We start from the raw sequence: 69,831 nt of genomic DNA, 5'->3' as shown, positions 1-69,831 counted from the left end.
GCTCAGAGGTTAAGAGCACTAGCTGCTCTTCCAGAGGTCCTGAGTTCAATTCCCAGCAATGGTGGCTCACCACCATCTGTAATGAGATCTGGTTCCATCTTCTGGCCTGCAGTCACACATGCAGGCAGAACATTGAATGCATAATAAACAAATAAATAGGTCAAATAAATGAATAAATAATCCAATATCAAGTATTTTGTTAAAGCAAAATAAATAAATATATGGCCTAAGGCAATGGTGATGAAAATAGATAGCAGGGGACTGGACATATGGCTCAGTGGTTAAGAGCACTGGCTGCTCTTCCACAGGATCTGGGTTCAATTCCCAGTACCCACATGGCAGTTAACAACTGTAAGTCCCATTCCAGGGAATTCCACACCCTCAAACAGACATACATGCAAGCAAAACACCAATGCACATAAAATAAGAATTACAAAACTAAAAATAAAAAGAGATACCAGAGATCCCTGCAGATTTTTTTTGCACAGGCAGGCAGTTACAGGGAGAGAAAACAGGGAATAAGTTCCATTCCAGCATGCTTAGTTTGATGTGTTTTGAGGTGAGAAATCAAGTCAGTAGGATGCTAGAGCTCAGAACAGACGCTAAGCCTGCAGAAACAACACAGATCACACAGCGGAAGGGGCAGTGTCCAAGGAATGTGCAAGGAAGACGTGAGCAACAGTTGTGTGAGATCTTTTAGAAAGATCTGATTGGCAGATAACTGGATTCAATTTAGAAACCCTGAGCTGAGGTCATTCAGGTGGAATAGTGTAAGTGCAGTGAATTGACGACTAGCTGCAAATAGACACATGGAGACCTTAGAGTAGATGGTTCTTCATGAATGGAGACAGAGAAGGGATCCTTTTTTTTGGGGGGGGGGAATGGTTTTAAGACTGAGTTTTTCTCTGTGTGGCCTTGGCTGTCTTGGATCTCTCTCTGTAAACTGAGTTGGCCTTGAACTCAGATCTTCCTGCCTCTACCATTCAAGTGCTGGAATTAAATGTGAGCATCACTACACCCAGTTTGGTTTTGATCCTAGGGTTTTTTTGTTTGTTTGTTTGTTTGTTTGCCTTTTTTTTTTTTTTTTTTTTTTGCTTTTGTTTTTTTTTGAGACAGGGTTTCTTTATGTAGTCCTAGCGTTCCTGGAACTTGCTTTATAGGCTAGGCTGGCCTTGAAATCACAGACATCTGATTGCCTCTGCCTCCCAAGTGCTGGAAATAAAGGTGTGTGCCACCACTGCCCAGTTGATCCTAGGTTTTCTGAAGGCTTAGCAAATGCTTGCAACATCAAATTGATTAAGGGCCCAAGCAGGGAGGAATCATATGCTAATAAATTAAGGAAACTGAGGCATGACAATCTCATGGTCCCCAAGTGATTAAGTGGGGAGCTAGGACTACACCTTGGGGCCCCTTAGCTCCCCATAATTGTCGTTTCACATCAGACTCTGGTTTTGCAGAAATGGAGAAGAGAATTCTGGGTTCAGCATGGCACTTGAGAGAATGAGCATTAAGTCAGCACCTTCTGTTTGCCAGGTTCTGAGCTTCCAAGGACTGGCTGGTTCATTTAAGGAGGACTGCAGCCCCTCTGTGTGCCTAAAAACCAAGCTCTAAAATGGGTTTTGTCTTCCCAGGACAAACAGACATTTCACATTGGGGTTCTTTCCAATCAGTTCAAGATATGCTTCTATTGCAACTGCTGGTCCTGATAACTATTTAAGGCTGGCTGAAAGCTTTATCTTGGGTCTTCAGATGGGCAGGCTGCCTTTGGGTGCACATATTTTCTGAAACATTCAAGAACTGCAAAATGACCTTGCCACCCCTGATAGCATACAAAGCAGGCAGCCTTGCAGTAACTCTGACCTCCTGGGATTGGAGGGGATCCTTTTGCAGGAAGGCTAGCAACCCCTCAGGTGAGAAGTCTGCACTGAGGCCCTTTGTGCTCCTGGAGCCCTGCCCCACCTGCAGCTTCTAGTCAATCTCTGACCTGGTGTTCTGGCAATGCAGGCACACTGCAGGCAGAGGTTGGCTTGAGCAGGTGATATAGAGACCCTAAAGAACACTGAGAAAAGACTTGCCATTTCCACCCTGATCTTCTTTTCTCCCCTTGGATTTCTCCATTTTTGTCTAGGACCCCAAGCAGTATTGTAGTCTTACTGCACAGCAAGAGGGCAAGTACCACTAAACAGGATGCCATCCATTCGTTTTTAATTTTTCTCTTCAACACCACACCCAGCCAGTATTGGCCACTTGAATAGATACATCTATTCCTTTTATTATTGGAGGTGGTTGACTAGCAAACTTGCTTCCAGTACTATTGAAAGGATAAAAATACAGCCTAACTCTCCAATGACCACTGGAAGTTAGAAGTTTAAAAATATCCACCAGCATGTATTTAAAAATCACCCTAGCTACATGCAAAGCTCAGGAAAAAGGGAACACATGAAATAGCCCGGTCATGATGACTGGTTTCTGGGAATTGTTATTATTATTCATAACCACCTAGTTTCTGAGGAATGTTGTTATTCTCAACAACAGTCTGGTTTCTGGAAATTGTTATGGGTCATCTTGTTCAAAAAGACATAACCACCCAAGTTTTGAACTTGTCCCAAGGCCTTGCTTTCTGGCTGAATAAGGATGACAGGAGATGAGTTGACCAGCTGCATATCTAACTTTAGTAAACTGCTTTCGGAACCCCCACCCCAAATCCTAACTATCAATTATCACTCCACCCAGGAGCCCACACCAATACAGCTATAGAAAAATATAAATTGATCTTGACACTTTGGGATTATTGGTTTGGTGTGTGAGTTCTGTTGTAAATCCTATAAAAGCTGTCTCAATTCTGCATTCGGGGATCCTCAGTCCTCTACCCCTGCATGGTGTATGACTGTGGACCCCAGTGCACTTGGAATAAAAAATTCCTCATGCAGTTTGCATCAAGACGGCTTCTCGTGAGTGAGTCAGAGTCCTGAGTCAGAGCGTGAAGGTCCACACTCTGCAGGTCTTTCACTATAACTAGCCCAACAGCAGCAAGTTAAACTACTGCAAGGGGACTACTTTATTCATGTTTGTTTTGGTTTTTTGAGACAGGGTTTCTCTGTGTAGCTTTGGAGCTACATTCTCTGTAGACCAGGGTGGCCTTGAACTCATGGAGATTCTCCTGCCTCTGCCTCCCCACTGCTGGAATTAAGCCACACCACAGTTCCCAGCACAAGGGAACTGTTTTATAATATTTTAACAAAGGACAGGACCAGGAAGGGATGGAGCCACTGGGGTCAAGGCTTGATCCCTAAGGGATCTGGGCTAGGTTAGAGGTGGGATTTCACATCGTAGGGCTCTTTGGTTATATGTACTTGAAAAATTTCAGAGCCAGATATGGTAGCTCATGGCCTGTAATCCCATTAATTTTAGAGAGCCTGAGGCAGTAGGATCGACCATCTCCAATAATAAAAGTAATAGATGTAAAGTGGCCAGTACTGGCTGGGTGTGGTGTCGAGGCAGGCAGAGGCAGACAGTGAGTTCAAGGCCAGCTTGGTCTACAGTTCCAGGACAGCCAGGACTACACAGAGAAGCCCTGTTTGTGTCGGGAGGGGAGAGCAGTACTGAGACCACTCAGGCACATGGCAAAATCCTGCAAAGGAGAGTTTGAGGTCAGCTTGGGCTTAGTGAGGCTCGACTAAAATATTTTTTCCAATTACTAAGAGAAAGGTAATCAATCAGGGTTCTTTGCTCTCATAGAGCCTACAGTCCAGCACGGAAATAGAGAAGGTTGCAGACCCTGTCACGGTATCATGGCAAGAGACTGGGCATCAGAGGTGGCATCTTAACTGAGATCTGAAGGTGCATAGGAGGGCATAGAGAATAGATTAGTGACATTTTTCAAAGCTGTGACAAAGGCACATAAGAAGAGTTTATTTTGGCTCACAGCTTGAGGCAGCAGGGGCATTGTTATGGCAATAGGGGCATTAAGCTTTGACCGCGTTGCATCCAGATGTGGGAAGCAGAGAGAAATGCTGGGGCCCAGGTCACTTTTTCCTTTTATTCAATCAGGGACCCTAGCCCAGGGGTTGGAGCCAAACATTCAGGGTCTTCCTTCTTCAGTTAAACATTTCTAGAAATAACCTCACAGACCAGAGGTGTTTGTCCATGGTGATTGTTTGTTGGGCTTTGTTGTTGTTGTTGTTTCTGGTTGGGTTTGTTTGTTTGTTTTGAAACGGGGTCTCTCTACATCTCTACATAGCCCTGGCTGTCCTTGAATTCAGCTATCTTCCTAACTCTACCTCCTGAGTGCTGGAATCAAGAATGTGTCACCACTGCCCGACAGCAATGATTTTTTTTTATTCTTTTTTATATTTTTTTATTTTTATATGCATTGGTATTTTTGCCATGGGTGTCGGGTCCCCACAAACTGGAATTACAGACAGGTGTGAGCTGCCATGTGGGTGCTGGGACCTCTGGAAAAACAGTCAATGCTCTTAACCCCTGAGCCATCTTTCTGGCCCCAAATTCTTTTTGGTTTTTTGAGAGCAATGATGATTTTTTTTTTTTTTAATCTCATCAATTAGGATTGGCTATCACAGAGGGAAAGGGTCCCATGGGGGGACTAATAACAGTGTGCAACTGGTGCAGCTGGGAGATGGGTGCTGATGGGGCCAAAGGGGGCCTGGCAGGGCACGGCTAAAGTCACACGGTAGTGACACTGTGGATATTGCCACCTTCCCTTTTTCTTTATCCCAGTTTATGGGCCAGGCATGGTGACACACGCCTCTATTCTCAGCACTCAGGAGGCAGAGAAAGGCGGATCTCTGTGAGTTCGAGGCCATCCTGGTCTACAGAGCCAGTTCCAGGACAAGCTCCAAAGCCATAGAGAAACCCTCTCTGTGTCCCAATAAATAAATAAATAAATAAGATTGGGTCTCGAGCACATTAGCTTGCAGACACGGACTACTGCCTCATAGTAAAAACAGCTGCAAGTCTGTGGGCCTCCAGGTAGAGGTAAACGTGGACAATGGGGAGCAGATGAGTACAAAGAGACCCTAAAATCAAAATGGCTTCCTCTGGTCCTAACCCTGTTTTCTTTGAGCTCTAACTGGATGGAAACATACTGTGATCACTCCATAGCATCGGCTTGCTAAAGTTGCAACTTAGGCAGCTAAGGAACAAGCATAGACAACTACATCCTAGAACATAAACAGCAGGCCCTACTTGACATTTCTACAATCATTGGATAAATCATTTCATAAAATATACGGCCAGCCTTGCATTGTTTCCTGGTTCAACTCATTTATTTTGTTTTGCTTCTGAGACAGGGGTTCTCTTTATAGTCCTGGAAGTTACTCTGTAAACCAGGTTGGCCTGGAACTCAGATCCACCTGCCTCTGCCTCCAGAGTGCTGGGATTAAAGTCATTCACCACCACTGCCCAGCTCCTGGTTAACCCCCTCGCCTTTAACTCTTATATTAACTCCAGCCCTGGACCAGTGAGCTGGCTTATCAGGTAAAGGCACTTGCTGCCAAGCATCATGACCCAAGTTCAATCCCCATGGTGGGGGGCCCACGGTGGAAAAGAGGAATTCTAGCCTTTAACAAAAGAGGGACCATACCTTTCTCAGTGACTTGGCCCTTCTCTGTGGAGGAGAGGTACTAGGTTTAATGCTTTTTATGACAGTGATACAAATCTTTGCTTCCTGTGACTCTAGTCATAGTTTCCACCTAATTAAGTGGTCAATATATGTGAACTTTTTGGGGGGTGGGGGCAGGGGCAGGGTCTGTCTATGTAGCCCTGGCTGTTCTGGAACCCACTTTGTAGATGAGGTTGGCCTGGAACTTACAGAGACCCATCTGCCTCTCCCACCCAAATTCTGGTATTAAAGGTGTGTGTTATCATGCTCAGCCACATGAAAGCTTAAGGATGTGAAAGCAAAGCTGGTGATATGACTCAGCTGGCAGCATTTGCCTGGCATGCACCTAGCCCTACATAAACCATGCACCTGTAATCCCAGCACCTGGGAGGTGCTAGCAGAGAATCAGAAACTTAAGCTCATGCCTGGGATCAGAGAGTATACAGCAAAGCCCAGCCTGGGATACGGTAAGAGCCCGTGTGAGCAAGGAACCATGGGACTGGATAGGCTGGTCAGACATCTGTAAAGGTGGAGAAGAGACCTAAAAAGTCACCTTGTCCTAGAGAGCACAGCCCATGCCTGGCCCCAGAAAAGTAGGTGACCAGTGAAAAGTCTGAGGACTATGAATCATCTTGGAAGAAATGGCTTCCCATTTGGTCTGGAATCTCTTACATATCTGAAGCGGCATTTCTAAGGCATACAAATGGGACACAGCTTGGGGAGCCACTAGAGCTGGGGAAGCAAAGAAGACATAATGAGCAAGGGAGAAATCATCAACATACAGTCTGGAGAAATGTCACCCTAAGGGCAGGCTCTAAGGGGCTGGGATGTGACTCTGTGGTATGTATGAGGCCTTGGGTTGTCCCCAGCACTGCCAATAAGCACATGAACAAAAGCAAAAACAGATAACAGGGCTAAGGCTATGCAACTTATGAAACCTAACAGAATGAACTTAACAGAAGGAAGCCAAGTCCCCAGGAAGCTTCAAAGCAGGACACAGTAGGGAGGAGTCAGGTTCTGCTCATGTGACCCTGTGCCATGGACCAGCTCCTCCTCCTTAAAATGGGACCTGTCACAGGTGTTGAAAGATATGAAGTTGATTATGATTTACAAACTGTTCAGGATAGCTCTAGCTCACAGTCAGGGGTAGTTAACTGACAGGGAGACTAAACAGAGGGAAAAAAAAAAAAGCCTAAAATAGTATATAGGAGAAATGGAGGAGCTGGACTTAACATTCTGAGTTAACTTGTGGGCCTGCCATCTATGCTGTTAAACAGGATCCTGATCTCAAAATAAGTCTGGGACTTGATTCAGCACTCTGCCTTAGCCAGCCTGAAATTCTAAATAAACTTATGTGTACATGTGTGTGTTCACAAGTGTACAAGCTCATCTGATTCTATATGTAGAGACCTAAGGTCTTTGGTGTTATGTGTCATTCCTCAGGAAATGTTGCCCTTGTTTTTTGAGACAGGTATTTTCACTGAACCATCCAGCTAGATCGGCTGGCCAGCAAGCCCCAGGGCTCTCCTGTCACCATCTGCCCACAGCCCCAAGAATACAGCCATTAGTGCCCACAGTCATACCCAATCATTTTTGTGGGTGGGTGGAATCAAACTCAGGTCCTCAAGCTTATGCAACTTTGCCACCTGAGCCATCTCCCCAGCCTATGGTTTTGCCTTTGCACTTGTATTTTGTAAATCCAGTATACAAAGCAGGATGCTGATGAGCAAGCAAGCTGGGTACTCACTCCAGATGGCTCTCAGTAGGCTCAGGCCAGAAAGTGGGGTAGGTAGTGGGCAGCACAGGTGCCTAAGAGTTGGCCTGCTCACCTGGCATGCACTCATGGCTGAGCAGTCTGTGACACTGTAGAGCTGCAACGGGGAGCAAAGACCTGTGCCCAGATGGATAGTAACAAAAGAAAGTGTTGGCAGAAGCCCACCAAGGTATGGCAAGGGAAGGGATTTCATGGAGGAAAGCCTGATCGTGTGCGGTGTGCACAAATGCAGCTCTGGGGCAGGGACTTTTGACAACAAATTGTAAAATAAAAGTACCTGAAGGTTGCATTAAAGCCCACAATTTGATTCAAAGAACCAATCAGGAAAGACTTTTTGTTTTTTACATGTACGGGTATTTTGCCTGCATGTTTATCTGTGAAATACCTGCATGCTTGGTACCCAAGGAGGCCAGAAAGGGGTGTTAGATCTCCTGGAACTGGAGTTACAGTTGTGAACTGCCATGTAGGTCCTGGAAATTGAACTTTTGGGTCCTCTGAAAGAGCAGCCAGTGCTCTTAACCACTGAACCATCTCTTCAGCCCCAAGAAAGACTTCTTAAAAGAATTTATAATATCACAAAGCAAACATCAAAGAAATCAAACTAAAAGTTCACCACACTATAGAAAATAACTATGTGTTCTCAAGAAGCTTCATTGTTAACAAGGGCAATTTTACAATACTCTTTTCTTGCAACTGAGGAAATCAAATTGCATTAACAAACGAGGCTGGACAGATGGCTCAGCAGTTAAGAGCATGTGCTACACTTGCAGAGGACCCAGTTTCCATTTCCAGACCCACATAGTGGCTCACAACCACAGAGAACTCCAGTTCCAGGAGATCCAGTGATCTCTTCTAACCTCTGCAGGGACTTCACACAGGTGAAGCACATATATACAGATGAAACACTCATATACATAAAATGAATAAATATTTGCACTTGCATGAACAAATAATTAAAATATTTACAATGAGCCAGGCGTGGTGGCACACTCCTCTAATCCCAGCACGCAGGAGGTCGAGGTAGGGGCCTCTGGGAGCTCAAAGCCAGCCTAGTTTATGCAGCAAATGTCAAACCAGCCAAAGATGCATAGTGAGATGATCCTGTCTCAAAAAACCAATACTTACAGGGTGGCAGTGCCACATGCCTTTGATCCCAGCACTTGGAAGACAGTGGATCTCTGTGAATTTGAGACCAGCCTGGTCTACAGGACAGGCTCCAAAGCTACAGAGAAATTCTGTTTCAAAAAATCCGAAACCCAAAACAAAAACAAAAAACCAAATCTTAAACAAGAAACAAAACTCAAACAAAGAAGAATGTACTATTTGGAGCTAGATCGTTGGGTAAAGGCACTTGCTTTTAAGCCTGATGGCCTGAGCTTCATCTTTAGGATCCACATGGTGGAAGGAAGGAAAGGACCAGCTCCCAAAAGTTACCTCTGACCTCCACATGTGCTCTACAGCACCCTCTCCCCATTAAGCATGTAAATGTTAGAAAGATCTATTTGGACTAGGAATACAGCTTAGTCCGCACAGCCCTCTAATGTATGCAAAGCCCTGGATTCTCTCCAGTACTGCATAAACCAGGAGTGCTGGCATATGCTTATCATCCTAGCACCTAGGAGGTGGAGGTAGGATCAGAAAGGTCAATGACTATTCAGTTGGCAAAGTGCTCATTATCTAAATATAAGGACCTGAGTTTGGATTCCCAGCATCCATGTAAAATTCAGGCTTGGCAGTGTGTGTCTACAATCCTGGGCACAGGGAGGTGTAGACAGGAGGATCCTTGGAGTGCTCCTGCTACTGATCAGCCAGTCTGTGCTGGATTGGTGCACTCCAGATTCAGTATTTCAAAACACTAAGGTGGAGGGCTGGTGAGATGGCTTAGCCGGTAAAAGTGCTTGTTGCACACACTTGGCTATCTGAATTTGATCCCCTGAACCCTAGTAAAAGAGAACAGATTTGACAAATTGTCCTGATTATCACATGCACATCATAGCATGTGTGTCACACACACATTTCAAGGCCATCCACAGCTACATAGCAAATTTGAGGTCAACCTAGAATACATGAAACTTTGCCTTGGAAAAAACAAGTTAGCCAAACAATAATAAACAAATACTTGGCCCAGGTCAGGAGGATAAACAAGCTGAAGCCACACTCAGGACTGACAAAGGAACAGTAACACAGCCCACTGCTGAGTTGGAAATCTTCACTTTATTACTATATCACCAGAAGTCACCACCTTCACTTGGTTCACCACAGATGGATGGATGTCATAGAGGAGAATGCCACAGGGCCACTGGATCCACTCTGGAGAGGCTTAACCAGGTGGGGGAGGGAATAGAGCAGGGCCCAAGTTGGGGGCTGCCCTTTACCGCCGCGCACGCACGCATGCGCGCGCGTGCGCCCACACACACACACACACTCACAGATATATTGTGGAGCCTTATATTATACATCTTATATATAGAAAATATATATATTTATACTATACACAGGCAGTAATGCTGCGGGAGGGGCTGGGGCACCCAGACAAGAGCTGTGGGCGCCAGAGGGCGGAAGTGTCAGGGCAGGGGTAGCGATGGCTAGCCCAGTCCATCCTCCATAAACTCTGGGGACTCCTGTTTACATTTTTTAGACATCAAAGAGATTGTGGCTCAATGTTAAGGGTATCCCAGGGACAATAAGTGGGATCTCTTGGTTATATGGGGAACGCCTGGGACCCCAAAAGTCTGAAGATCAAAAATCATTGGGGACAGAAGGTGCCAGTCCCCTGGGAATCAGCCCCTGGATTGCTATATCCCAGGTGTTTGGGGGGCCTCCCAGGCAAAATGGCCTGACTATGCAGGTTATGTCATCTCAGAAGATGGGGCTCCCAATCTCTCTGTGCTTGACCTTGGATGAGACAGGAGTGTCTTGAAGGACCCCTGCAACTATAAAGTCATATGGAACCCATGTTTCTCAGACTGTCTTTTGTGCTTGACAGGGAAAAGGGAGCCCCAATTCCACAGGGCCCAGCTGTAGGGGGAAGAGGAAAGCAGAAGCAGTGGAGAGGAAGGAAATCAGGGTGCTGCTGGCCTTAGGTCCTTCAAAGGCTATTCTCTGTCCAAGGAGGTGTGGGGGGGTGACCCCTCCCAAACCACTGATACCCTGGGTCTTCCTCAGATCTCCTAGGCTTCTTGCCCACTGTCTGACATCACTACCATGGTGCTGGCATGCATCTGGAAAAGGGAGAGGTGCTCGCTGAGGTCCCAGCAGCCCAGCTGTAGCCTGAGGACTTGGGAATAGACAGCCAAGGCTGGGCAGAGTTTAACCAGCACTCTGCCCTCTGCCTGATGTCACCAGCTGCCTATTGCTAACCAGGGAGAAACCAATGGGCAGTCCTCGGGTCTCTGGTACTCTCCAGCAGGAGTAGCAAAGGCCAGGGCCTTTCATAGGCTCTTGGTGGCTACAATGTCCCCTCTGGTCTGGAACCAGTTAAGTCATCCAAGCAATTCCTACTTTGAGCCACCTGGGGCACAGAGCTGTACACAGAACCCCTTCCCAGGTGTGGAAAATGGAAGTTACTTACAGCCAGCTGTCACTTAGCTGCCTGGGGTCTTCTCCCAACACTGGCCCGCTAGGGAACTTGGAGAGTCCAGTTTGAATCCAATCTCCAATGCTAACTCTCTATGCTCAGTAAGGGCAGTGGTGCTCCTTCTATGCCCCTGAAGCTCTTGGTTCCTCCCTGACCGTCCATCTTAGGCCTGCACTCATGCCCTGTTCCTAATGTAATGGGCCCTGTACCTCCGTGTGGTACACAGGCTCTTCGGAGACAGACACCACAGACACTCTTGTTGACACCACACCAACATGGGTACCCGAAGAGCAAACCTGCCTGCCAGCATCCTGTATATAGGGCATGGGGTGAGATGGTGGGGACACCCATTGTTGAAGCTGACCCACAGCTTACTGCCCTGCTTCACAAGGGACCAGTAGTGTAAACTGGGTACACACAGGATGATGGCACAGACACTTTCCCTTTGGGTCCCCTCAGTCACAGAGAGAGAAGCACAGTGTGTGAGAATACATCCTTGCTGTCCTCTGGGCCCCGCCCACTCCCCTTTTTGCCTCTGAGATAATCTGCTATTTTTCTCTTTCCTGTGGCCAGAGGCCTCCCTGAGCCCACTCTGCAGTTTCACTTGTGAGTCATCTGGGGCAGTGTGACCTCTAACTGTGGCACTCACTGACCCTGTAATTGAAAGCTCCTATCCTGGACTCCTACTCCTCCAGCCCTGAGCCCTGGCTGACTCAGAGAGAGGACAGTGTCCCATGTGGTGACAGGGATGGAGTCACCTGCTAGATAGTTGGAGCCAATAAACTTAGGCAACAAGGCCACCTCCACCACTCACACACTGGGACCTTAGGCCAGTGTCCGATGCCACCTGGCCTCCTGTCTATCCGGCCATGAGCAAAGGCTCAATGAGCCACCACTCCTTAGGGAGGCTGCAAAGGGGGTAGCTGGCACACCCCAAAGGAGTTCCCTGTGGAACATGCTGAGCATGGAACAACACCAGGGGAGGGGCAGGGCTGGGGAGCCCTCTAGGAGGAGACCAAGACTGAGGAGAGGACCTGAATGCCAGGAAGCAACTGAGGCAGAAGAGGCCCTTGGTTTGCAGCAGGTCATGCTGCCTCACTATCCTCAGGTCCTGAAGCCCCCCACAACCCCCGAATTAGAGTAACACTGAATGGCAATGCCTAGATGTAGGAACAGGAAATAGAGAGGCTGGCAGGAGCTCTGTATCTGGCCTACCTTGATGTGGCCGCATCATCAGCTGCTTGAATGACCTTGGACAAAGTACTTTGACCTTTCAGACCTCAGTTTCCTCAACCATAAAATGGAGGTTGCCTTGGCAATCCCAGGAGGGCTGTTACATGTCAAGGATTCTGGGGTTGATGGCCCACATCCTGTGATTGACCACACTCACCTTGTGGCTGAGTCCCTTGCAGCCAAACTTGCCAGGATCTATCTGTCAGTCCTACCTTTCCTGCACCTGGTGCAGGGCCTCCTCAGTTCACCTTTCCCCCTCTCTCATCTCTCTCACTCCCCAGCTGAGCAAGGCCTGGTATAAAGTAGGTGCTCTGTGAATGCTCAAGGACACAATGAATGACTGTCACCCTCTAGATCCCTGTTGGGCACACACTTACACACACATGTGGACACACACCCCAGACTCCCCACCCCAGATGCACTGGGCCTCAGTTGAGTCACTTGGAGGCTGAGCAGGTGCTAGGCAGGGTCACCTGGGAGGGAGCAAGGTGTTTGGAAGGGGAACTAGGATGAAAGGGCAAGGGCAGGGTAGGCAGCCACTGACACCACCATCATGGGGGCTCAGTAGCCCTGTGACTGGTAACCCTGGGGCTCAGCATCGAAGGAGTTGGCTGGATGCTGGTAGGTACCACCCATGCCAGCAGGGTCCGGCCCAGCGCTGGGCTCCACGTAGGGTGCATAAGGCATGCTGGAGTCCTGGCTGGGATCCATGTAGTCCTGGGAGAAGAGGGCCGAGTCGGCGCCAATCTGGTACCTTTGGAAGGCCAACACAGCCTGTCCTGCCTAGGATGGGGAGCAGGCAGGGATGAAGACAGGTGGAAGGGATGGTTAAGGGAGAAACAGACAAGATTATTGGGTTAGTAGAGGTTAGTTGACAGGATACAGGCAGTTACATGTTCAAAGCACCATGCCTGACTAAGGGGAAGTACTGTCCACATAGCAACCCTTCTGAGGCCCAAGACAACATCCAGCCATAGAACCTCAGAAGTCACCTGCCCCAATGATCCCAAGCCAAGACAGCCTCACCTCAGAGGGTTAAGATGTCCCAAAGGGTTAAGATGTCCCTGTGTTCTCAGGGATGTTATGTGAAATGGGAGAAAAGGCTGCCTAAAACAGAACTCTTTGAATCACCTGAACCATCTTTTTGTTTCTCTTGCAACTATGCACAGTCATATTCTTTGTCCCACTCTCAGATCTAATGCCTGGAAAGCTGATGTGATAGCTGGAGCTCTGGGTGCTAAAACGCACTAGGATGGATGACAGATAAGAAATAAGGATGTGCCGGGCAGTAGTGGCACACACCTTTAATCTGCAGAGGCAGGCAGATCTCTGTGAGTTCCATGCCAACCTGATCTGCAGAGTGAGCTCCAAGACAGCCAGGGCTATCTATTAAACAGAGAAACCCTGTCTCAAAAAAACCAAAAACTAAAGGGAGAGAGAGAGAGAGAGAGAGAGAGAGAGAGAGAGAGAGAGAGAGAGAGAGAGAGAGAGAGAGAGAGAGGTGTCTAATCACTGAAGAGACATCTAGAGCCATTATGGAAGCCCTGCACAATCTCTCCAGACTTGGAATTTGTTTAAATTATTTTTTTTTGTTTTGTTTTGTTTTGTGTTTTTTTCGAGACAGGGTTTCTCTGTAGTTTTGGAAGCTGTCCTGGAACTCGATTAGTAGACCAGACTGGCCTCGAACTCAAAGAGATCCACATGCCTCTGTCTCCCGAGTGCTGGGATTAAAGGCATGTGCCACCATTGCCCTGCTTAAATCATTATTTGGAATTGAAATCACTTATTACTAAAGCTGAAAAACACAGCTAGACAAGTTTGGGAAATGAAATGAAGCAGTAACACGTTTCCGAGCCACAGGACTCATTAGAACCTTGACTGTTTGAGATATACTGGGTCCTGTTTGTCTAGCACAGAGTCGGGAAAGGTCTAACTGCGATCACATGCAGAGAAGGGACCACAGGGACCTAAAGAACACCATCAAATCTGCTCTGCAATTCAGAAAGAAACCCTTCCTTGGACCTTTCCAGCCCACAGTGCTGGGTCATGGCTGAGAAGACAAAGGCATAGAGGAGGGGGATCCATAGCACAGAGTGCTGAAACTCAGCCCCAAACACAGGCCCTGGCCTGTGAGACTGAAGAGTGGTCAGCGCTCTCTGGGGCAGTGGATAGGGGGCAGGAAACAAATAGGATGACTTGAGAGGTATGGAGACCATGCTCTCCCTGTACTCTCTGGCTTGCACAGAGGCGGGGACTAGAGCAATGACTTCCATGGACCCTTCCAAGGAGGAGGCAGTAGTTCTCAACCTGTGGGCCGTGACTGCTTTGGATTCACATGTCAGTTATTTACATTGCCATTTATAATAGTAGCAAAATTACAGTTATGAAGTAACAATGAAATAATCTTATGGCTGGGGGTCACCATTACATGAGGAACTATATTAAAGGGTCACAGCATTAGGAAGATTGAAAACCACTGAGCTAGAGGCACTGGAGACTGTCTGTGTCTGTGGCTAGTCCCCTTCCCTTGAGTCAAATCCTACTGTGGCCAGACAGTGTAAAGGGTCACATATAGGAAAAGAGAAGGACCTGGCATGGCAGAGTCATAAGAGGGAGTCTAAGGGACTCTGTTCAGCACTGTGGGACCTGCACACCAGGCAGCAGGCTGTCTGTACTTGCATGCCTCCAACACCCGCAGGCGCTCTCTCTGCATTCAGCTACAGCAAGGCAGAGGCAATGCTCCAGAGTCTGCTTGTGCCCACTGCACCCTCAGCCCCCACACAGAGTACAAGCACAGGTGGGTGCTGCCCGAGCTCTGGGGGCTCAAAGGAGGCAGTGAAGCGGTCAAAGCTTTTTCTTTTTTTTTTGGAGTCAGGGTTTCTCTGTGTTGCATTGGAACCTCTTCTGATACTCGCTCTGGAGACCAGGTTGGCCTCCAACTCAAGGAGATCCACCTGGGAGGTCAAAGTCTTTTGGCAAAACAAGTATTTACTAGGACCCACTCCCCAAGGAGGGCTTATGGAGATGCACCTGACTCAAGGAATAAGTGAGTGAGTGAGTGAGCCAATTAATGAACTACTGACATTTATTGAGCATCCCTGTGCCAAGGCTTGTGCTGGCCCTTGTTCAGCCTGCCCAACTGCCTGAAGAAATTCATCCATTATCAATCAGGCTAGAAAAATTGACCAAGATTCAGAGAGGTACAAGAATTTGCTCTTGGTCACACATCACAGAAAACTGAGGGGCAAAGGTCCTCCCAGGACAGCACTCTGTAAGTAGTCACCATATGGGGGCAGGAAGGTGGCCTTTCACACCACAATCACTGACAGGTTATCACTTTGTTCATGGCTCAGCCCCTTCCTTGGAGGAACTTCAGACCTCGGAGGGGCCACACCATTTTGTACAAGTTTGCCTATCTTTCCTCCCCAGCCTGTAAGCTCCTGGGACCAGGGACCTCTCTAATCCACACAGGTACAAAACAGTTGCTCAATAAATGTTTACTGAAAGAAGGAACGTAAAGAATAAACAAAGGAAGCAACAGCATGAGTGAGCCAGTGGCGAGCCTTAGCTGACTCCTTCAGCTAGCCTCATCCTGTCTTTCCTGTCCTAATGGTCAGACATCTCCAACACAGGGCCATTCCTGCAACTGGACCCTGCTGGGGCGTGGATTCCCTGCCCTTCAGGGGCTATGGCTGTGCTGAGGCGGGGAACAGGGTGTTGTATTCCTCCTGGAAGGTAAGGTCCTTGAGTCTGCGGACGGCCAAGGCTGCAGTCAGGCTCTGCCGGAAAGAGCAGGAGTGAGGCCACTGAGGAGGCGGAAGGCAGAGCTGCCTTAGGAAAGCCAGCTGTGGCCAGCAGCACCAGTCTATTGGGGGTTTCCCTTCAGTCTAATCACTATGTTCCTGTCAGCTCCACCCATCCAGGAGATGGGTAGCTTCCTCTCAAATGAGGTCCCCTGGATTCACCTTGATCTTCCTGCCCGGTCCTGAAGGCATCAGAGAGCTATGGTTACCATGCCTGGCCTCTGGGGACCACAACACTCTTAGCTCCCAATACTGGGGCTGATGAATGCCCCAGAAGATGAGTGTTGGAGTCCTCAAAAAGAAAAAGAAGTCACTTCAGGGAGAGTGGGGACAGGGAAAGTTGACTGTGTGCAACCCAGGGGGCTCTTGAAGAGTGTGCTGTGAGAGAAGAAAGGGGCCTTGGAAGAGCTGGCTGCTGAGACCCAACTTCTCAACAGAGGGAGAGCAGGAAAGGAAGAAACAGGCATGACCTAGACCCATGCAAAGAGGGGCTAGCCTTGCTGTAGCATGTGGCACCCTTGAGACCCTGGGCTAGCCCTGCAAAGAATGTTGGACCCCTAGATGCAATTTCCTCCATATGTAAGATTTTTATATTTGAGATAGGGTTTCTCTGTGTAACAGCTCTGGGTGTCCTGGAACTTGCTCTGTAGACCAGGCTGGCATCAAACTCACAGAGAGTTCCTGAGTGCTGCTTTGTCTCCTGAGTGCTGGGATTAAAGGTGTGCACCACCACTGCAAGCTTATTTTTTTGTCTTTTTAAAGGAATTTTTATTTTAGGCTGGGTGTGGTGAAACAAGTTCCAGAACAGCAAAGACTATACAGAGAAATCATGTCTTTAAAAAATAGACATAAATGGATAAATAAACACACTGCTAAGCGCCTGAGTCTCAGTTTCCCTGTGTGGAAAGCACAGCCAATAGGAACCTTTCTCCTGAAGTGCGGAGACCCTTGAGAAGATTCAGTATGTGAAAAGAAAGCAAACAAAGCAGCAAAGGCAGGGCATATGTTCAGAGACTGAGGCAGTAGGGTCTTGAGTTCAGCACCAGTCTGGGCTCTATAATGAAGCTCGAGCCACACCTCAGGAAAGCTGTTCCACATCAAGGCAAGGGTTTGCCTTGCTCAGGGAGGCTGAGGGTAGTGCTGGAACTAGGTTCCCTCCAGGAAACAGCTCAGCCTCGCTACTCAAGAGGCCAGAGCTTGGGGTGTGGTTGGGGCAAGTGGGAACTCTACAGGCACCATACTCACCCACGTGAAAATGGAGAAGAAAGAGAAGGCAATGGCGGCCCGTGCTGCATCCGTCCCTTCATTCAGAGGGTTGTCCTGGGGCTTGGAGACTTGCCACTGGTTGGCTAGGAAGCAGAAACCCACGAACCAGAAGAAGGCCCAGAAGGCTGGGGTGCCCAGGGCCAGGCGAGATGTCAGACACACGCAGATAAGAGGGAGAAAACAGGGCACAAAGGAATAGGGTGACAGTTCAAGATCATGCTCCCATGCTCCCCAACCCCCAAATGATGAGTAAGGAAGCAGAGAGGAGCCAGGAGAAGACCAGGAGTGGGAATGACAGAGTTGGGGTGGGGGGAGACCACAGAGAGGGCAGGTCAAAGGCAAGTAGATACACAGGGCCAGCAGTACAGGGCAAGCCATGGAGTGGGAGGATAATGGGGAGGGGATGGGCAGACAGGTCAGGGGCCTCTCTTAATGTCTGCCACCTCTCTGGCTTGGTCTGAAAGGCCAGCCGCTAGTTGCAAGGAGCAGGGTGCAGTGGCTCCGCTCAGACATCTGGAGAACTGGGAAAGGTGACAACTGGGACAAGGACATAGTGGCTGCACAGGCTAAGGCCTGGACCTCCACTTCCCACAAGTGTGCAACTTCCAGAAGTCCCCCAAATGGAGCCCCTCTGAAGCTGAGCTGTGTGGGCTGGGTAGAAGAGCAAGATCTTCTGTGGGTACCCAGGGTCTGCCCAGGGCTGTCCAGGAAAGAGCCAGGCATGTACCAGCCTTTCCCAAGAGGAATTCTAGGAGCTCCATGGAAATGGAGGAAGTTATTTAGTCCTAGTTCTTTCTGGATGGTCAAAGGGTCCCCAGTCCCTTTGGAAACAGGGCCCACGGTCCTAATAATGCCCAAAGTCCCTACCGGGCTGACTCTGGGACTCCAAAGGTGGGAGACTAGCAAAGGAGGTGGTTCTGCCCAGCACCGAGGGAAGGAGGGCTCCAGGATCCCCAGGGAGGGGACCACAGGGCACTGAGACCAGAGCTGACTTGAGTCCTTCCCCTCACCAGCCTCAGCCCCTAGTCTGTCGCATCACTACCTACACTTCAGAGGCAGTGGTAGAGAGAGCTCTCCACACGCCGTTAAGGGGTACCATGCGAGCAGGCTCACCCGAGACACCAATGTCCGACAGCACAGCCTTCTTGCGATCCTTGACACTGCTGATCTGTGGGAAGTACACATCCAGCGCCAGGTAGAGCAAGCAGGTAAGGAAGGCTAGCACGCCCACAGTCACGCCATAGCTGCAGGCATTGGGGTTTCGGTTGTAGATGCAGAACTCCTCCTCCTCATCTGAGTTGTTAAGGTAGCCCTCATTCACGATGGAGCCAAAGACCACAATGGAGAAAACCTGCAGGGGAAGAGCAGGTATGAGCACGGCCAGGCTCCCCAACCCTGTCAGTTACAGCCTGATTCACTGTGAACAATGCAGGAAGCCCAGAGAAGGAGGGCAATTTGCTTGTCACACAGCACAGGCAGCATCAACCACTTCCTAACACCGCCATAAGGGCTTAAGGGCCTCTGACTACACATGCAGCCCCTCCAACCACCTGACACCAAGGGTCCTCAGGTCTAGCTTGAACCCCCAAAGTGAGGAACTTGGGTCCTCCTCAGTCATAAAACTGCCAATCCCCAGTCCTCCAGGTCAACTTCTATCGTTCCTAGTAGCACCTGCCCAGCTCTGTACTGTGTTCTCTAAACTGCCTATGGCTGTTCTGGTTTAGTGTCTTAGGCCTTGTCCTAGTCCTACCCCAGGTGAATAAAGTGACAAATCAAAAACTCAGTGGCAGCAATCCTGCCAGATGTATTCATGAGCCACCTCATTTACAGTCTTAGGAAATCCTGATCACTTCACCTGGATTAGAAGCTAGCTCAAGCCATAGTGGCCCTAGTGATCTGCTTCTAATAGACAAAATGTGGTCAAAAAGTGTCGGGGTGGGGGGAAGAAGCCAGGTGTGGTGGTAGCAGTGCACACCTTTGATACCAGTACTCAGGAGGCAGAGGCAGGTGAATCTCTGAGTTTGAGGCCAGCCTGATCTACAGAGTAAGAGGTCAGCAAGGGCTACACAGAGAAACCCTGTCTTGAATTGTTCCCCCCAAAAGAGTCTGCGTCATGAGGCTCCACTCTACTCTGAGGAGCTAAGGTGGCTAGCGATTGCTGAGGGAAGGGCAGCCATCTTCCTTATGGTGTAGAACTGAACTGTCCTTGCCAAGTAAATAAGCCCTTACTGTGTTCATGCAAGCAACCTCAATGCAGAAGTCACAGGGCTGGAGAGATGGCTTGGCAGATAAGAGCACTTGCTACTCTTCCAGATGAGGCAGGTTCAGTTTCCAACCCTCATTTTGGGTGACTCATAACCATCTGTAACTCCACCTCCAGGGGATCCGATGCCCTCTTCTGGCCTCTGTGGGCACTGCACTCACACAGCATACATAGACATAAATGCACACACATAAATACAACAGGAATACTCAAAAGATATGAGGTTAAGAGCATGTAAGAATAACTGGGAGAAATATGATCAAAGTACATTATGTAAGTATGAAGTCATGAAAGGATAATTTAAGTGATGAGGTATTGCTTCTGGCTCCCGCTTGGCTCACTCTTGGCCTCCTGCCCCTGCCTGCTCTACTGGAAGACACCTGCTGTGACACGGAGCAGTGAGAAGTCTCTAGCTGACAGCTTGAAGACAGCTGATGCCCTCCATCAGCAGCCACTGGAGTGTGGATGGGCTGAAACCCACAGTACCATCCTTGTGAACTTGAAACTGACATATCCACAGTAGAGCCACCACATGAGACCACAGTCCTGGCTGACAACGTGGCTTTAGCCTGTTAGAGACCTCTTCTATTGCTCTCCACCTTACTTTTAGAAACACAATCTCTCACTACAATTGGAGCTTACTGATCCAGCTAGACTGTGACCAGCAAGCCCGAGATGTCTGCTCTCTGCCCACCCAGCACTGCTATTACAGGCTCATGCCACTGAGCCCAGGATTTAGATGAATACTAGGTATTGAACTCGGGTCCTCAGGCTTACATAGCAAGAACTCCCGAAGTAAGAGTCATCTCCTCAGTCCCTACTTCCTATTTATTTAAAAAAGTATTTTATAGCTGGGCATTGGTGGCACATGCCTTTAATCCCAGCACTCGGGAGGCAGAGGAAGGTGGATCTCTGCGAGTATGAGGCCAGCCTGGTCTATAGAGTGAGTTCCAGGACAAGCTCCAAAGCCACAGAGAAACCCTGTGTCAAAAAACAAACAAAAACCTCCAGATACAAAAGGTGCAGACAATAGCCATATACAGAAGACAAACAAAGCTGCACTCAGAGGGTTTATGTGGGGTTTTTCTAAGAAGAGAAAGAGCAAGCTTGAGACCACTGGTTCAGGACACCGAATGAAGATTATGACCTGAATATACATTGATGGAAGAATGAAATTAGAAAGCACAGCCCTTCACAGGGTGGATTCTGATTCGACCATAAAAAGGACAAAGTTCTGAAATAAGCAGTGAACCCAGACACAGGACAGGTGGAGTGCTGCAGCAGATGTGTGCTTGAATCCGTGCCATAAATTCAGCTTTTTTGTTTTTGTTTTTCAAGACAGGGTTTCTCTGTGTAGCCTTGGCTTTCCTGGAACTCACTCTGTAGACCAGGCTGGCCTCGAAATCATAGAGATCTGCCTGCCATTGCCTCCTGAGTTCTGACAATAAAGGAGTATGCCACCACCACCCAGCCTGAGCTCCTGGGTTTTATCTCTGGTGCCAAAATACAAAATGCAATCTGGACACAAAAGGTCACTTCTTTCTTTCTCCTTCCTTCCTCCTGAAGGTCTCACTTACTCTAGCCCTGGCTGGCCCAGAGCTCCCTATACAGACCAGATTGACCTTGAACTCTAAGAGACCTGCCTGTCTCTGCCTCCCAAGTGCTGGGATGAAGGGCTTTATGTGATTTCTTTTACCAGCAGTTTTCACAGAAGGAAAAAAAAACACCAACACAGCAGAGGGCCCAGGAAGGGAGAATAAGAGTATGGCCTGATGGGTACTAGGTAGTGCCTCACAACAGGAAAATACTAAAGGAGGGTGGACAGTGGTGGTTCACGCCTTTAATTCCAGCACTCGGGAGGCAGAGGCAGGTGGGTCTCTGTTCTGGTCTATTGAGCGAGTTCTAGGACAGCTAAGGCTACATAGAGAAACCCTGTCTTGAAAAACAAAAACAAATACAACTCTGAAAAATTGGCCTTTGTCACACTTATGCATGAAATTATATACACACAGGGGATGTAGTTCATTGGTAGGTCAGGTGCTTACCATCCTGGCATTTAAAACCAAACAAAACATCAACCTCTCCTCTTGGGGAGGTTTACACACCAGTATCCAGAGTAGGACATGCCTCACAGGATTAAGAATGAGGTCCTTTCAGATGGCTTCCCCTCCCTGGAGGCTATGGGCTAAAAGGTACGCCAGAGACCTCTCTTGAGCAACACTGCCTGAGAGAGAGATGCATGCTTCCTGGGGCCAGAAAACATGCCACTTCAGCCGGAGCTGAAAACAAAAGTGGGCTCCACTTGTCAAAAGCTCCCCAAAGGCTGGGAGGGGAAGCAAGTAAGCGGAAATCTAGGCCTTGGGGAAAGCTGAAGAGGAACTATTAAGACTGGATCTCTAAGGGGAACAAGCAGGGAGTCCTTGGAGAGGTCAGGAAAAAAGTTTTGGAGACCTGTGTCCCCAGGAGGGTGAGGAGCAAGATCAAAACAGCCTCAAAACCAGGAATGGGGTGGCCAATGGCCCCACAACAGCAGCCCACTCCATCTTCGGTCAGGCACTCACCACAGATGTTGGCTTCTTGGTGCCTGAAACCTTGGTCCTGAGAGGGAGGACACTAGGGCACTAGGACCTTCCTGTGGGGTACAATCAGAGAACCCCTGCCTTGCCTTTGGTCTAGCTAGCGACTTTAACTATGCACACCTCTCTGAACTGAAACTCAAGGGACTCCCGATGCACTCTGAGGAATGAAAGGCCATGCATGCCGGGCCCATGGGGACCACCCAAGTGAGCATCAGAGTATGCTGAACTGATGTTTGACAAGGGTAATGGATGCTTAGGGTAGCAGCAGGGCCTGGAAAAGGTCAAGAAGATGCATTAGTGGTCAGGGAAGAGCCCTGAAGCCAGGCCATTTGAGATGGACTGAAACAGCCAGCCCTGCCCCTGCATGGATCTGGGACACACATAATTCACGGAGGAATGGAAGCAGAGAGGCTGGAGGTGGATGAGTGGGAGAGTGGCTGACACAGTGATCAGTGGGCCACAGGTCTGATGGGCTGGGGGCAAGGGAGGCCAACTGGGCACCAGTACCGTTCACTTCTGGGGCTCCTCTCCCTTCCTTCCCCTGTCCCAGGACCCTTCTAGGTCTTCTTCCGTGGAGACTGTTCTAGCACAGGTCCCACCTCAAACTTAATGTTGGTCTCTGTGACAGGTGCAGATAGAGCACAGAGACTGCAGGGGTGCAAAACTCAGGGAGCTGACCATATCACATACACCGGTCTGCACTGCATCTGGGTGGGGCCTGGGAGGCCTCTTCCTAAGGGCAGTATTTAATTTATTTCACAGCAACTCCTGAGCACCTCATATGCACACCTATACCAAAACTACAAAGCAGGCAAGGTCCTTGTTCACACTGAAGGAGACAGATATGTATGTAAGTTCTGAAACATACCATGAAAAAAAAGCACTAAATAGTGTAAGGAGAGACAGCCTGAGTGGTTGATGAAGTGACCACTGAGGCAGGCTACAGCAAAGGCTCCGACCCAATCAGTATCTCAAAAAATGATGATCCAGGGAGGATGCACAAGCACAAAGTCCCTAGGGTGCACATGAAGGAAGTGACACAGAGCTCAAAGAAGACATCTGAGAATTAAGGTCACTAAGGTAATCAAAGGCTGGCCCCCTGCGGTCAGGGTGGGTCCAGGAGCCAATGCAGACTCAATAGCAGTTGAGCAATGGACCATGATCTGACCTGGGTTTGCAAAGAATCAGCTGGTCAGCTGGGAGAGACTGCAGAGAGCTCCTGCAGTATAGTGTCTGGAAAGAGCCAGGGAGCAAACTGGGGGAGCTTGAACTGCAAAGAAGGTGGTGCAGCCTGCAGATCTACTCAGATCCCATGCTGTGAAGAATTCTGACCTGAAGGGTGGACTTGATGATAACTGGAGAGGGAGAGAGATGTGCACCTGATATTCACCTGAAAAAAACGTACACCCTGCAGGCCCAGGCTACTGATGGACAGTTTTCAAGGACCTACAGTCTCTGGAGGTCTCCAGAGGCCCCTACAGGACTCCCTCAGCCTCATATGCAGCAATGATCTAGTTTCTCATCTGAGTGGGAACCCAGGTGTCGCTGCTCAGCTCTCACAGATGTGGAGAGAGGAAGGGTCTACAGCATGTACTCACACCCACCAGACTGGCATACTCCTTCCTATCTTAGGAGTGTGCCTGAGGACTCAGTAGGTCACCTAGGCTGCAATGGAGCCAGCCCTGGAACACCAAGGCTCTCTGAATCCAAAGCTGGAGCCCTATGGCAGGCAGCCTCCCTGGGTTGTTCATTAAGGCCAGATCTGCAGAGACCACAGAAAACACACAGAGTAGCATAAGCAGACACCTGAGAACCGGAAACTAAAGCAAGAAGGAAACTCTATATGGATCCAGCAGCAGCCAGGACATGGGAAAATACATTGTAGCAGTTGGCTGTGCTGTGGGGAAGGGGAAATGGTCCTCAGAGGCAGAACCAGGGGATAAAAACAGCAGAGGACCCAGTTAGGAGGATGGGTCCTGTGTGCAGCAGGCTCAGAAGAATCTCCTTCTCCCACTAGCTGGAAAAAATGGTGGCCAAGGGCTGGTGAGGTGGCTCAGCAGGTAAAAAGTTCTTGTTGTCAAAGCCTGGTGTCTTCGGTTATATCCCAGAAGCCACACGGTAGAAGAGAACACTAAAGCTGTCCTCCAACCTCTGCTTGTGTGCTGTGGCAGTCACCCCTGAATACAGTAAGAAACCAGAAGGGAAATGTCTAGGTAAACAGCGTGCCTCAGCCACGGTTTCCACCCGCTTCTGAATTCATCCATCCTGTCTTTAGAAACAGATCCCAGATGGTGCCTGGTGTAGACCCACAGCTAACTCAGAAGCAAGCCAGAAGCAAGAGCAGATTGGAGAATTTCAGGATACTGGGCTGCTAAATTCAGAGGTGTATGCAGAGCATGAGACACCCCAGAAGTCCTGAGCCTCTGACCTCTGTGTCCTGTCAGCCATCTGGAGAATAAAGCTGACATAGCTACAGGGTGCTGGGAAATCTGCATATGCTATTCCCCCTTAGAATGCTTTTTCCTTCCTTCCTTTTTTTTTTTTTTTTTTTTTTTTTTTTGTCTAGCAGGAGCAAGACAATGCCTTCTCACTTTGAGGCCCTGTTAGGATCTGGTAACCCCAGCAACCTTCTGGACACCTCCTTCTTGATGGCTCTCCCCACCCTCATCTCATGGTTTGGAATATTTACTGTTTCTCCATGAGACCCTGTGCCAGCCTGCAGCTCTGAAAGGCCAGAAGCTAATAGAAAGTACCTCACAGACTTGACCATTAAACTTCACTGAGACCCATATATCCCAACAAAGTAGCTGCTACCCCATAGGGAAGCTGACGCTCAGCAGGAAGCAGGGGTATGACCTCTGATCTCCAGAGCACCCCATTAGAGCCAGTACCCCATTTACAGCTGCTTCCAAAAAGGTGCAGATTCCAGACCCCAATTCCAGGGTACCATGACAGCCCTGTGCAACCTGCCACTTCCCAAGGAACCAAATGACCAGTACATTTAGAGAACACCCAGGAGGCCTGATCCTGGGCCAAATGCAAGGCCCTAAAATCAGCTCCCCTTCCCAACCCATCTCACAGCCAGCACAGGACAGCAGAGGCCATTGTTGCCTCAGCAACTCCAGAAGTCCTAGCTATTAAGGTGGATTTTTGCTGGATGTTGGTGGCGCACACCTTTAATCCCAACACTCGGGAGGTAGAGGCAGGTGGATCTCTGTGAATCGAGGCCAGCCTGGTCTACAAAGCTAGTTCCAGGACAGGCTCCAAAGCAACACAGTGAAACCCTGTCTTGAAAACCCAAAAAAAGAAAAAGAAAAAAGGTGGGTTTTTTTGTTTGTTAATTTGGGGTTTTTGGTTTTGGTCTGGTTTTGTTTTGTTTTGAAACAGGGTTTCTCTGTGTAACAGCACTGGCTGTTCTGGAACTTGTTCTGTAGACCAGGGTAGCCTTGAATTCACAGAGATATTCCTGTCACTGCCTCCCAAGTGCTGGAATTAAAGACATGTGCCACCACCACCCAGCTCCAAAGGTGGGTCCCCTCCCTTCTTTTTCAAATAAACCTTTCTTTCCTTATGTTTCTGTTTATTTTTGTGTTGGTGTATGCCATGTGTGTGCAGGTGTACAAGGCAGCCAAAAGTTGGTATCAGATCCCCTAGAACTGGAATTATGGGCAGTTGTGAGTCACCTAACATGAGTGCTGGGAAGTGAACTTGGTTGGGTTCTCTAGAAGAGCAGCAAGTACTCTTAACCCCTGATCCATTTCTCTAGTCCCTTCTTTCCTTTTTGAAACATGGTCTTAGCTAGTTGCTTATGTAGCCCAGTCTGTCCTTGAACTCACAACAGTCCCCCTGACTCAACCACATTAGTCCAGAAAGGTCTTTAGAAAAATGCCAAGCTTACCCAGCTAAACTGCAGATAGCATCCTGTAAAAACCCCTGCCCCTTAGGCTCCCAATGATACTATCCTCTGGCCCTGCACAGACATTGTTTCCTAAGCCAGGTGGCTGAGAGGAGCCTGGTCCCCACCCATTGGTGCAGGCGGCCAGACAGCCTGCTCACCACCTCAGGGCCTTCTCTTATTGAGCCCCACAGCCCAGACAGGAGCTAGGCAGATATCAATAACCCCAAATACTCTCTTCATCCCAGCACAACTCAGAGACAAGCAAGGGGCTCGCCCCTAGGCTCTTCCAAGATCTCCATCCACCACTCACACACAGGGTCCCATCTACCCACCAGATCCCAGACCTAGGGCCAGACCTCAGCCCCCAACCAACCTGGTCACCTGGCTTGTTACTTCAGCTTCCCCATATAACTCTGTAACACTTCTCTTACCACCCTGAATCCTGGCCACCTCCACAGATCTTTAGGCAATGACAGCAGTCACACCCAATGTTCTCTTTAAACCTAAGTCAGGACATGTTAGCTAGTTCCCTGCTAAACTGACACTCACTTACCCAGGAAGTGAAATTATCCTTTCCACTGTGGCCCTTGCCCCCTTCCCCTGGCTCCTTATCAAGCTCACCCTCCTGAGGCTATGAAACCTCAAGGCCATTGCCCTTAGCAGAGTTTACCTAACTTTCCCCAGATCTGCCCAAGGAGGCCAGCTTCTCTGCATCTGAACCTCCACAGGAACCACACCGCCCCAGGAAGCCTTCAGGACTTCAGACCCAGGGCAGCTTCCAATCAGCATCATTGGCAACATCCCAATAGCTCAGTTGTCAGATTCAGTCTCCCCAGAGCCACCAGGAAGGTCAGGAGAGGCCTGGAGGGGAGCAAGAGCCAGTGTGACAGGCACAGGCAGCACAGAGTTCCAGAAAAGAAATCAGTATCCCTGGCAGGTTGTATCATGTGCACACTGGAGCACAAGGTGCTTATCCCCTAAACTTACTGTGAGCAGAGCCTGGCTTCTGGCCAGCATCTGAGCTGCAGCCCCCTCCCCAGCCCCAATCCTACCTCCTGAGCCTGGGACAGGCAACCATGCAGAGATGAGTCAGCTGCCAAGGGCCCTACTACAGAAAAGTTCATAACCCACAAGATCATGTGAGGGAAGCCAGCACAGGGACGCGTGACAGCGCCTAGCAGCAGCTCATCTACCTAGAGAGCTTTGGGCCTCTTCTCCCTTAGACGTGGCTACTGGGGATTAGGTGGTAATCTTCCCACAGGCTATCCTCAGCAGTGGGGGTGGGCTAGCTAGGCAGGGCACAGGTACTGGGTCTCACTGAGTACTGAAATGCTAAACAACATCCCCCTTCTGAGGCTCTGAAAACACAGGGCCTGATCCAGAGGGCTGGCTGCCTTGACTGGCCAGGGCTCCATGATCAGTACCACCTCTGCCCATTTGGGAAGGTAGAAGTGGAGATGTGTCCCTGTGTCTGACCCCATCACAGCTAACACCTAGTTCACCCATCAAGGTGGCCACTGGTGAATGCACTTAAGAGATGAGACAACTGAGGCTCTGGAGTCCCTCAGCTAGTGAGGACAGGGTTCACTACTCGGCTGCTGGCTCTTGCCTTGCCAGATGATGCCAACCCCAGTCTGATACCACCATTTCTCCTAGCCCTGGCTCTCCTTTGGAGACACTCAAGGTGGAAGAGTTTTCAGCCTTGCCAATTCTCAATTATCTGCCCAGTGTACAAGGGAAATACGGAGTAGGTAGCAAGCTGGGGAACCCAGGAAGGTTTCACAGGAGAGATAACAGTTCTGATAAAATGAGGGAGCAGAGCAGGACAAGTCTCACCTCACATACCCACAGTGTGGAGCCCTCCCAAGAAGCCAGCCATCACCCCAGCGCTGCAAATCTGACAGATTCTCTGTCCAGCTCAGCTCTATGCCCTGAGCCTATGCCATCAACTCCTGGCTGCCTGTCTCCTGAGTGCTGGGATTAAAGGCAAGCACCACCACAGCCCAGCTGGTTGGGTTTTACCCTGCTAATGCTAGTGTCAGCTCCCTGTCTCAAAGCCAAGGCATGCATTTCCTCCTGGTTCTTCACACTTACCACCATATTTTAACTGGATTCCAGACCATATTTCCCTCATTAACGTGGAATCCTTCATTGCCCAGAGTAGGCACAAAACATACTCAGAATACAGGTGGACAGAGTGTCCACATCCTATGCATCTGGATTTAGTGGAAGGGCATGCAGAGGCCCTCACTGTCAGCTGGGTACCAAAGAGATCCATTTATAACAATCAGCCACAGGATTTGGCAATGTGAAGGTCATGGATGAGCCTGGCCAGAGGGAGGGATGGGAGGGAGGGAGGGAGGGAGCTAGCCTGCAGAATACTGAGCACTCTTGGCCCTTCGAGGGACCAGGGAAACGGAGAGGGTGGCTTCCTCTGTTGAAGAGGGAAAGGCCAGGAGCTGAGAAGGGAACTGAGGGTGGGAGGGCGAGGAGTGAGGAGAGGAGCTTCTGCCACAGACATGGGAACTTGAGCACCTGAGAGGGACAATAATCAAACAGGGAGCTGGCCCAGGCAGAGTTGGGAAGTAGGACTGGATTTGACCTAGCTGTGGCGGGTGAGTGTGACTGCAGAAAGGTGCCAGAACAGGAGCACACAGGTCAGGCACAGGGAGGGTCGGTGGCTCAGAGGTCCAGGTCCGAGGTCACAAGAATCAGAGGAGGGGACAAAGAGGGCTGAGAGCAACTGGACATGGGATGAGACTGCACACGCCTAAGGTGTGGCTGGGGGCTGTGTTGGATGAAGATAAGACATGGAAGAAAAGAGGCCAAGGTGTGAAGAGAGAGAAAAAGAGGGGAGAGAGACAGAGACAGACAGAGACGTAGGTACAGTGACCAGAACTGAAGAGCTGCAGGCCAAGGAAGGTGTGTGAGGCCAGGGGGAAATCACCCTGAGACCGGTGTGACAGAAGGGAAGGGAGGTCTCAGGACTGCTGGGCAGTCCAAGCTGGAGGACCCTGTGCCTGCCCACCTCATGCCTGACAAAGGTGGGAATGTGGGAAGAGAATGGCCCCCCACTGAGGGTTGGGGGAGTAGACCAGGTTACAGGTCAATTTACATGAGGAGGTCACATTAGGACTTCAGGAGGGATGGAGAAACTGATTACTCAGGGAACAGTCCGTGTCCCTTTTCTCCGTGACTATAAGTTACCTGAGAAATCTTGCTTGCTAGGGTTCCTTCATGTCCTTCATGGTCCCAGCCTGGGCTGACAGCTTGAGACTGTACCAGCCAAAGAGCTATCTTCCAAGTCACTTCCTCTACACCTGCCTCCTCAACAGAGATGAGCCAAACTCCACACATGGAAAAGAAGGCTCCCCCAGAAATAAGCAGGTATGACTGCCCTGCCAAGCCCCAGCAACATTCTGCTCACACATGTGTGCCAAGGAGCCTCCCCCTGCTGCAATGTTTGTGTGAGTGTGCACATGTGTGGAGGTTAGAGATCAGCATAGGGTGTTCTCTCTGTTGCTCACCACCTTTGTTTGTTTGTTTGTTTGTTTGTTTTTCGAGGCAGGGTTTCTCTGTGTAGATTTGGAGCTTGTCCTGTAGACTAGGCAGGACTAGAACTCACAGAGATCCAATTGTCTCTGCCTCCCGAGTGCTGGGATTAAAGGCGCATGTGCCACCAACGCCAGGCTCTCCACCTTATTTTTTGAGGCAGGGTCTCTCAGTGAGCCTGCAGTCACTGACTTAGCTAGGATGGCAGAACTCCAAGGACCTGCCTATGTCTGCCCACACCCAGTGCTGGGGCTACAGGCGCATGCTACTACATCTGGCTTTTACAAGTGCTAGGGATCCAAACCCAGGTCATTCGGCTTGCAAAGCAAGCACTTCACTGACTGTGCCATCTCCCCAGCCATTTGTTTGTTTACGTGAGACATGGTTTCTCTGTGAAACAGTCCTGGCTATCTTGGAACTCACTCTGTAAACCAGGCTGGCTTCAAACTCACAGAGTGTGCCACCCTCCAAAGCCACAGAGGAACCCTGTCTCGAAAAACAAACAAACAAAAAAGAAGGTGTGTGCCACCACCACCTGGCCTCTCCCCAGCCTGTTGACATTGCTTCTTTAAGGGTGGCCATACCATGGAGCTATAGAGATGGCTCAGTAGTTAAGAGCAGGTCCAGTTCCCAGCACCTACCTGGTGGCTCACAGCCACCCATAACTCCAGTTTCAGAGGATCTGATGTCTTCTGACCCCTACAGACACCAGGCATACAAGTGGTGTATAAACACACATATAGGCAAAACACTCATACAGATAAAATAAAATAAATAAATAAATAAAAAACCAAGCCACTGTCTTCTTCCTACTTAATAAATAGGGAAACTGAGGCTTTAGAACATCTAGTTCTGGTCCCATAGCCACTGGTGCTGAAGGAGACTAGATCTGTGCCCTGTTTACCTTCTGTCTCTCCCACCAGGACAGCAGGTTTTTCAGGTCTGGCTTCCAAGGCTGGTTTCTCCAACTGCCTTGTTATCTGCCTCCCTTCCACCCTCCCCTCCCTTTTCCTCAGGCTCAGCTCATGGGGCTGACTGAGAACTCATTCACCTCTCCCAGCACCTCCAGTTACTGGCTTTGGGCTTTAGCAGCCATCTGAAGTGGGGATAAAACTGGACTGCATACCTTTAATCCTACTCATTGGGAGACAAGATCAGAAGCTCCTGGATAACATCCTAAGCAAGTTCAACATCAAGACCCGGTCTCAAGCCGGGTGGTGGTGTACGCCTTTAATCCCACCCAGAGAAACACAAAGAAACAATCTCCAAAAATAAAAAAATTTTTAATTAGAAAAATAAAAGACCCTGTCTCAAACTAAAAAATTAAAACTTGGCGCTGGAAAGATGGCTCAGTGGTTAAGAGCACTCATCGCTCTTCCAGAGGACCCGAGTTCAGTTCCCAGCCCATCTAAGATGGCCAGGAGATCTGATGCTTTCTTCCGGCCTCTATAAGCACCCACACTCATACACACACTTGGTAGGCAGAGGCAGGTGGATCTCTATGAGTTTGAAGCCAGTCTGGTCTACAGAGTGAGTTCCAGGACAGGCTCCAAAGCTACACAGAGAAACCCTGTCTCAAAAAACCAAAAAAAAAAAAAAAAAATTTTTTTTTGGCTGAAGATATAGTACAGTATTAAAAGTACTTGTCTATCAAAAAAAAAAAAAAAAAAAAAAAAAAAAAGTACTTGTCTATCATGCATGAAACTCAGGACTACAAAAACAAATATAATAACAATAATAATAATAAAGTGGGGGAAAGAGATCAAGCAAGAAAGAGCTCACCATTACAACAAACCTTCCAAGTTCTCCAATCCCATCCAATCCCATGCCACAGATGTTGACAAAGGCTAGGAAAGAGATTTGCTGCTCAGGCTAAAGCCCAGGCTCATACCAATATACACATCAAAAACCTATGGGCCCAACTTCCTACAGTCTGTGCACAGCTCACCACACCCTGGACCCCAGGCATTCATAGGAGCCCAATAGTTGGCCGAATCAGAGAGGCCAGGAGGGCTCCAGGACAGAGTCATAAATGGCAAGCCTTCCTGTTTAGGTGCCGGAGCTGTGCCTGGATCTGGAAGAAAGCAGGCTGGATATGACAACATCCTTCCAGCCAGGACACCTGCCCCCAGAAGCAACTGCAAGCCAGGCCTCCTGGAGAACACAATGAATATGACTCCCTGGAACTGAATATGAAGCCTGCGGCTCCGATGTTCCTAGATCTGGAGAGTCACGTAGCTGAGCTTGCTGCTGCAATCTAAATAACGGGAGAAAGAAACCAAGCATAGAGAGCAAACTTTCAGTTCCAGCAGAGGCAGGAGGATCTCAAGGCCAGCCCAGGGCTACACAGCGGAACCCTATGGAGGAAAGACCCCCCCACCAACCATACCATACTTATGGAACTCTCCCTGTATCCTGAAAAAATAAAAAAAAAAATTGGTCTATCTGGGTGTGGTGGCACATACCTTTAGTCCAGGTGGATCTCTGAGTTCAAGGCCAGCCAGGGCTACACAGAGATATCCTATCTCAAAAAAAAAAAAAAAAAAAAAAAGAGGAAGGAAGGAGAGAGACAACAAAAAGTGGAAGGTGCTGGAGAGACAGCTCTACAGTTAAGACAGCTCGATGTTCTTTCAGAGGACCTGGATCTGGTTCCCAGCACCCTAGGAGGCTCATAACGCCTATAATTCCAACTCCAGGGTATCAGATATCTCTTTCGTCCTCCTCAGCTCCCCTCACAAATATGTACACACACAGACATAAAAATTTAAACTTTAAAAACATTTAAAGGTGGAGGGATTGCCTGGCATGCATGAAGCCCCAAGCTCCATGACCACCACTATCACTTCATAAAAGCAGGTGTTCTGGCACAGCCCCTAACCCTAGCCCCAGAGGTAGAAGCAGAAAAACTGCGGAAAAAAGATAAAAAAACAGATGGAGGCAACAGCTTGCAATTGCCCCGGACAATGTCCCAACTCAGCCTTCCCCATCAAGTGCAGTCTGGCCTTGCCCAGCCAGGGGGAAGGAGTGACAGGAAATAGCAGAGATAGTTTCAGTCAAGGAACAAGTGGGTTCTGGGGAGCCCTGCTTCATCTATCCCATTGGGGTCAAGGACCACCACAGGCCCAAGGTCCACGAGGTCCAGGTTGAGAGGCCCTGAAGCTTGTATGGTAAGGCTCGGAAGACCATCTTTTGGAAAAACAACAGAAACAATAATCATACTGATACAACTTCTACGAACCCACTGGTCTGGTAAGCCAGGAAAGTCCCAGCAAACTTGAACTAATCAGTCACCTTAGATCCTGAGCCCAGGCTCCCTTAACGCCATGGAGAAGTCTGCTGCTGCCAGACTCCACAGTAGATGAGAGAGGGCATGCAGAATTTAAGATGTCTCTATATACCACAGACTATTATAAAAAGATGGGATAGAAACAACATGGCATGATGTGAAATTTGCCCTCTCTCTCATTCTTTCTTTTCCCTGTTTTCCTTCAGGGCTGAGGTTGGAGACCGGGGCCTTACACTTGTTAGGCAAGTGGTCTGCCACTAACCACACCTCAGGCCCATCTTCATGCTTTCTAAGGGTGTATTTCGATGGTATTATTTATCCCCTGTTGTCCAATCACCATGCATGATTTTTGTGCTTTCCAATAGCCAGCAGCCATTACTTTAATGATGGGGGGGGGGGATGTTTATCTTCTTTTTAGACAGGCTCATGTATCCCAGACTGGCCTTGAACTCATGATTCTCCTGCCTCTACGTCTGAGATTTTAGGAACATTTTTCTCCAGCCTATAGTACATGCCTTTGCTAAAAGTATAAGGCATTCAGAATCCAGGTGCATGACCAGGGCTGTGAGGTCATGAAGTCCTTTGGGCTGGAGTTGGACTTGATTACCTTTACATCATTTCCAATCTGAAAACTACAGAATTTGCAATCTCCCCTGCAGCAAAAACCCAGTCCTTTGAAGACAAGATGGATTGGATTCGAATGCTTGCCTACCATTCTCAAGGATCAGTGAGTGGGTGCTAGGCTATATCTAGTTAATTTTTTCCCTCCTGCTCTGCATGTCCTCCTTTTACCCTGATGTATAAAAGTGTAAGCCCTCTGCATCCCATTAGACCCTACATGACATCATCTCCATGAAGCACCTCTATTCCACAGCAGGGAGACCCTGTCCTGGCTCCCTCCCCAGTGGGACTGTGGGTTCCCTGAGCATCAGGGCTGAGCCTGAGTCATGCTGCCTTCCCTCTGGGCCTGGCAGACTCAATAAAGCTTTGCTAAATGAAGCCATCACCAGTAGAAATGACCCAAGCACAAGAAACGCCCACACCCCTTCACAAAGCTTGTGTTTCCACCTCCCAGCCAGGTGCCACAGAGGTCAGAGGAAGCAGCACCCAGCCAACCCATCCAACCAGGATTCCCACTTTACCTAGGGCCTGCAGGAACTTCTGCAACTTGGGCAGTGCCAAGAATTAATAAATTCAGTGTCACAAACCCTCATGGGTATATATGGGCTGCATGGCCAGAAACAAGGTTCCCCAAAAGGAGGACATTTAAACATTTCCTAAGACAAGAATAAAACCCAAGCCATCCCACCCATCCGATCCTGATAGGGCCCTCAAAACCAGGAAAGAAGGGCACCTCAGCAAGCCTAGGTCACAGTTGACTTCAATCACAACCCCCAAGGGTCCCTGACCTTGTCACCAATCCAGGCTCTTCTGGTCCTTTAGGAGGGAGCCCCAGATCTGCAGAGGCAAACCCTCCTCCATGAAGCCAGCCAATCCCAGAGGGCACCAGAGCCCACAGGCCTCCTCTCCCTTGGGTGCAAAGCCCCCAGAGCCTCTCCCTTCAAGTTGTTTTTGTCCCAACCCCCAGTCAGGATTGAGCTGAGCCTCACTCAGCGCTGGGGGTCCTACCTGCGACTAGGTAGGCAGAAGGTTTCAAACAGACCGACCTCCCCCCTGCTCTCTACTGCTTGGAAGGGACCTTTCTCCAGACACACTTAGGCGCCACTCAGGTGTATGATGAGGTTGGGAGTGGGAGTATTGCCGATTCATAAAATGTCAGAGCCCAAGGGGGACTCAAGGAGGCTCCTCCTACCCCTATAAATCGAGAAACTAAGGCATGACAGAAGAGCTGACGCTTCCCATCCAGCTCAAAACTGAATCCCTCGTTTCCCTGATCTTTTCTTAGGTGGTTCCCCGCCCAAGGTCACGCGGCGAAGCAGATGCGGGTCTTGGCGGAATCCCGGTATCTAGCTCCAGACTCAGGGCTCCGCAGCGTGCGGGGTGAGCAACAAAACCTGGTTCCAGGTCCTCGACCCGATCGCGCGCAGCAAGTGTGGCGGTGCGCCTTAGCGAAAAGATCCACGCCCTGATCCGCGCCCCCCAAAAAGCGGCCTTGAACTCGGGCTCCGTACCCACGGACACGCGCGAGCCGAGCCGCTAGCTGCAAAGCAGTGACAGCCTGGAGGTCACGGCGATGGGGCTGAGGAACTCGGCAGCAGGGGCCAGGGAAGTAGCGTGTGGTCAGGATTCGCTGTACCGGCAGGGCCGCCCGGCCCGGCCAGGTGAGGTCGCGCCGGTCTCTGGCGCCCCGAGCCCCAGCCAGCCTTGCTACGTCCTTACCCAAGACACGACGCGCAGGATGGTGTGTGGCTGCCGCACCAAGGTGTAAGGGTCGAAGGCGCCCCCGGCTTTGCCCGCTCCGTACGCACCCCCTTCCATCGTGGCTGCACCGCGCGGTGCCCCCCGCTCGGCGCGCACCGCCGACCCGTGCGCGTGCGCGGCGCCCCCGCCTCCTCTCCTGAGCGAGGCTGGTGTGGATCTGGGCTCCCGCCAGGGGGCGTTTGTGCCCGGCAGGCGAAGCTTCTGGGAAGAGCGCGCTCAGGGAGCGCGTGATGTGGTGGGGGTCTCGGTGCGGGGTGCGCTCCTAGGCAGCGGGTGACCTCTCTGCAAGTAGGAGTGTAGACAGAGAGTGCAGACGCGTCCCCGCCTTCGGGAGCACTCCAAGCTATACCTCTTCTGGAAATCCACTTCGTTATTTGTTTGTTTGTTTGTTTGCCTCTCCCCTGTCGCTGTCTGCCCCAAATAGTGTGAAAGGGCTCCCGTTTGACCGTACGTGGCTCATTGAACGCACTGCTGAATCGCTAGGTTCAGGAATGACCCCCTCTAAGAGACCTACAGAGCCTCAGGCCCCCAGAATCACCCAGCTCCATCGATGACGTCATGCATGCGCACCCTCTTCTGGAGGGATCTGTAAGGAGGCGAAGTCTGGGGGGGGGGGGCGGGGAGGGAGAAACCACAAACCTTGTGAGATTTTCTTCGCTCTCCACCACAGGTCCCGTGCCTCTTTCCTTAATCCAATAATTAATTATGTAATTATCTCTTCCATTGTTTCTCTGTCTTTGGACTCTTAACTGGCCAAGTTGGTCAGTAAATACACCGTAGCCCTCATATCATCCTGCCCCCAACAAATCCCAACACAGTTTGACCTCAGGGCTTGTTTGTTTATTTTTGAAACAATTTCTTGTAGTCTAGGCTGGGTTCTGGAACTCACCATGCCATATGGAGGGGGTTGATTTTGAACTTCCAATCCTCCTGTTTAACCCCAGCTATGGTATTTCAGGCCTGAGGGAACTATTATACTATGATCCTATAAAACTTCTAGAAGAAAACAAGAGAAGCCGGGTATGGTGACATATACCTTTAATTCCAGAAATTAGGAGGCAGAGGCAGGTGAATCTCTGAGGTCGAGTCAGCCTGATATACAAAGTGAGTTCCAGGACAGCCAGGGCTATATATAGAAATCCTGTCTTGAAACACCCCACCCCACCCCACCCCAAAAAATGGAGACGAGAAAGTCTTTGTAACTTTGTGAATAGGCAGAGTTTCTTCTTCTCCTCCTCCTCCTTCTCCGTCTTGTTTGTTTTGCTTTGTTTTGTTTTTTAAGACAGGGTTTCTCCATGTAACTGTACTGGCTGTCCTGGAACTCACTCTGTAGATCAGGCCAGGTTGGCCTCAAACTCACAGTGATCCACCTACCTCTGCCTCCCTAGTACCGCCCCGCTGTGCCCTCACATCTAAGTGAGGACACTGCATCATCTAAGTGCAGTGCCTGGGGAGGCCAGGAGAGGAGAGGACATGGGATCCCTTAGAGCTAAATTTACAGACCTTTGTGTGTTGTTTGTGGGTTCTGGGAACCAAAGTCTGGTCCACTTCAAGAACAATAAGTGCTCTTGACTTCAGAGTCATCTCTCCAGCTCTTTTGTTTCATGACAAAATCTCACACTGTAGTCAGGCTGTGACCTCAAACTCACTATGTAGCCTACGCTCAGTTCTAACTTGGGGCAATTTCATGTGCTGAGATCTCAGATGTGAGTTACCATCACATCTAGCAAAGCATTTTCTCAGAAGCCAAGGAGCAATGTGGCTAAGAGGGTACATGTTCTTGAAGATCGTTGAAACATTCTCCCTCTTGTCTGTATAGACCTTGTCCTGAGATCTATGCCACAACATAGGTGGACACATTTATGTCTTTCCATGAAGTCAGAATTTATCCAATAACAATAAATTCACAAGGTGGAGTAGTTTCAACAGCAAGTTTGCCAGGTAATCCTGCCTATCTTGGTAATCTAGCAAGGGTAATGCAGGTTGGTTCTCTTATTCTCTTGTCACACATCACACAGCAAATCAGTTAGTCAAGCAATCTAGCTGCATATATGTGGTTTACATAATGAATGCATATTTTAAAGGCTACTGCATAGTTGAAGAGGTTTTAGAAGTGGGCCAACAGAAATGCAAACAGATTCTGCCTTAATCAGATAAGAAACCTAAACAGCATCAGGGAAGAGGATATTGCTGTAGAGAGCATTGGAGACCAGCATTGAGAGTGAAGATAGCCTGATACAGGGATGAAAGGACAAGCCTGGGGGAAAGAGCTCCAGGTGCAAAGTGCCAGGGAGTAGACAGATATAAGAGTATGCCAGGTCAACAGCAAGGGACTGGGCTGAGCCATTCTATTTATTTTTAATTAAAACTTTTTGAACATTTTATTTGTTACTTTTATGCCTATGGGTGTTTTGCCTATACTATGTAGTGTTTTACTTATATAGTGTATGTCCCTGTACCCACCCCCTATTGCAGTGTCCATAGAGACCAGATGAGGCATCAGATTCCCTAGGATTCAAATTACAGGCCTTTGTGAGCCACCATTTGAGAGTGCTGGGAATCCACCTGGGTACTCTGGAGGAGCAGTGCTCTTAATTACTGAGCTATCTCTCAAGACCCTATTTTTAATCTGTTATTATTACCTTTGTCACGTGTGTAGACATCAGTTGGCAACTTGTGAGAGTTCTTTCTTTCCACTAAGTGAGTTCCAAAGATTGAACTCAGGTCATCAGGTTTGGAAAATACCTCATATTTATTTTTATTTGCCAACCCTCATATTTACTTTTAAAAAAAAGTTGCACAAGTAATTAATGTAAGTACTTTCATTTTGTTTTGTGTCTTCTTTGGAAATGGGATCTCACTGTGTAACACTGGTTGTCCTGGAACTCACTCTGTAGACCAGGCTGGCCTGAAACTCACAGAGATCCACCTTCTTCTGCCTCCCCAGTGTTGGGTTTGAAGGCATAGAATACAGCAGAACTTAGAGCCCTCTGGGGAATGCCTTCACACCACCCACTGCACCCTCATAGGCATTCAGTGTGAAGGGCCCTGCCAATCAGCTGGGGATGGCTGTATTCATCCTGTGTAGTTGGCCCTGGTGAAATGGATCATGTGACTCTATGTGTATTTCCTGGTCCTGCTTCCTGGCACACAGCCCCTAAAGCTCTTGGAATTTCTGACCTGATGTTCTCTTTTTGTAAGCTAACGAGGGCACTAGAGCCTCAGCCTCCTGCCTTCACAGAGGCTCTTAGTAATCTTATATCAAAAGGACTTCTAGGAGGTGCTTCTGAACAGCAACTCCATTCCCGATCATTTTAACCTCCATTTCACGATCAAATTAACATCGTCTTTGTTATAGTTTCCAAATGTGTTGTGTAACCCTCCTTATTTCTGAACCAGGTTGACTATAATCCTAGGATTTGGGAGGTAGAGACTGGAGAATCAGTTCAAAGCCGGCTTCAGCACTTAAGTTCCAGTGTCGTCAGCCTGGGTTACTTGAGACTATCTTGAAAAACAACAAACAGACGGAAGAGAGGCAGCCCAAAGCAAATGCTGCTCTTGCAGTGGGTCAAAGTTCAGATCCCAGCAGCCACACTGGGTGGCTCATAACCTGTAACTCCAGCTCCAGAGGGATCTGTTGCCTACATCCTCCTTGGGCACCTGCATTCCAGTGTACATACCCATACACAGGTACATAGATCTAAAATAATAATAAATAAATAACAACACACAGACACATAAATATAAAATAAATAAATAAATGGGAAAAAATTAAAAATAAAGTAAATCCTCCTGTCTTGTTTTTGGTTTTCAAGACAGGATTTCTCTTTATTGCTTTAGAGCCTGTCCTGGGACTTGCTCTATAGACCAGGCTGGCATTGAACTCACAGAAATCTGCCTGCCTCTGCCTCCCGAGTGCTGGGATTAAAGACGTGCACCACCACTGCCCAGCCAGTTCTGTATGGCAGTTTTTTGGAAGTCTCTACTTAAATAAGCTGACAAGTTTAGATGAAGTTTGAGGGTTTGTTATTTTTTCTCTTGCAGGTGCTGTTTGTTCAATATTTTTTGGTGCATGTCACAATACTAGTGGAGTTTAGAGGACAACTTATGGAAGTTTGTTTTGAGTCCTTGGCATAGAATCCAGAGTGTCTGCAAGCCCCTTTACAGGCTGAGCCACCTTTTGGAACCTGTCCAGATGATTTTAGCTGAACCTTTCTGTCACTGTGTGCTCAAAAATAGTTATTTCTGGCCCTTCATAGAAAGCTGAGAGCATTTGCTTGGCTGACAGCCTGGGCTTTGCTAGATTGCTTGGGCTTGACAGGGTTCTCAATACTGCCCCAGTTTACCAACCTGGTAGAGTCTGTATTTATAGATCATGTGTTACAGCATCTGCCTGATACATAAAAATAATGAAAGCCAGGCATAGTGATGTACATCTTCAATCTCAGCACTTGGAAGGGGGGGGGATTCATTTGTCTGTGAATTCAAAGTTAGCCTGAAGTGAGCCCCTGTCTCAAATAAATAAAATCTATAGTGTCGGCTTCCACATACATGTACACATATGGGCACATGCACCCTACACACACACACACACACACACACACACACACACAAATTTACACTATCTTGTGAAAATTATAATTTTGCTGGGGGGATGTAGCTCAATGGTAAAATGTTTGACTAGCATGAATAAGGTCCTAAATTCAATCCCTAGTACATAAAAATATTCTTAACTTTGAGCTAGGCAGTGGTGTCCAGAGCCTTTAATCCCAATAGTTGGAAGACAGAAGCAAATGGATCTCTGTGAATTCGAGCCCAGCCTGGTCTACAGAGCAAGTTCCAGGACAGCCCTGGCTCCAAACCAAAGCTATACACACACACACACACACACACACACACACACACACACACACACACAGAGAGAGAGAGAGAGAGAGAGAGAGAGAGAGAGAGAGAGAGTATTGTATGCCTTTAAGGCCTTTAATCCCAGCACTCAGGAGACAAAGGCAGGTGGATTTCTGTGAGTTTGAGGCCAGCCTGGTCTACACAGCAAGTTCCAGAATAGCCAGGGCTACACGGGGAAACCCTGCCTTGTTTGTTTTGACAGATTCTCACTGGATACACCAGGCCGGTCTGGAACCGTGTCACCATACCCAGCCCTGTCTTATTTATTTCTGTGTCTCCATATGTACATGCTACACAAGCGTCTGAGAAAAGCTTGAGAAGTCTGATTCACGGAAGCTGCAGTTACTGCACTCAGATCATCTGGAAGAGCAGTGAATAGTCTCAACCGATAGAAAGGCCATCTCCCCAGCAGTGAAGAGTCTTGAGCCATAGAAGGGGCATCTCCCCAGCCCTTGTTTCAGTTTTTGGGACAATATCTCTTATATTTCAGGCTAGCTTCAGACTCAATATGAAGCCAAGAATAATCTAGAAATCCCGATTCTCTTTCTCTCCTCTGCCAAGTGCTAGATTACAGCTGTGAACCACCACATTGTACGACTTCATGCATCCTAGGCAAAGACTCTACCAACTGAAGCACAATTTCTAACCCAAAAGTCCTAATTTTTTAAGTGTTATTTATTTGAAATAGAGTCTCGCCATATAGCCTTGGCTGGCTTGCAGCTACCTATGTATACCAGGCAGACCTCGAACTCACAGAGATCTATCTGCCTGCCTCTGCCTCCTGAGTGCTGGGATTAAAGGCTGGTGCCAAGTAATTTAAGGGTAGTCAGCACTTGGTGCCCCTCCCACTTTCAGAAATCCTTTTACTTTTCTTTAATAAAACTATGTTCGCGTTCCTAAAAAAGACATACATACTTTTTACTTCATCTGGAGAGATGGTTCATAATTAAGAAAACTTGTTGCTATCCCAGGGGACCAGGGTTTGGGTTAAAGCACTCACAATTGTCTGTTACTCCATTTTCAGGACACCCTTTTCTGACCTCAGCAGATACCAGGCACACATGTGGTGCATATACATACACCCTGGGAAAAATATACATACACATAACATGAATAAAACTAAAAAGTAAGAATAAAATATGGGGGCTGGAGCTATTGCTCATTGGTTAAGAACACTGACTGCTCTTCCAGAGGACCCAGGGTTCAAGTACAGTACCCACATGCGGCTCACAACTGTCTCTAACTCCAGTTCCAGGGATTCCAGTCAGACATGCATGCAAAACACTAATGCACGTTAAAAAAAAAAAAGAGAGAGAGAGAGAGAAGATAATAATTAATGAAATGTGAACGGGACATGACATCTAGGTACTGGAATGGCAGAGACCAGACTTGACGAAGGTGTGCCCGAAATTATGGCGAATTAAAGGCAAGTCGTTATTGCATTAAAATCACTGGCTAGTCAGAGAACAAACTAGTTTCATCCAGCCTTACAACGTAAGAGCTCGCCAGAGCAGCACATCAGTTCCATCTAAGCCTGCTTCAAACAACGTTGGTTTCGATACTGTACAGGACTGAGAGGGTAGCACGCTGTGACATAATTCTAGAGGTGACAGCGTAGCTCATGGACAGAAACAATGCTGCCATTTTTCTTCATTATCATCAAGTTTGGCTGCTGCGGAATGCCGTAGATTCATTACATTCGAAACTGCAGCATCTCCGAGGCTTTGTGCAATGTTTGAACCCAAGCACTTGCCGTATGGGCGGTACTTGTCAATCCCGAGTGGGCGGGAGAGTGACGTTAGCTGTACGTCCTTCGACCCGTCATCCTCTGCGGCAGCACGCTCTCATGCTCAGTGGGCGGAGCCATTAGGTGGCTTTATATAGGCTGATCCGACGCCTCTTCGACCTCTATTGGCAGCGTGGGACGGCGAGATGGTACGTGTAGTAGTCGACTTTGGTTCCTTGCTTTTGTGCTTTTTTTTCCCCCTATATTCGCGGCCCATCGGCGCCATCGCGGCCTGACCAACAACGAGCAACTGCTCTAGCAGCACAAGCGATTTGGTGGGGCCCGCGACGGCATCTAGGTCTGAGAAAACGTGTGCGCAGGACAGGCCTGGACCTGCGGGAGAGGCCTTTAGTTGAGCGCAAGCCTAACTGTTCTTTCTATAAAACGGGATGTTTTGGGTTTGTGAAATGAAATTAATCTTGGCTTGAGCATGTGGTTAGTCTGAGTGGAAAGGCCGTAGACACTGGATTGCAATGTCTGAAATGGAGTCACTGGGAAGCTAAACGAGCTCCCATTTTGGAATGTGGTTCCGCGAAAGGGAAAAGTGTCTCAGGAATTCCCACACGCCACAAATGATGAACCTTCTGACGGGCGGACAGAAACTCTGTGTTGATTGTCATGTTCTGATTTGGCATTGGGAATTCTAGAGACTTAGCTGTAAAAGGCTGACTCCCGAAATGCCGTGTAGCCATTTAGTAGTGAGTCATAACGTCACCTCTAACAGCCTGTTTGGCAGAGCTTGGCTGTTTCCTTTCGATAGTGAAAGACGTAATATTTGCAAAAGTCTTATTCAATCCTACCATCTCGTAAGATAACAAAGTGGCATTTTCTCCTGGACTGTTTAAGTAGTAGGAAGGGCTACTGAGTACTTGAGATAAACTCATGGTAATGGTGATTGTCTTCCTCAGTCTCACAGGAAATTTTCCGCTCCCAGGCATGGGTCCTTGGGCTTCTTGCCTCGGAAGCGCAGCAGCCGGCATCGTGGAAAAGTGAAGAGCTTCCCCAAGGATGACCCTTCCAAGCCTGTTCACCTCACAGCTTTTCTAGGCTACAAGGCTGGCATGACCCACATTGTCCGGGAAGTTGACAGGCCAGGATCCAGTATGTAGACTCCCCTTGTTAAACTTGGGTTGTGTATGTATTCAGGAATGATGCTTGGAGTAAGTCTGTAGTCATTATGGAACAGTTCCATTTTGGTTGGTTAATTAAGTCAAACAACCTGACGACAGTGCCCACTTAACAAGACAAAGGACAGCTGGTTCCAGTTGTGTGACGGGCTAGGCAGATGATGTGGATTTGAGCAAAAGCCTACTCTGCAAGGGCATCAGCAAATGCCTCTCCCTGAGCTTTTTGTGTTGCGAGATAGGGATTCTCAGGCTTGAGGCAGTCCTGGAACTAGCTCTTGTAGACCAATCTGGTCTACAAGTGTGCCAACACTGATTAGTTGTCCCTAAATCTGTCTAGACACCTAGCAATTTCATGTCTGGACAGTTGATTCATGGAAAGATCTGAAGCCGGGGTAATGATGGCTCAGTACTTCTGGATGCTGGGATTATAGGTGATTTTACTTGAATTCATGTCTGTATTTACACTAATAGCAAGCATGCAGGATGGGAAGTATGTAGGCTAGGTGTTGTGACAAACATGGAACCTTAGGGATCACCTGAGCTAAAGGCACGTTGTTGGTACTGGAGATATTAAGAGCGGTCCTGGAAGGCCAGAGGTGCCTTCTGTTGATTAGTGAGTATTGAATGTTGGGGTACTCATCACCCACTGATGAATGTGCCTTCACAGAGGTGAACAAGAAAGAAGTTGTGGAGGCTGTAACCATTGTGGAAACACCACCCATGGTGGTTGTAGGCATCGTGGGATATGTTGAAACCCCACGAGGTCTCCGTACCTTCAAGACAGTGTTTGCTGAGCACATCAGTGATGAGTGTAAAAGGCGTTTCTACAAGAACTGGTAAGCAGGGTGAGAAGCCAGGGAGAACTGGCCTGAGCTAAAATTTGGTGGGCATGTTCTGGGCTTTTTTTTTTTTAAACCCACTTGTATGTATTCTTTATCCCTGACCTAGATTTCTAGACAAGGCTGGTGACCCCCTTGCCTGTAAAGTGTTGGGATTTTAAAGGCATAGACCACCACTGCTCAGCATGTTCTGGGTTTCTTAGTGCAAGTGCTTTGATCAAAGCTTCCTTGAGACAGACCTTATGGGGTTTTTGTGAAAATGATAAATGCAGTGTCTGCATTTTTTGGGGTTTCAAACTGTAGCATGACTGTACTAGACAAATTTCCTGCCTCTGACCTTGTTCCCAGGTCAGTCCCTTTAACCTTTACCATGAGAAGGTCCCCAAGTTAGAGAAGAGATTTTTCTGTGCACTGGAGCAAGAATTGTGTGTTCTGTATATGTGGCTTATATTAACCTGTGGACCTCTGCTCAGCTCCGCTCGGCTCTGCCCGATGAGCTCCATCCAGGCTCCGCTTGCTGGTGGAAAAGGCTCCTTAGAAGCCGGCAATGAGCCCCATGCCCACATGGTGCCAGTGTGCCTTCCTCTCACCCCCTGTAAGGGTGATGAAGGCCTGTACCGGGCCCCTCCCCCAACTCTGCTCTGCTCCTGAAGGCACAAATCTAAGAAGAAGGCCTTCACCAAATACTGTAAGAAATGGCAGGATGACATGGGCAAGAAACAGCTGGAGAAGGACTTCAATAGCATGAAGAAGTACTGCCAAGTCATCCGCATTATTGCTCACACTCAGGTGAGTGCACACCCTGACCCAGGAGTGGGGCTTTTCATGTTCTGTTTTTATCTCTCATTTTACAAGGATCTTACTATCTTAGATTTAGAGGCATTAATTAGGGCATGCCAGGTCATAGAGCTTAATTTCTTTGGCCAATCACCTAGCAGCTTGCCACAGTGCCAGCAGAGGGCACTATGGTACTTACCTCCATCTATGCTTCATTTGATTATCTCACTGATACAAAACAGCAGTTGATACGTATGACCTACTGGTAAGGTGTTGGCACTATGTTGTAATGCCAGAAGTCTTATAATGGAGTTGTTATTAAAAATTTTCAGGCTATTAATTGTAATGGGCTTGCTTTTCTTGGTGTTTTAGTAAATAGTCTTACTGTATTCCTGGCTTACTGGAACTCAGACGTTGAAGTGATACTGTGTGCTTGGTTTCTATATTTGTTTTCTAAGCACAGGGCTGGTTAGATGGTCCACAGGAACCTGTCTTGTGGTATGGGCTTCTTAGGTCATTTTGACAGCCAGCCAACCAAAGTGGGATTGCCAATCTCATCTGACCTTCCTCTGTTAGATGCGGCTGCTTCCCCTGCGCCAGAAGAAGGCACACTTGATGGAGATCCAGGTGAACGGGGGCACTGTGGCTGAGAAGCTAGACTGGGCCCGTGAGAGGCTGGAGCAGCAGGTTCCTGTGAACCAGGTGTTTGGACAGGATGAGATGATCGATGTAATCGGGGTGACAAAAGGCAAAGGCTACAAAGGTAAGCTTTAGAAGTAGTTAGTGTGGTTCTGTTGGTGATCGCTTGGCCTAGAGCTATGAGGTCCTGGAATGTGCTGTACACAGCACTCAAGTTACACTGCAAAAGCATTCCCTGTTGCCTTCCTTCTGAGAACAGCATCCCTTGTCAGTATAATCCTTGCTTCTATGGGATGTGATGGTACTTTGGTTTACTTCTGGAAACTGAATGTGGAACTGCCTTAAAGTCAAAGGCGGCAACCTGACTTACACACATATATAGATGTTGTAAATAATAAATAGTAGGCATGCCCCATTTGGTCTAATTGGAAATGTGGGATGATATTCAAATCAACAAGTAATTCAATAGTCACAAGTGCCTCAGATAAACTCCAGTTGGGCATTCACACACAAGGGGACAGGCCCCTCACTATTATGACATGTTCTCTACAGGGGTGACAAGTCGTTGGCATACCAAGAAACTGCCCCGCAAGACCCATCGAGGGCTGCGCAAGGTTGCCTGTATTGGAGCCTGGCATCCTGCCCGTGTGGCCTTCTCTGTGGCTCGAGCCGGGCAGAAAGGCTACCATCACCGAACAGAGATTAACAAAAAGGTGAGGCTTGGCAAGTCTGGAATTAGAACAACCACCATACCTAGCAAGATGTTTATCACTAGTTGAAGGACTTTGAGCCCCTTATTTTCTTGTGATAAGAACTTCTAGATGCTAAGACTACAAGCTTGTGTCCAGCAATAGCAGTATTTTTGATCTGGCCCATCTGCCTGGAAAACAGTTGTTAGACTTCCCACTTCCAGACTGGGTACCAGGCTAGTTGTTGGGCATCTACCTGCTGGGTCTTAGGAATGTTTCCTCAACTAGCTACTTACTGTGTTTTCAGATTTACAAGATTGGTCAAGGCTACCTCATTAAGGATGGTAAGCTGATCAAGAACAATGCATCTACTGACTATGACCTGTCTGACAAGAGCATCAACCCACTGGTGAGTGCTGGCAGCTGACTAGATGCTTTTGGGATGGCATTTGCCCCCTCTCCATTCTAGCTGTGCTTGCATGCTATTTGGTGAAAAAAATGAGGTTCTAGCCAAGCTGTTCAGTGATGATCCTCTGGAATATGCGCTCAGCACAGCGCCTGAGTGGAACTGAAGAACTATTCCCTGTTGCCTTCCTTCTGAGAACAGCTTGATCATGGTTGGCTATGTGATGAAACTAACTAGCCTCATTAATTTGCACTGACCATAACTTTGTGATTCCCTAGGGTGGCTTTGTCCATTATGGTGAGGTGACAAATGACTTTGTCATGCTCAAAGGCTGTGTGGTAGGAACCAAGAAACGAGTACTCACTCTCCGCAAGTCCTTGCTGGTACAGACCAAACGACGAGCTCTGGAGAAGATTGACCTGAAATTTATTGATACCACCTCCAAGTTTGGCCATGGTCGTTTCCAAACCATGGAGGAGAAGAAAGCATTCATGGTAAGGAAAACCGGTATCCCTGCTTTTTTGGCTCTTTGCCCCCTTGACTGTGCAGGGTTGTGAAGACTAACACGTTCACCTGCTGTTTCTCTTCTACAGGGACCACTCAAGAAAGACCGCATTGCCAAGGAAGAAGGTGCTTAAGGCCAGAAGTACTCTGTGCAGTTGGTGGGGTCTCAATAAAAATTTTTACAGTGACATTGGCTCCTCCCTTCTTAGGACAACATCTAGCCATTGATGGGGCCTAGTCCCTCAGGGACACTTGCACTATTACAGTGCCTAAATATTGGACTCCAGTCTGCTGGATTAGACTGCTCTTCACTTCCACTAAGGGAACCCTGGATGTCCTGCCAAGGGGACACACAGCCATGCTATCCCAGCAACCTCTCAGAAATGTTTCTGCCCTCCATTTCCCATTCCCTATCTGACCTGGAGGTCCTGAACCTCTAAAGAAAGTGGGAAGAAAGGAAGGCCTCTACTGTAGGTGGCATTACATTACTAGACACTATCTGGCACAGAAATACAACATAGGAGAAGTGAGCTGTGTGATCTTTGGGATGGAGCAGGGGACTGGCAGGAATCTGAAGGGTTATTATAGACCTTGAGAATGGCAAAGGAAAGTAGGACTAATGTCTCCTTTGGCAGCACTGAGACTACCTGGTTAATTATGCAAGTTTGGTGTGCTTCACATTGTGGTAGCTCCCATTGGAGCTTGACTGAGGTTTTTTCTGGAGGTGCCCCTGCTCAGCTTCCTGCAGCTAGCTGGAACATTGGCTCTCAAGACCCCAATGGAAGAATACCCCATTAGACTGTACAAATAGTGTATGTTCCTGGGTGATAGCCCCAAATCCCAATGAAAAGCTAATTGATGCTAGGCAAGTGCCCATTTCTTGAGGTGGATATTTAGGCTTCAAGACACTTGGATAGGTACAGGTCCCAACAGTAAGGTACACCATGTTCTATATCTGCAACATTGCCCAGGCTCCACTGTGAAGGTAGAGCTATTCCTGGAGGTCCATGCACAAGCTATTGTCATTCAGTGGCCACTTACAGCTGTTTGATAGGCCTGGATCTTTTAGGGGTGGGTACAGCACATGGCTAACCATTTAACTCTGCTGTGGTATCCAGTTAGCTCAGGAACATAGATGTTCTGGAAAGACATCTGTCCCTCTAATCACAGGCCACCTATGTTTTGTAGAACATTACTCCTTATGTGTTCAGTACTAGGAACTTGGTCCAGAGAACAAAGATCACCTGGGGTACATTCTCAAGGTTAGGGCCACAAGTGAGAGGTAGCCCTTCATAGGGATGGCCTTTTGAGACATTGTGGTTTCAGAAATTTTCATGGAAAGTAAGCTTTAATCTCTTTTGCATCCTAACCCTGAATTGAAATTAAAGACCTGGGTCATTCTGCTTTATGTATTTAGTACATATGTAACACATGCATAACTGGTTCCTGCAGAGCCAGAAGAGGACACAACAGGTTAAAGATGGTTGAAAGTCCCCTTCTGGGAACTGAATCCCAGTCCACTCCAGTTCAGCCTCTGAAGGCTGGCCCTTGACCAAGATAGACAGCTCCATGATAACCCAGGCAGGAAAATCAGACCAAAGGTAGAGAAGTGTCCAGTAGGCTAATTTTGTTTTTCCATGATTGGACAGCATGCAAAGTCATCCCCAGCCTCTCTGCCCCAGGCTTGCCCTCTCTGGAAGTTGGTGCTCACTGCATACCAGCACCATTATAAGCATTGGAGAAAGAACTTTGAAGCTGTTTCTCTTGGAGGCAGATGAGAAATGCTGAGAAGACTATTTGAGAAGTGCAGTCTCAGGCTTGAACAAAGGATGCCTATGGTGACTTTCTGTAGTATGGTACTCAGGCAGAGGAAATAGTGCAGAGGCTCTAGGACAAGACCTTAGGCTCTGTTCTCAGCTCCTGAGGGAGGAGACCCATAAAAGCAGTCTGTGCCGTCTACTTGACTGCATATTTCCCTGGCCTCTCTAGGACAGGGCTTTGCACACAGTAGATGTTCAATAAGCTTTGTGGAGTATTGCATCTGTACCTGGGTGGGAGTCCCAGCATTTCTGTAGGCTGCTGGAATGGGAACTGGGTCATTGCCTCTCCCCGCCATTCTCCGTGTGTTTCACACATCTGCCATGCCTGTGTCTTTCCTGTCATGTTTTTCTCTCACTAGAACCCCAAGACAGGCCTCACTGAAATCCTGTGTTGGAAAAACAAGGAGTCACATTCCAGTAATGAAAAAAAAAAAAAAATAATACCTGTTGGGAATTTCTGAGCAAGTGGGACCAGGGAGGTGGTGGCAGGAGCCACCATCATCTTAAAGGGCATGACAAAGCCTTTACCAGTTACTAGGGATTGCCCAAGGGATCAGGGATGGCCAGATGGCTGCCACCTCCTGGGCTCACCTCAAAGTGCTTTAGCCTAGACCCTGGTGACAGCACTGCTGGGGTTGGGTTGGGTCCCTAGGGCCCTGGTACTACAGGCAGCCTCATTTTCTGCCAGCTCTCAGCATGCAGCTACTTGTCTGAGGCTTTTGTCGTCCCCCTACCTGCCCTGCCCTCTCCTGAAGACCTGCCTGCCTTTACATGGGGCCCTAGTCCTTGGTCCAACTCCAGCTCCCTGGCCAGCTCCCAAGGGCTTGGTAGCTTCTTTTTCCTGTCTGGCCCCGAGATCTTTACACCTTCAGAATCTTTTTCTTTTCCTTTAATTTAATTTATTATTTTACATGTCGATCCCAGTTCCCTCTCCCTCCCTCCCTTTTACCCTCTCTGCACCCTCACATGCACCCTGACCACCCTCCCCACCTTCAGAATCTTTAGGACCACCCCTTAAAGTGGGTTCTGCTACTGCCCTATAGTACAGATGGAAAGCTCAGGCCAGGAGAGAGTAAAGGTACACAGTGACCAGCTGTGGGGTGGCACTGCTGGGACTGAGCTCAGGCATCATGAAGAAGATCCAAGTCTGCTAAGAGCAGCTGCTGGGAGGAGTAGAGAGCCTGTGCTGAGCACCAACTGCATCATGCCTCCTGCTGGCTCAGTCACCTTCAGTCCCTACAGCTGTTGCCCATTTCACAGATGGAGAAATGAGGTCATAGCTGTTTCCAAAAGTCTTCAGGTCACACACATCACTGGGTGATCTTAACAGTCCACAGAAGGAAACTGAGGCATCATGAGGCTAACCATCCCTTCTCCCAGGAGTAAGGAAGCCACAGGAAGAGGTAGCCTCAGGAAGCTAACTGGACTACTGTGTCTACTGCCGACAAGAAGCAGGGCTACCAAGGCTGCACGAGGGATGGAGGGATGTGATTTCCCAGTGCTCCTGCAGTTCCTTGACTCCTTTTGTCCTTTCCCCTGCTTACTTCTGACAGTAGTCATAGAGGGGTCAGCTACCACAGTAGGTCCCTGAGTGGCCCTGGTGGCTCCAGGTCACTGACTTCATGTGACTGTGGAGAAGTGGTCCTGCCTTCCTCACCCCACCTGAGCTCTGCTCAGTCTGGTAGAGTCAAAGACTGAGAGAAAGTACTAAAGATAGTTGACACAGCCACTTCCCCATCACTATGGTAGCCACCACCCAGTCTCCAGTTGGCCCCTCCAGCAGGCTGCCTGGCCAGTGCCTAGGCTGGGGCATAGCACAGTGTACTAGGGACAGTGGCTGACCTGTGATTCTGCGGAACCCTTACCCTGTCATTTCACAGAGAGACAGCAGCCCCCATGCACACAACCATATGCACCTTGATGTTCATATCACCTACCTTTCTTCACACCAGAACAGAACTAAGGCTTGGGTTTTTTGTTTAAATCTGATTTCTATTCTCCTCCTTCTCTCTCTTTTAAAAACAAATCATTTATTGTGCATTGGTTTTGCCCGTGTAAGGGTGTCGGGTCCCCTGGTAGTTACAGACAGTTTTGAGCCACTAGGTGGGTCTTGGGAATTGAACCCAGATCCTCTGGGAGAACAGTCAGTGCTCAGTCATCTCTCCAGCCCCCAGAACTGGCTTGTTAACTAACCAAGCCAGTCACCCAGTCACTGGTAGATCTGGGCCCTTCTGCTGGAGAGCTCTGTGTCCTAGCTTACCAATGACCTCAACCTTTGGGTCTTGCAGTGGGGATTCTCAGTGGTCCAAGCCAATTGAAAGGGCAGAGCAGTTTAGGCAAATGCTGTTTCCTTCCTTCTTCTTCCTTCTTTTTTTTTTTTTTTTTGAGGGGGGAAGGATTTCTTTGTGTAGCTCTGGATGGCCTTGAACTCACTGAGAGGGTGGGTGCTGTTGAAGATTGGGGCACAGAGCAGGGAGTGGCAGGGAGTCAGACCCAGAGTTGAGAGTCTCTCCCTGCAAGCACTCTTTTACCCATTTCCTCTAAGAAAAGGTCCTCTGATTGAAAGCCTTCTGTGGTTCACACTTTTCATATGTCAATGCCATTTATGAAGCACCTACTATGTATTAGGCTAGCGGCATGCTCCTTGGCCCCATTCTGGGTCTCTAAATATTTGCTAGATGTCTGGATAGCCTTACAAGAAGGTGACTTAGTTAATTTTTTCCAGACTGTAGAAGCAGGGCTGTGAGAGGCAAGCTGATGTAGGGGTAGGGAGTGAGGTGACATGGGACAGGGAGGATACATCAGACAGCTCTGCTTGACCTTTTACCCCAAAGATTTTTATTTTTAAATGGGGTTACCCAGGCTGGCTTAAAACTCACTGTAGCCTGGACTAACCTTGAATCCTGAGCCTTCTATCTCAGCCTCCCTTGTGTTAGGGAATTCCAGGCATGCACCACCGTGCCCAGCTACAACCCAGAGCTTTTGATTTAATTCACACACCTAGAGCCAGTATTCATCAGTCTTAGGCAGGGCCCATTCCAGGCCCTCTACATGGCAAAATAAAATGCATGCAATCAGTCCTGTACAGTCAGCTGTGACACAGAACTGCCTCCCAGTGCTGCCTGGATGCTGCTATGCTGTGTGGTCACAACAACCTCAAGCTGTGCTATTGCTCTCTGATGCCTGTGTCGGCTGCTCATCCTGCCTTGTGTGGCCTCCACCTGTAGGCTGGGATATCTCAGAGCAATTTGTGCAAGGCCTGGCACATAGTAGGTACTCAGGAACAGAGGGCCAAATGTGTTAAGTTCACCAGCCTGAATGAGCTGGGCATTCGTTGTTTTTTACATTTGGTTTGTTTGAGATAGTCTTGTATGGTCCAGGCACACTTTGGACTCCTTCTGTAGCTGAGGATGACCTAGAACTTCTGATCCTCCCAACTACTGCCAAGGTGTCCTCTGACCTCCATATGTACATTGTGGCGTGTCCCCTCCTACCTCAAACATACATACACACACAGCAACATGACAACAGAAAGGGGTGGGAACAGGGAGTCATCACCTCCCTGCCAGGATCCAGGTTCGGCATCTCAGTCCACACAAGTCCTTCTCAAACCAGGATGAGCTGAGTGAAGAGAACTTTCCCTTGAAGGCCACACTTGGCTTAGGTTTCATACAGTCCCATTTACTCTTCATATCTGGGGAAGCAGAGAGGCAGGCCTGAGTGAGTACCAGTCTCCCTGGGCTCGTTCACCTGGGGAAAGAAGCAGGTGACCCAAGCCCCGGAGTTCCCTTGCATGGATGCTTTTCCCTTTTCCACACTGGGAATGGGGGCTCACCCTGCTGACACCACAGTGCCCCCTCCTCCTGAAGCCTGCTGGAATGCCCCCACTGTTTCTGGGCTCCTTCATCTTGTGCTCTATCTATCTGCATGTTTGCTGCTGTTGGCTCTGGATCATACCGTAATTACATACTGTAATCTTCTGGAGTCAGGGCCATCTACCTTGTTGTTCTTGTGCCCCCCCCCCAATCTGTTGGAAGACCCGTAGACTGAGGCAAGCATAAAGAAGCTGAAGGGTTTGCTGAAGGAGCCAGAGCTAAACAAAGAGACACTGTCTGAAAAAGTAAAACAAACAAAAAAGCTGAAGAATGAATGACATGATATTTATTGTTCCTGCTCCTATGCCTTGGGGCCTCCATGCTAGCTTTTCCTACTTCTTAGCCTTTTGGTTCCTTAGAAATGCAAAGAAGTGATGTGTCTGTCCACTCTAGAGGTTTCCCCCTGTGCCCTGCCCTGTACACCTCTTCTCTCCCATTGCTAGCATCTGTCTCCATCTTGCTCATTGTCACCCTGCTGCTGCCCTGTGGGGCAGGGCCCTCTGTTTTGGTCACCAGGATCCAAGCTTCCAGAGAAGTCTGGGTGGAAAAGGAAGCAATTAGGAGTGCGTGTGAGAAGGGGGAAGGCCCAGCCACTGTGACTTCCTCAAGGCAAAATTAGGAAAAGATGAAGTGAAAATGGCTTTGGGCAGCAGAGTGCTGTGACACAGCTCGGGTGGGGCTGTGTCTCAGTGTCTGTATGACTTGGGGGAGGGATGTTTTGGGAACATGGTCTGGGCCTGGGAGGTGAAGCTTACACCTCCCAGATACCCTGAGACTCCCTCCCCAGGGCTGTAGGCCTTGTCCCCTCTGTCCTTCTTCCCTCTGAGAGGTCCCAATCCCAGCTCTGGTGCCTACTGTGTGAGCTTGAGCAAGTGACCCAAGCCCTGGACCTCGGTCTTTGTCCCAGTCTGAGACCCAGCCAGGCCATGTTCCAGAAGACCCCTGGAGCCAGCAGAAACAGCAGGGCCAACAATGCCAGGCTCCAGGAGGGCCGCGAGAAGGACTCTGGGGAAAGCTGGTCAGTGAAGAAGGAGAGAAAGGGACCACAGAGATAGGCAGGGGACACCAGGGAGAGACTAGCTCAGGCCTAGGGGGACTAAAGTGTGAGCAGCCACAGGAGGAAGCTTGGATTTCATCCAGGGGTAGCAGGGAGCCAAGGGAGGGATGGGAAAGGTTTCAGAGACAAAGGGGCCCAGGAAAGGGTGAGGCATGAAGGTTTCCTAGAGGAGAGGACCTGGACACAGCAAGCAAGCAGAACAGTAGGTTGGCATACTACTGTCAACTTCCATACTTGGAAGGTGGTAGCAGGAGATCAGGTCAACCTCAGCTTTGAGTCTAACCTGGGTTACATGAGACCCTGCCTCAAAATAAGGTGAGAAGTAGGTAACAAAACAAACAAAAACAAATTATAACAAGAAGCATGCTGGTACACTTTAGGCAAACTACTATCCTCTCTGCTTAATTCCCATCTGCCCTGCTAGGGCTTCCTTGACTTGTTTTGTGATTTTGTTGTTGTTGATTTTGTTTTATGAAAAGTTATTTTTAAAAAAGATTTACTTGCTGTGTGGTGTTGGAGCTTGTCTTTAATCCTGGCACTTGGGAGGCAGAGGCAGGTGAATCTCTGTGAGTTCTAGGCTAGGCTGGTCTACAGAACTAGTTCCAGGACATCCAGAGAAACACACACACACAAATAACACACACACACACAAAATGGTTATGAGCTTCCATGTGGGTGCTGGGAATTGAGCCTGAGTCCTCTGGAAGAGCAGCCAGTGCTCTTAACCATTGAGCCATCCAGCCCCTATCACAATTTTGTTTTGTTTCCTGGGACAGTATTTCTGTGTAGCCTCCTGCTTCTGCCTGCTAGGTGCTGGGACTAAAGGCATGTACTGCCGCTACCACCCAGCCCCTCTCACAGTTTTGACATTGTATATGCCAGGGATAGACATAACTGGAATCTTCCAAAGGGTGAGTCAGTTTCTGAATTTAGCCAGAGACCCTGCCTTCCTGTCTGCCTCAGTTTCCCCTCTCCACCAGGCTAGGGTGAGGCAGGAAGGATAATAATGGTGGATTGTCAGAAACCATTCAGCCTCAGGGGCCAGATGCCAGGGATTGTTTTCCATTCCTGGGAGGGTGGGCCTTTCCTGCCAGGAGAAAATTCCAAGCCCAGTAGCCGGGAGGGAAAGATCCTGCCACCCCCAGTGACCACACACCCTCCCGCCAACCCCTTGGCATCTGCACATTCCTTTTCTCCTGTGTCTGTCCTGGCCCTGTGGAAGAGCTTCTCAGGTGGGGAGGAGAGGCCTCTAGCACCCTGATTTTGTTCACAAGTGCCCTGTCTCTTTCTTGTCCCATCCTGTTTGCAGCCCAGGCTCAAGGTACTGGCCTAATGTTCCCAACCAGCACTTGTCTTGTCTTGCTGCAGCTAGTCTGGATGGCTGGAAGGTCGGGGGCTCCTGAACACAGGGGTTATGGCTGATAGATTTCGGCTTCTAAGAACCTTGTTCCCCAGATCCCCAGTCCTCAGGTCTCTGTGGTTCTAATCCTTGTCTGTAAGGCTCTGAGCTTCTAGATTTGGCCAAAAGGTCAAGAAAAGCGACACCAGGCTTCTGAGAGGATTCAAGTTGCAGTTTTCGGAGGCAGGCTGGAAAACGGTCCAGCATTAGATGGGCTGGGAGTTTCCTGGTTGGAAGAACTTGTGTTAAAATTTCTGCAAAGGCACTGTGGTTCAGGAGCCACAGTGCAGGCCAGGAAGGATGATGGGGGCTGTGATGGTGGCAGGCCAGGTGTACTAGTGTAGGCGTTGGTAGCAGCTTGAATGCTGACAGCTGGGCAGGGGCTGTTGTCTCAGCCTATCATATCTGGCCCTGACCCAGGAAAGGGAGTGACAAGGACCAGGGGCCCAGAGACCTGAGGGGAACCTTATACTTGCTCAGCCATGCATTCTCTCACTTGGGACCTTTCTCCTTCCTTCCTTTCTTAATTTTTAAAAACATTTATTTGTTTGTTTGTTTTTTGAGACAAGGTTTCTCTATGTAATAGCCCTAGCTGTCTTGGAACTTGCTCTGTGGTCCTTGCTGGCCTCAAACTGACAGAGATCTGCCTGCCTCTGCTTCCTGTGTGCTGAGATTAAAGGTATACGCTACCACCACCCAGCTAAAATTTATTTTTATTTTGTGGGTATTTTCTTGTTTGTATGCAAATGCAGTTAGCATATGCCTGGTGCTTGAGAAGGCTAGAAGTGAGCATCAGATATCCTGGGACTAGAGTTACAGTTGTGGGCTACCATGTGGATGCTGGGAACTGTACCTGAATATTCTGGGAAAGCAGCCAGTGCCCTTAATCTTTGAGCCATCTCTCAAGCCCCCCTGCCCCCCGCCCGCCCCCATAGGATTTCCTTTGTGTAGCTCTGACTGTCCTGGAACTTGCTCTGTAGACCAGGATGTCCTTGAACTCAGAGATCCACCACCACTGTCTGGCTGGGGTGTTTTTGTTTGTTTGTTTTGAGATAGGGTCTCAATAAGCAGTCCAGACTCTTTCCTCAGGGGTTTCTCTGCAGCTTTTGAACTCGTCCTGGAACTTGTTCAGTAGTCCAGGCCTTGGACTCACAGAGATTTAGCTGTCTCTGCCTCCTGAGTGCTAGGATCAATGGCATGCACCATCGCCCAGCAACCCTGAATGTCTTGACACTGAATATGTAGACCTGCCTTCCAAGTGCTGGGATTAAAAGTTTGCACTACTATGCCTAGACCTTTCTTGCCACCAACTGTACAATGGCTGAGTATGCTAGAGCCCTTTTGAAGACACTTCTGAAGAAGTGGGGGCTGAGTTAGTGAGGGTAGTCCTTGTCCCACTGAGGAGTCTTCCTATGGGTATATTAATTAACCCTTTTGGAGGGGGTTGCCATTTTCCTGGCTGTTTGTTTCTGATTACAGAGTGACACCCACATCTTGTCTCCCTCTCACTGGGGTTGTCATTGCCTATCTCTGTTGCATTCGGTACTTGCCTGTCTTCTCTACCCCCCCACAACCTCCCTCCCAAGTGCCTCCCTGCTCTGGGGGAGCAGCCACTCATCTTGGCCCCACTTGGTGGGCTCTGCACAGGGCTGTGGGAGCTGGAATTCAGAGCATCTCTTGGCATATGTATACTGGTACATCCTGCCAGCCTGCTGGGGCACCTCCTCTGACTTTGGGCCAGGAATTTCTCTTGATTGCTCCCCACAAACCCTGGGGCAAGAGGTTGCTGTTAGAAGGGCTAGGCAGAGGCTGGCATTGGGGCTGGAAGGAGGGAAGAGGGAAACTATGTCCTGGAGATATCTGCAGGTGGGTTGGAGAGAGACAGGTTCTGGCTTTGTCTCCTCACCCTTGCCTCCTAGTTCACCACTAAAGGCCTTCCATGGGCACAGATGACCAACACTAGAGCAGAAGAGGGCTCTAGATCCTCTAGAACTGGAGTTGTAGATGGCAGAAAGCCATCATGTGGGTGCTAGAAATCAAAACTGGATCCTCTTCCAGAGCAGCTCTTAACCACAAGCCATCCCTCCAGCCCTGTCTTTTAAGTTACAGAGGATTTGGGGGGCTACTAGCTAGAGGATTGGCTGGGAATATGTAGGGAAGAGACCAGGGTACAGGTGACAAAAGAAAGAGAATGAACCTAGGAGGGAGAGAGAGAGAAAGAGAGAGAGAGGGAGAGAGAGAGAGAGAGAGAGAAAGAGAGAGGGAGAGAGAGAGGGAGAGAGAGGGAGAGAGAGAGAGAGAGAAAGAGAGAGGGAGAGAGAGAGGGAGGGAGAGAGAGAGAGAGAGAGAGGGAGAGAGGGAGAGAGGGAGAGAGAGCCCTGCTCTTACTTTCTTACTTAGCTTGGATGTGGGCAGAACTGTATTGGCTAATGTCTGATTCCTAGTGAGAGGCAGGATCCTGGGTTTGAAGTATTTACCATTTGCTGTGGAGTAAATACAGCACTGTAGCTCAATGAGGTTTTCCATAGCTGTAATCCCAGTACACAGAATATAGAGGCAAAAGGAACAGGAGCTCAAAGCCAGTCCTGACCTATATAAGACCCGGTGGGATTAAAAATAAACCAAGCATTATGACATATACCTTTACTCCCAGCAGAGGCAGGAAGATCTCTGTTGGAGGCTAGCCTGGTCTACATAGCAAATAGACCCAGCCACGGCAAGCCTTTGTCTTAAAAAACAAAAGTCTAAAATTAGCCAGGTGTGGGAGTATTATTTATTTACTCATTTATTTTAGTTTCTTGAGACAGGGTTTCACTGTGTATCCCTGGCTATCCTGGAATCCACTCTGTAGATCAGGTTGGCCTCAAACTCAGAGAGCCACCTGCCTCTGCCTCCTGTGTGTTGGGATTAAAGGTGTGTGCCACCACCACCTGGCTGAGGTGTGCACCCTTAATATCAGTGCTCAGGAGGCAAAGGCAGGGTATCTCTGTGAGTTGGAGGCCAATCTGGTCTACATAGAAAGTTCCAGGCTAGCCAAGGCTATATAGTGAGATCTTGTCTCAAAAAAAAAAAAAAAAAAAAAAAAAAAAAAAGAAAAAAAAAAAAAAAACAAAAGACTAAGACAAACAAAAACCCCCACATAAATAAGTCAATAAATAAGTACTACCATCAACTTGAAGTATGAAAGGTATACTGTAGTCACCAACACCAGGGACAGACAGTGTGGAGAGGCAATTAGGGTGGGATAAGTGAGAGGGGTCTGCAATGATTTTATTTATTATTTTTTAAAGATTTATTTATTTATTATGTATACAGTGTTCTGCCTGAATGTATGCCAGAAGAGGGCACCAGATCTCATTGTAAATGGTTGTGAGCCACCATGTGGTTGCTGGGAATTGAACTCAGGACCTCTGGAAGAACAGCCAGTGCTCTTTACCTCTGAGCCATCTCTCCAGCCCTATTTTATTTCATTGTATTGCTTTTTCTTTCTCTCTCTCTTTTTTTTTTTTTTTTTTTGTGATATTTTATGTGTATGGGTGTTTTGTCCACATGTCTGTGTGCCACATGCATGCAGTGTCCATGGAGGTCAGAAGGGGGCATCTGATGGAACTGGAGTTAGAGCAGTTTGTTTGCAGCCATGTAAGTGCTAGAATTCAAACCTGGGCCCTCTGCAGGAGCAGTCAGCACTCTTAAATGCCAAGCCTTCTCTCCAGCCTCTGTGAATACTCTCAGGATCCTCCAGAGCTCAATGGATGTGAGGAGAAGGTAAACCTCTGAGCACAGTTGGAAGACAGAGCACAGTGCTGGGAGACTGGGTTCTTTTTCTTTCTTTTTGAGACAGGTTTCTCTGTGTAGCTTTGGAGCCTGTCCTGAACTCACTCTATAGACCAGGCTGGCCTCGAACTCACAGAGATCCACCTGCCTCTGCCTCCCAAACTCTGGGATTAAAGGCGTGTGCCACCACCTGGTGAGACTGGGTTCTTTCCTTAGGCCTGCCTCTCATTGGCTGTGCAACCTAGAGCATCTTCCCCACCCTGACAGCCTCTAATTCTCAAGGCACGTGGGGTTCTAAGTCCCTGACTGAGGATCGTGATGTGGTTTTATTTCTTTTCTATTTTATTTTATTTGGTTTTTGGATACAGGGTTTTTCTGTGTAGCCTTGGCTGTCCTAGAACTCCCTTTGTAGACCAGGCTGGCCTTGAAATCAAAGAGATCCACCTGCCTCTGCCTCCTGAGTGCTGGTATTAAAGGTGTGTGCCACCATTGCCCATCTTCTTTCTTTTTTCTTTTTTTTTTTTTTTTAACTACTGATATACTTGTAGACACCTACTTGGCCTTGCCTCTGCTTGCTCAGTCATCCAGCTGCACTAGTGATGTCACCACTGGGGAGACAGTGACTTCAGGTGGGGTTTGCCCTGCCCCCGGCTCCTCTGGCTCAGTGCTGGGGATGCTTCTTCCTGGGCACCTTCAGGATTATTCTCCTTTCTGACCACCTAGCTGTAGACTGTATGGGGGTGGGATTTCTGGTCTGCGCCCTTCTCAAGCAGACAAGCAGCACCTAAAGGGCAAGGGAGGACAGGAGACTCTGGGGCAGACATGAACTCTGTCCTTATACCAGGATGGCTGGGTGGCCTTGTAAAAGTCACTTTCACTCTCTAGTCCATTGAAACAGGGGGTTCTGGGCTCCTCCTGGTAAGGGGAGGCTAGACAACTGAACCAGAGTATGTGGCTCTAGAGCTCAAAACAACAAGAAATGATTCTGTCAACATTGTGGATAAACCCAGAGTGACTGGGTTTTCATGGCTTTAAATGACACCCATGACACAGCAATTGACTCTAACCCAGTCCTTGACCCAGCTGCCTCCTGCCACCTCTCAGAATCTGCTCTTGGTCCAACCAGGACAGTTGCTTCTTTCCTTCCTTCTTTCCTTCCTTTCTTTCTTCTCTTCCTCTCTCTCTCTCTTTAAGATTTTATTATGTATACAACATTATGCCTCCATGTATGTCTGCACTATCAGAAGAGGGCATCAGATCTTATTAGAGCCATCATGTGGTTGCTAGGAATTGAATTCAGGACCTCTGAAAGAATAGTCAGTACTCTTAACCTCTGAGCCATCTCTCCAGCCCTCTCTCTCTTTCTTTTAGGCTTTTCAAGACAGAGTTTGTCTATATAGCTCTGGCTGTCCTGGAGCTCTCTGTAGACCAGGCTGGCCTCGAACTCACAGAGATCTGCCTGCCTCTGCCTCCCAAGTGCTGGAACTTAAATGTGTAAAGGTGTGCACCACCAATCTTCCTGATGGCCAGCACTGCTCTCTGCTGGCTGCTTAAGTTTAACGGTATCCAGTGCACAGAACATGGTGACATCTCACGTAGTGCAGACGGCCAGTGTGGATGGAGGATCATGTATATATACCCTAGTGGCCTTTTCTGTGAAGGTCGATAAAAGTTGGGGCATCTGGTAAGAGAACTGGAGTGGATGCCCATGGGTTAGGGATGGCTCCACTCAACCTAGTGCTCACAGACCAGTTTTTCAGGTGAGTGGAGTTAAAAAGCTAGTCATCAGTTTTGATTCTTCTTGTCCCTCCCTATGTCACCCAGTAAAGATTGAAAACCTCAGCTATATGCATTTCCTGTCCTAGGGGGAGCAGACACTAGAGCATCAACCTGTTATGGATGGAGCTGACAGCTGAGCACAGGATGCACACTATGGGGACGGGAGACTGGGTGTTGGTCTTTTGTTACAGTTATAAGAACAAAAGGTGAAGGGGTGGAGGTGAGTGGTGGTCCCGGGTGAGGGTCCCAAGTGAGTGAGGTCCCAAGGTAAGGGACCACGTAGGAGAGCATAGCAGGTTCCATAGCAGGTGAGGGTGACCGAGGCAGCAAGGCAGCTAGAGCTTAAATGAGGAATTTATTTAGAAAGGGGAGTGAGGGGGAAGGGAAGAGACATAGAGGCACCCGGAACAGAAGAGGAGAGAGGGAAAGGGGGAGAGAAAAAAAGGGGGTACCTGTTGGCCAACCAAAAGCAGGAGAGAGAGAAAGAACAAAGAGGGAGCAAAAAGAGAAAGGAAAAGAGAAAGCAAAAGAGAGCATAAGTGGGCAGGGGTCTGTCTTTTAAAGGGGTCCTTTACACCTGCCCACAGACTAGTACTCATGGAACCCTGGGCTGACCAGAGTACTGCCTGAGTGCATTCTGCCAGGTGACAGGGGCAGGCCAGCGTAATGCCTGATCCTTACACTGGATGCTGGGGGACACTGGTGTTGGGATGGGTGTTTGATGCTAGAAAGAAGGGGTGCTGAAACAGGGGCTAGGTTGCAGTACTAGGTGCTGGAGGGAAGTGAATACGGGGTAGGTTCTGGGTGCTATGTGCTATTGAGTGCTGCATATTGGGTACTGAATGGGCTGCTTGTGGAGAGGTTCCGGGGAGCTGCCAAGTGTGTGTGGGGGTGTAGAGTCACTATTTTACAAGGTAGTCTAGTCTGATTAGTCTTCAAGGAAGTGGAGAGAATTGAGGTTATCCTGGGAGGGAACTGTAAATTCTCGGACTCTCGACACATAGGCAGACATATTGGCTAGGTCATGAGTACTAATCAGCCATGAAAGAAAAGGAGACTAGAAGGGCTTGTCCTGAGTGGCCTTTGCCACCCACCTGTGGAGCACTTATCCTCTGACCCCATTTTCCCAGTCCCTAGGGGCAGGGCAATACTGCCTGTTCCCAGGTGTCACAGGTCCTAAGTGGAACTGTGTCTGCACCTTGGCCAGGCTTGGCATCTGTTTGATGGGTGGATAACTAAGCATGCCTGTCCTGGCCGGCTTGGCAAACCTGCCCCGCCTTGGTGTATCAAGCACTTCCAACCAGGCTTGGTTGGATCGACTTTCTTCTCTGACTGCTCTCAGAGCCTTCCACCCCGCAGGAGGTGGAAAGAGCGTGGGTTGGGGATTCATGCTGTTGACCTGGGCTAGATCTCAGCTGCTTCCTTTCTGGGTGGCCTTGGCAAGGGCTCCCTTTCCTGAGTCACACACACTCCTGGTCTGTAAATCACAGGTATGCACACGTGGGCTGGGTTGTAGGGTCGCCAGTGGCCAGTGAGGCATGAGGTACAGTGAGCCAGGCCTCTAAGCTGGCCAGAGGTCATACCCAGCTGGGTGGGAGAAGGCATGAGTTGGCGGGCCTAGGATTTCTGGCAGTCTCAGTTGCCTCCTGCAGGCCACTTTCCTTCTCCGACCTTACCTGGTTCCCAGATAAATGGCATTGCTTGCCCTTTGGGGTCGGGAACTAAGAGATGGATGTTTGGACTTGTGGGGCCCCACCTGGGAATGGGAGGATATGGGGAGGTGTTGGAGGCTAGAGGCAGCGGCAGCTCAAAGTGTCTGGGACAGACAATGGGTACTGTGTGCGGGACACGGGTGGGGCACCAGGGGGGCAGAGTGACACCCTGCAGGAATGTGCCAGGCCTGTCTGGGAATGCCAGCACATTACTCCCCCTTGCTGGCTCCCCTTTGGCAGGCTTCCTCATCTGGTAGCCCAGGCACACAGAACACTGTGGGCCAGGAGGTCAGAGTCTGGACCAGCAGAAGGGAACTTGAGGGTGGGGAGGGTGTGGCAGGCCTCCCAAGGTCCTTTCAAGCCTAAACCATCTCTTTTTGCATCTGGGAAGAATAATGTGTCAAGGCACAAGTTTTGGTGTGCTGGAGGCACTGACTGAATGAAGTTCTAGTCTCTCTCTGGAACTCAGTTTATCCACCTGTGCAAAATGCTGACCACTCTGTGGGGCCTCTAGTAGCTGAACCACCTTCTCAATTCATCTCCTTCCTCCCTGTGGAAAGGTAGCTTTGCCTGCCATGATCAGCGCTTGTCCCAGGGCTCACCCAAGAAGTGGGAACATGCTGCCTAAAGGGATTTTCCTCTTACTGGGGTGAGGCCTGCTCCCAGCTTCTTTCCTATAGGCTCCACAGGGCTCTAGGGGGTTCCCACTGGTAGGTGTGAGGGCAGGGAAGGTCTTTCTGCTTGCCCCTTCATTGTCCCCTTGCCTGCCACACTATAGTTCTTCAGTGGCCTTCTTCCCCTCTCTGAACCCCTCAGCCCTTTCTTAAACTATCTTCCCCCAGAGCCTTGCGTGTGCTTCCCACCCAGACATAATGCCTATATTTGCTTGTTCTTCCCCAACCACCGTTTTCATTTCCATCACTTTACAGAAGGGGAAACCGAGGCCCAGGGGCATGATGGGAGCTCCAGGTCCAATAGCTGGAGGTGTTGGGATTTGAGTCCTTGTCCTTGGTACTCTTGTGCCTGGACCTTGGTCGTGACACCACAGTAAAGTTTAGGCAGCTCAGCAAGTAACACAAATGACCAGCCCCAGCCAGGTCCAAGCCCTCCTCCAGACCCCAATGTGTTGTTTAAGGCATTTTCTTCCCTCCTTTCTGCAGGGCAGCTGGGATAAAGAGCAGCCTGAGTCTGTTTGCCCAAGGCCACATTTTTGGGTCCCGGAGTTCAGCTAGGGTCTGGAGCCTCTGGGACAGTCCCTATCGAAAGCAGTGGGGGTGCCCCTCTTACAGTTGGCAGGGGGTGGGCAGACACTAGCCTTTCTGGGATTCCCCAGCTTGTGAGTTCAGAGATTATCTCATGAGCCCCCAAGGTGGCCCAGGCTGCTGATGACTTCATGGGTCTTTCCCACACCTGAGTCACTGTGGCTCACACACTGACCCTATGGCACCTTTGGAGGAATGGGAGCTGGCCAGCCTGGGGGTGGGGTGGGGTGGGGATGTGCTGGGCATGTCTGGGCTCTGCTGAATAATGGACAGGGGAGACAGAAGGAAGCTGGGGATTCCCCAGCTGGTAGAGCCTAGGGAACTCCTGCCCTCTCCAGGCCTCGGGTCATCTCTCTGCCCCCTAGATTGTCCAGCTAGGGCCTGTGTCTATACCAGAGCCACTGAAAGAGAACATCCGGTCTGTCTCCTCTTGGCCCCATCCCCTGACAAGTATGGATTGGCCTAGGTGAGAATTGACTCAGTCTTCCTACCTGGGGAAAGGACCACTTTGTCTTCCCCAGGGCTTAGAACTAAATTTGAGGGCCAGTCTTAAAAGAGAGTGGGTTGCCAGATGGTGGGGGGTCTGGGGACTGTCACTGAGTATGTATCTCAGTATCAGGGTCCTGACATCCCCTCAGTAGATTTCATCTCCAATCTCCAATCCTTGCTTTATATCAATCCCCTCCCCCCCCACAGGGTCTCTCTGTGTGGCTTTGGAGCCTGTCCTGGAACATGCCCTGTAGACCAGGGTATCCTCGAACTCAGAGATCTGCCTGCCTGCCTCTGCCTCCTGAGTGCTGGGATTAAAGGCATGAGTCACATCCAGTCTTACCTCAAATTCTTCAAGCCTGCTTTTCCAGAGGGCCCTGGTTGGGTGCCCAGCACCCATGCAGAGGCTAACAACCATTTGCAACTTCTGTTCCAGGGATCTGACGCCCTCTTCTTGCTTCCAACAGTGCTGCTCCTACATGTGAAGAGACATACATCCAGACAAAACATATAAAAATAAAATACATCTTTAAATAAAGTCTCAAAGTGTAATGCACATAGTAAAAAAATACCTTTTAGACATGTAGAAATAGCTCAGTCAGGATTCCCTTGTACACCCAAGGCTACACTTGATAACCAGAAGCCCATGACATCACTCACTTAAGATAACCAGACACAGTCCTAGACCCCATGATGCCGACTGGACAGGATATAAGAGCAATGCTGGACTCTGAACATTTGGGGAAACACCACCTTAATCTGCCCTGTGCTGGAGAGTGTCCCCAGGATCCTGACCCTCCAATCAGAGACTTCTGTTAGAGATTGGACCTGATCTTCAGCTAAGCTATATCACAGCTTTGGTGGAGAGACAGGCTTAGAACTGGAGTTAGGAATTCAGAGTGTGAACCCTGGGTGATGATACTCAGTGTAGTAAAATTTAACTTTTGTTATGCTCATGACACAAAGCCCCACCTCTTCATGTGGCTGCTGTGGATACTGAGATTTAAAGGGGAGGAGACACATACAGCCCCTTGTACAGTGAGGTCTGACCCAAGGCTGGAGTTCTTGTTCTTTGTGGGGCTTTCTGTGCTGGTTCTGATCTCTCAGGTCCCTTAGGAGTCCACCCCACTTCCTTAGAAAGTCACAAGGGCTTGGGGACAGGCAGGAGGGGTAGGAGGCAGAGTCGAATTCTCTTTACTCACCCCTCTTGTGCCTTGGTGTTCAGAGGCAGGCAGCCAGTATCCAGGTAAACTCCATCCTCGCCTTCATGTTCCCTTCACATTGGTCAAGCCTTCTGCTCACTGCTCTGCTCCTGTAAATCTTTAAACAACCTGGTGACTAGCTAATTACCCTGAACCAGAGGGTCACTTGAGAGCACCTGGTGCCCTCTGTATCCCAAACCCTTTCCCCCTCAAGTCCTCATCCCAAGGTGAGCAAGAGATACATAGACACGGCCTGCCCTGGATGTACAGACAGATACATAGACATGACTTGCCAGATGCAGACACAGGCCTGGCCCTCATGGTCATGGAAGACCTACTCAGTTTGGGCCCTGGGCCACAGCAGCCAATCCACTACAACTTGGCTGAGCTGGCAAGGGTGTTTGCTAACAAGTCTGACAATCCAACAAATCCCTGGGACCCACAAGGTAGACAAAAGAAGGGACTTCCCTAAAGTTGTCTTCTTGATTTCCATATGGGAGCCATTGGAGCTCTCTCTCTGTCTCTGTCTGTCTGTCTCTCTCTCTCTCATGCACACACATAAATAAGATATTTAAGATGTATTTTAAAAAATTCAAAGGAGATCCTAGTGTGGCAGTATATATGACCATGGTCCCAGAATTTGGAAGGTAGAGGCAGAAGGGTCAGGAATTCAAGGTCATCCTCAGCTACATAAGGGGTTTGAGGGAAGCTAGCTTGGGCTATATGAGACCCTGTCTTAAAAAAAAAAAAAAAAAAAAAAAAAAACACAAAATAAGACTGGTTAGTGTAAGGAGTATGGTTTTTCCGCCTGCTGCCCGGTCTTGTCCTGCTACCACGCCACCAGCCCCAAATAACACACAGAGACTCTGTATTTGATACAATACTGTTGGCCCGGTTACTTGTTACTTATCGGCTAGCTCTGCCTTTAATTATTAACCCATTTCTATGTATCTTCACATGGCCTTCTCTTACCGGGGAGGCGGCTGGCGTCCAGCTCTCTCCAGACTCTCCATCTTGACTCGTCCTTACTACTTCCTATTTCCTCCTTGTCTCCTAGTCCCTCCTATCTTCCTTTCCTATTGGCCAACAGTGCTTTATTATTAACCAGTATGAGAAACATATACAGAATGACATCTCCCATCATCTCCTCTTTTCTGTCTAAAATAACATGAAGGGTTTTAACCTTAACATAGCAAAATATATCACATAACAGTTATCAAATAATCACAGTTAACACTATTTAGTCCATTAACATTTAGCAAGATTTGAAGAAAATATTCCATCATCTATCCTATCTTTGTGTGTCTAAAGTAACTTATCTTTAATACTAAGGAAAACTATAACTATAACTATCTGTCTTCAACTCCTTCAAAGACCACAGAAGGATAATATATAAGCTCTAGAAATGACAGAGACATCTTGCCTTTTCAGTCACCCGAAGTTCTTCTGTAATCTTCCATCTTCAGCCCATAGGCCATAGTGTGTCTGGCAGACTCTTCAGCAAACAGGAAACTTTAAACTGTCTTCTTGTATTGGCAGTTTATCAGTCACTTTTCTCTGTGTCCTGCATACTGTCTCGCAGACTTTTCCATGAATCAGGAACTCTGTAGCAATGTCCATCTTGAATCAGCAGTCACTTTTCTGTGGGTCCTGCATGTCCAGTTTATACAGCATAAAGTCAAACAGTCCAGACAAGAGCAGTATCTTGTTCAAATGGCTAGTCTTGCCATATTGGAAGCAAACTCCAAAACGAGTTTCTTCAATGTCCATCTTCTTTTCTGGTGCAGGTGGTATTGCCAAGAGCAATTATGTCTCACTGTCAGGAAAACCCTAAACCATTTTAAATGCCATATTCTGTAGGTCTTTGAAAGGTTTGAAGAATGCCTATCCATCTCAAATATATGTCTGTATATCTAGAAATACTAACTAACTTAACTATAAGTTCTAACTATCATAGGTAACTATCTATAATCTGTACTACATTATACATTACATTTCTAACTGAGCTCAATAAACACAATACCTAAACAAGAGAAGAAATATACATATCACCTTATTGACCTTAAATTGTATCAATAAATGAAAATCCATTCCAAAACAAAGTATACATATCTATACCATAATTCCCTTTTTACCTTTAAAAAGAATTGGCTGTGATCATTACCCATTTATAACCAAGTCCATTTACATGAAAACAAACATTTATAAACAATGTTTGGGAATTTGGGCGTCGTTCTTTCCAAACTACTTCCTGCTGACAGGGGGCGCTGTCATGGGGGATCCTGAGAAGATGGCAGTAGTCTGCATGGCTGCCTTGTTCAAGCAGTTTTGAATGTAGGATCACCTGGTACTCTGTTTCAGGCGGTCTGGCTTGCTCAAACCACCTTAGTCTGGAAGGAATCCACAGCTTTTCATTTCCTGTTGAAACAAAAATAGAAATCCTTTTCCCCAGTAACTTGTCCTTGAACTTAAATGTTGGAGTCAAAGCATTTTTAAAATATATAAATTGAATTAATCCAGCAGCATTTCCTTTATCAGTTGTTATTTTCTCAGCAGTCAAACAATGCAGAGACAACACAATAGCATACAGTAACCAGATTCTCTCTGAGCTTTTCATCTTTACGTGGCTTTATTATTACTCTGTTTATTTTACTTTTATTTATTTTTTGACATAGGGTTTTACTGTCCCTGTGTAACTCTTATCTGTCCTGGAATTTACTCGGCATACCAGGTTTACTTTACAAATCACAGAGATCTGCTTGCCTCTGTCTCTTGAGTGCTGGGATTAAAGGCGTGTGCTACAACACCCAGTTCCTCTTTGTCTCTTTAAAACCATTTTTTTCATGTCTACGTATATTTTAAAACACACTGTAAACCTTTAGAGGTTTTTCTTAATATGAATCTGTCTTCACTGTAAATCTTTATCTTCGTCTGGCTACAAGTCTTTTATCTGGTAAACAACAACATTGCTAAAATGAAAGTCATAGCTGTGTCAGCCGCGGTTTACCAAAGATGGTGGTGGGTACTTTTACCGCCAGAATGGAAAGCTGTGCTCACCACCTTGGTCTGCGCTGCCACCCAGAAAGCATGCTGCCGGCTTGGAGATGTGGTCACTGCCATTGCCATCTCTCATACACACCAATAAATTGTTAGCAGAGTTTCTTGAAAGCCTTGCGGTTTTTTGCCGCATATGCTGAGTCAGGAATCTTCCCTTAAGGAGCCAAGCGAATATCTGCTTGTCTCTAGCAAAGCAGAGTTCAACTGAGAAAAATGCTGTTACCAAGAAACCTTGCTTGTCTCTGTTCTTTTGTTTGTAAAACCCTTTCTTAAGCTTTTGTTAAATTTTAAGTGTAAGTTCTTATTAGCCACGTTGGGCGCCATCTGTAACGAGTACGGTTTTTCCGCCTGCTGCCCGGTCTTGTCCTGCTACCACGCCACCAGCCCCAAATAACACACAGAGACTCTGTATTTGATACAATACTGTTGGCCCGGTTACTTGTTACTTATCGGCTAGCTCTGCCTTTAATTATTAACCCATTTCTATGTATCTTCACATGGCCTTCTCTTACCGGGGAGGCGGCTGGCGTCCAGCTCTCTCCAGACTCTCCATCTTGACTCGTCCTTACTACTTCCTATTTCCTCCTTGTCTCCTAGTCCCTCCTATCTTCCTTTCCTATTGGCCAACAGTGCTTTATTATTAACCAGTATGAGAAACATATACAGAATGACATCTCCCATCAGGTTAGTGGTGGTGCATAACTTTAATCTTAGCACTCAGGAGGCAGAGGCAGATGGATCTCTGTGAGTTTGAGGCCAGCCTGGTCTACAAGAGCAAGTTCTAGGACAGCCTCCAAAGCAACACAGAGAAACCCTATCTGGATAAAACAAAACAAAACCAAAAACCCAAAATGGTGAGAAAATCCTTTAATCCTAGCACTTGGGAGGCAGAGGCAGATGGATCTCTGTGAGTTCAGGGCCAAGACCAACCTGGTCTACAGAGCAAGCCCCAACTCAGCCAGAGCTACATAGAGAAATCCTATCTTAAAAAAAACAAAACAACAACAACAAACCACTGAGTTGGGCACTGTGATGCACATCTTTAATCACAGCACTCATGAGGCAGAGGCAAGTGGATCTCTGAAAGGTTCAGGCCAGACAGGTCTACATTGAGAACTGTCTTAAATGAAAATAAATATCCAAACTTCAAACGAACAAGGAAAACCATATGCTCCCTCCACCCCACCCCCAAAAAAAGATCAAAAATTCTAACAAGGAGCTCATATCCATTATCCTACCACTTGGTAGGCTGAGGTAGGAGGATCACTGGGACTTTAAATCAATCCTGGGCTATAGAATGAGAACCTGTCTCAAGATATACAAATAAACACAATGTAAATGAGGGGGCCCAGCTCTGGGGAGGGTGTTTGCTTACTGTGTGTATAGCCACCACTAGTGTGAGCCCCAGCACAGAAAAGACAAAAAACCATCCTCAACATGCTTTCACTCCATGCAGATGACAGGAAAGGGCCAAGTACCTTTTTGGCCTGTGTAGTGGAC

The 69,831-nt window shown here is 48.4% G+C and overlaps 2 protein-coding genes and 4 non-coding genes across 7 annotated transcripts; 5 read left to right on the top strand and 1 right to left on the bottom strand.

The window, feature by feature from the left end:
* Positions 1-12,654: 12,654 nt before the first annotated feature.
* On the bottom strand, positions 12,655-35,403 carry Syngr1 (synaptogyrin 1). 2 transcript variants are annotated; one of them, XM_051189392.1, is made up of 4 exons: positions 35,192-35,393; positions 18,387-18,624; positions 17,253-17,398; positions 12,655-12,987 (listed from the first exon to the last, which is right to left on the bottom strand). In XM_051189392.1, the coding sequence occupies exons 1-4, from the start codon at positions 35,288-35,290 to the stop codon at positions 12,766-12,768; spliced, it is 705 nt and encodes a 234-aa protein (XP_051045349.1). In that variant the 5' UTR covers positions 35,291-35,393; the 3' UTR covers positions 12,655-12,765. The 2 variants fall into 2 exon arrangements, with proteins under 2 accessions (XP_051045349.1, XP_051045350.1); XM_051189393.1 differs by lacking the exon at positions 12,655-12,987 and adding an exon at positions 15,687-15,983 and having other exon boundaries at positions 35,192-35,403.
* A 6,652-nt stretch (positions 35,404-42,055) lies between these two features.
* On the top strand, positions 42,056-47,093 carry Rpl3 (ribosomal protein L3). Its single transcript, XM_051189386.1, has 9 exons — positions 42,056-42,073; positions 42,833-43,025; positions 43,719-43,887; positions 44,544-44,679; positions 45,244-45,430; positions 45,859-46,019; positions 46,303-46,404; positions 46,680-46,895; positions 46,995-47,093. Exons 1-9 carry the CDS (start codon positions 42,071-42,073, stop codon positions 47,037-47,039), a joined length of 1,212 nt encoding a protein of 403 aa, XP_051045343.1. The 5' UTR covers positions 42,056-42,070; the 3' UTR covers positions 47,040-47,093.
* On the top strand, positions 42,492-42,555 carry LOC127226252 (small nucleolar RNA SNORD43). The gene has a single exon (XR_007834863.1). It is a non-coding gene; the product is annotated as a small nucleolar RNA SNORD43 (small nucleolar RNA).
* LOC127226260 (small nucleolar RNA U82P) lies at positions 44,489-44,543 on the top strand. Its single transcript, XR_007834871.1, has one exon. It is a non-coding gene; the product is annotated as a small nucleolar RNA U82P (small nucleolar RNA).
* On the top strand, positions 45,483-45,566 carry LOC127226258 (small nucleolar RNA U83B). The gene has a single exon (XR_007834869.1). It is a non-coding gene; the product is annotated as a small nucleolar RNA U83B (small nucleolar RNA).
* On the top strand, positions 46,510-46,603 carry LOC127226257 (small nucleolar RNA U83B). The gene has a single exon (XR_007834868.1). It is a non-coding gene; the product is annotated as a small nucleolar RNA U83B (small nucleolar RNA).
* Positions 47,094-69,831: the final 22,738 nt, after the last annotated feature.

This window comes from Phodopus roborovskii, unplaced genomic scaffold (genome assembly GCF_943737965.1).
Source record: "Phodopus roborovskii unplaced genomic scaffold, PHOROB, whole genome shotgun sequence".
NCBI classification, from domain to species: Eukaryota; Metazoa; Chordata; class Mammalia; order Rodentia; family Cricetidae; genus Phodopus; species Phodopus roborovskii.
The sequence above is the reverse complement of the archived record's forward strand: the minus strand, read 5'-3'. Positions and strand labels throughout refer to the sequence as shown.

What these genes read in the sequence shown, in the direction of transcription:
- Syngr1 (XM_051189392.1), bottom strand. Translation starts at nt 35,290, where the DNA reads ATGGAAGGGGGTGCGTACGGAGCGGGCAAAGCCGGGGGCGCCTTCGAC. An exon ending in TCCTGCGCGTCGTGTCTTGG is followed by an intron (nt 18,625 to 35,191) that starts GTAAGGACGTAG and finishes CTTCCCCTGCAG; the next exon opens with GTTTTCTCCATTGTGGTCTT. An exon ending in TCTTCTCCATTTTCACGTGG is followed by an intron (nt 12,988 to 17,252) that starts GTGAGTATGGTG and finishes TCCCCATCCTAG; the next exon opens with GCAGGACAGGCTGTGTTGGC.
- Rpl3 (XM_051189386.1), top strand. An exon ending in GCATTATTGCTCACACTCAG is followed by an intron (nt 44,680 to 45,243) that starts GTGAGTGCACAC and finishes TTCCTCTGTTAG; the next exon opens with ATGCGGCTGCTTCCCCTGCG. An exon ending in AGGAGAAGAAAGCATTCATG is followed by an intron (nt 46,896 to 46,994) that starts GTAAGGAAAACC and finishes TCTCTTCTACAG; the next exon opens with GGACCACTCAAGAAAGACCG.